The sequence below is a fragment of the Amphibalanus amphitrite genome, unplaced genomic scaffold, assembly GCF_019059575.1.
Source record: "Amphibalanus amphitrite isolate SeventyFive unplaced genomic scaffold, NRLGWU_Aamphi_draft 000659F_arrow, whole genome shotgun sequence".
Classification (NCBI taxonomy): Eukaryota; Metazoa; Arthropoda; class Thecostraca; order Balanomorpha; family Balanidae; genus Amphibalanus; species Amphibalanus amphitrite.
This window is the reverse complement of record NW_024882153.1, coordinates 331,012-394,974: the sequence shown is the minus strand read 5'-3', so window position 1 is coordinate 394,974 and position 63,963 is coordinate 331,012. Positions and strand designations below refer to the sequence as shown.

Here is a 63,963-nt window from a genome sequence, read left to right as displayed (position 1 = left end):
TGGTACGGAGATTATCGCCGGGGCCGTCAATATAACCGGCTCAAACAGGGCCATTGATGCGGCCATTCGTTCGCCAGCAGCGCCGACATCCTCTTCCATAACGTGCGATCAGAGCACCCATTAGTAGCCCGTCAGTAGTGTAGCATTGAGCAAATGCGAGGATAATTTAAAAAACGCATGATGCACCCGTGTTGAATTGAGGTTTGAGCAGTACTAAGACAGCGCTACTCAAGGTATCCGAGCAATTCAACATAACATTAACCTGGGCCCTGTTTCACCGGCTGCTATCACACGTGTCAAATTGGGTTTCCATGGAAACATCAACAAACCATGCCGTCGTCAATCAGCTGTGTGCTGGAGCACTTTTCATACTTCCATTGCGGTGCACAAAAGAAATGCTTCGCTTAGGAGCAAAAGGGCACAAAACTGAAAACCGTCATTATGCTGCCAGCAGACACACAAGCACACAAAATTCGCACGAACGTTGCGGAGTGATGTTAGTGACGGCCCATTCGGCGAAACTTTCGCAAACGAAAACGAATCGAACAATTGACAACTGCCGGTAGTTAATTGACCATAAATTTCCCGGTCAAATCAGACGATCGACAGATGCCCTCCGACCTCCGAGACCATCCCCTTGGGTTCACCCATCGGTTAGCTACGGCCAATCTCTGATCCCTGGGCAAATCAGACCGGACAAATCAGCTTCGCCGTCGATCCGTTACGCCGGCTGCGTATTTTGTTTGCGTATGCACACATACTGCACGATGGGTCCGTGTCCATGAGTTGGACTGTGTGTATCTGACCCCGATACCGATGAGGAGAGCCGTGAGACCCTCCGACAGGGGTCCGTCGCCGCCTGTTCCGTCGAGTCCCGCCGAGTCCCGCCCGTCGGGGTCGATACAGGCCGGATGTGGCCGACGTTCGACGGACGAGTGGCTCCCGCGACACCGCCGTCCGCCCGGCACTGTTCAAAATCCGCCGGGTCGCCCGCTGGCTGTGTGCAGCGGGTCAGAGAGCAGGGCTGGACCCGGCCGTCGGACTAGGCCGCTCGTCAGAGCGAGTCGAGCGCTGCAAACAGGCAATCAGTGCGGTCCGGCGCTCAAATTCACCCCGGGATGCTCGTTTGGGCCAGTCAACACAATTTGGACGTGATCGACAGACACCGGTGTGGTTTGGTTTCAGACTCGGGGGCGTGCTGGCGGAATATTGACTCTTCCCCGCACAATGCGGGGGCGGGTGGATGTCGTGACGAAGGCACTTAGCCGCGGGCCATGGCGTGACCCGCCGTAACGTGACCCGGCAGTGAGTAGTCTGCGGGCCGCCTCCGTACCCAGAGCAGCATCGTCCAGTCCTTACCGGCCCCGACGGGCCCTGCGTAACTGTGTGCACTGTGCACTCCAGAATCACACAACACTTGTCTGGTTTTGTTCTCTTCCTATCAATGCAGCGTCACGTTCTCCGGCAGACCAACCCGAAACTTCTGCACCCCTGTTCCTCAGCACATGACCACCCAGCGAATGTCAGGGGCATGCCACTGCGGATGAGAGGCATCCAGAGCGCCAGACGAAGACTGCGGTCACCAGGCGATTTCTCTCACTCCGCCGGACCCACATACGTGACGGAGCCACCGCTCCTGTGAGAGACAGTCCTGTAACGATCTCTGGACACAGTCGCACACAATATGCACCGCACTCCAGCTTAACAGCGAGTTAGAGGAACAGAGCGTCACTCAGGCGTCGGTGGTGCGCTCCAGTACCCACCGAGATGGACACTGTCAGGCAAATGTCCAGCGGGGAGACTCATGTGAACAGAGCTAATCCGACGGAACTGCCAGCCCTAAAGCGGTTTAGCGCGGGGTTAAGTCCCACACGCTGGTTTCCGAGAGGAGGGTAGGACGGTTACCACCCAGCAAACTGTGCAGAAGTGAAGACCTACAAGACCTTGACAACAGAGGAAAACCTATTACCGTTGCTTGACGGCAGTCGATCACTCAGAAGGCACAGTCCTGATCCACCTTCAGATTCAGTTGATTTATCTCCAGCAATGACCAGAAATCAGCCTCCCCGTCCCCATCAATCTCCTTGCTGAAACCTGTCGCGTCCGGCGTATCGCGTCACGCCAGCCGTTCAGCGTCTACAAGTCAGCGGAGACCGCCGCTGACCTATGGGTCCGCCCGCCCGCTCCCGCGCGCGCCGGCGGCCCGTCGAGACCGATGTGACCGCGTGGTCGGAGACGCAGCGCCCCACTGCTCCGGTCGGCCGGCCGTGACAGACAATTGTGCAGTAATGGACTGGAAAGACCTCCCTGAGACGAGACAGGGGCAGTGCCGACGGCCGGGCGCCGACGCCGGGGGCAAGCTTATAGATGGAGCCGAGGACCAGCCGCGACACGAGTGGAAGGAAGGAACGAGAGAGAGAGAGAGAGCGGAGGACGGGCGGAAGCACATTAGGCACAGTCGGCGAAAACGAGCTGAAGGACCCAGTGCCTACGGTGCTGAGCTGGAAAATACGGGCAGGCGAATGTAGGCACGGTAACGCAAATACCACACGATCGCCCAGCAGAACCAATATTCTGCCGCCGCCGCCGCAGTACGTGCATCGGGGGCTCTCTGTTCCATCAGCTCGGCAAACACGGCGCACCACTCGCCCTCGCCGGTCCCCGCCGAGGCAGCACGGGCCGGCAGAGGAAGCACGCACCGGGGAAGAGACAGCACGGCCGGGGCAGAGACAGCATGGCAGAGGCAGAGACAGCACGGCAGGGGCAGACACAGTACGGCCGGCCGGGGCAGAGACAGCACGGCAGAGGCAGAGACAGCACGGCCGGGGCAGAGACAGCACGGCCGGGGCAGAGACAACACGGCAGAGACAGCACGGCCGGGGCAGACACAGCACGGCCGGGGCAGACACAGCACGGCCGGGGCAGAGACAGCACGGCCGGCGCAGAGACAGCACGGCAGAGGCAGAGACAGCACGGGCAGAGGCAGAGACAGCACGGCCGGCCGCGGGTGTGACAGCACGGGCCGGCCACGACACAGGCAGCACAGCCGCGACGCAGCGATAATACAACACACTCGGACAACAGTGACGTGACGTCAAGATAAAATACGACAGACTCGGGCAGCGGTGACGTCACGATAAAACAAGGCAGACTCGAGCAGCCGTGACGTCACCCTACTCACTGAGGCGAAATCACGATAAAACCCAGAAGAGAGACCAGGTCAGCAAATAAATTTGTGAGCTGTGCTTTTTTGCCTTTTTCGACAGAGAAAGCTACATTACATGCGTGCACGCAGATTTTCTAGATCATTACTCGCGAGACAAATAAAGCGAAGTTGCAGAAGCTGAAAAGTGCAGAACAGAACAGAACATGTATCCGAGTCAAACAAACTGCAGCCATGTCACACTGAAGTGCAAGAATGAGTCTCCTGCTATCTGCGGTATCTACCGACAATCATGCATTGAAATCGCCCCCGGCTGATGTCACGCAGTGGATATGTGTCCGACCACACCACAACATCCTACGTATTGTCAGTGGCCAGAGAACGGACGACCAAGCCACAACATGCATACTGCTAGTGGCGAAAAAAGGAACGGCCACACCACAGCATACATTGCATATTGCTAGTGGCAAAAGGACGGACGATGTACGGACGTGACGATAACTTCAGGCAGGTTTCATTGGAATACATGCCTGAAATTCCTAATAAATTAAATTTGGAATATCCGCTTCGGATAAGATGGTAATGTTTACAATCTGGAATCTTCTCTGGGCACAAGGCGAGCGATGGGTCACACAGTCATATAAGTTATCAAACTTGTTTTCAAAAAGTTTTCAGTCGAATTTATGGGTCAATGCACTGACACGGGATATTTCGGGCCAGCAGCCCACCTCTCCTGTGCACAACTGTGACTGATCACAGCCATCATCCGCGGCAGCTGGAAGGGAACGTCTCGCCAGATTACAACAGACAGCTCAGAAATCGAGATTACAGGGTGCGTCATAAGTTCTGGTACACTTTTTCTTTTAGTAATAAAAAGAGTTACAACAGGTTTACAGAGTTGAGTATTTCAGTAGAGGATCTTTATGAAGTTAATTCAAAGCACGTGTGATATCATGAAAAAATATTAACTAGATGAGCCTTAATTAAACAAATGGTAACTGACCGCCCGACAGCTAAGTGCACACCATGCCGCCTTTCTCCCTAACAAAGGAAGTTCGCGGGGCCATCGTCTGCATGAAGATGGCGGATATCTCGGTAGTAAAGATATGTCGCGCGCTTCGCTGCACGCGGAATCGTGTGTATCGGACGTGGACCCGGTACCAGGAGACCCAGAGTACCGGAGACCGATTCCGTTCCGGCCGCCCCCGGTCCGCCCACACGCCTCAGCTGAAAGCCGCGGTTCGCAGCCGGATTGTCCGCAACCCCGAGTGTCCCATGCGCCAAATGGCCCGGGCGTTCCATGCGCAGACTCATTTCTAAGGATATCCGCGTGAAAAGCCTCCGCAAGAAGCACGTTCACTCCCTCAACGCTGCACAGCGCCACACACGGAAGGAAAGCGCTCTCAAGCTCCTCCGGACCGGGGGCGGCCGGAACGGAATCGGTCTCCGGTACTCTGGGTCTCCTGGTACCGGGTCCACGTCCGATACACAAGATTCCGCGTGCAGCGAAGCGCGCGACATATCTTTGCTACCGAGATATCCGCCATCTTCATGCAGACGATGGCCCCGCGAACTTTCTTTGTTGGGGAGAAAGGCGGCATGGTGTGCACTTAGCTGTCGGGCGGTCAGTTACCATTTGTTTCATTAAGGCTCAGCTAGTAAATATTTTTTCATGATATTACAAGTGTTTTGACTTAACTTCATAGAGATCCTCTACTGAAATACTCAACTCTGTAAACCTGTTGTAACTCTTTTTATTAATAAAAGAAAAAGTGTACCAGAACTTATGACGCACCCTGTAGAGAGCGGAAACGGGGCATTCCACGTCAAGTGAGACAAAAAATGACCATTTTGAACCTCACCTCCTCCGATTTTTGCGAAACTTTGTGAAACTACTCATCTATATGTGAAAAGAAAGGAGACATGTTTTTGTCAAGATATGACGTCACGTTTCCGAGATACACGTCATCAAACATTGACTTAGGCAAGGCACATTATCATCTTTAAAGCGTCATAACCATTGAAGTTTTAGACATATCACCATGAGACAAAGTGTGAAATGGAGGGAATAGATCAGGCTTTAATTTGAGGATAACAATATTGACATAATTAGCTAATTAATGAACTAAATTAAAATTCAAAAAATAAATTTTGATTTTCTGAAAAATGGGTACCCTTCGATTTTGCTGATTTTTACATATTTCATCCTCCCATACATTAGCTACATCATATAAAAAATCCAGAATGGGCCGACGTCTACGTAACTGCCTTTTGGACTTCGGAATGTCTGGCACTCGCGAGTTTCGTTTTAGCAACCAAGGAGAGGCGCTACCCGGAGATGCTTCTTTCTGCCCCAAACCAAAGCAAACCTAGCCTGACCTGACGTGACCTGACCTAATCTAACATGCGTAAATATGTACAGCCCTCACGGCAGTTGCCGACTAGCCAAATGCTACTTAGATACGAACATTAGCCCTCACGACATTTGCCGGCTGGCCAGATGCTACTTAAAAAACGAATGCGTGTTTTAAAGGGACCATCCCACCTTAACATTAGTTTTGAGTTGAGATAGCCAAGTTTGCGGCCAGGCTCAGAAACCACCATTTATCCTGGTCGCAAACCCCGCAGCTTTATGGTGTTCAAGAAATTTCTTCCCTTTACTTGCAGGGTGGGACCAGCTTAGTCCCTATCTCTTAACCATTACGGGAATCTGATGACGTCATCAGGCTTTCGAACGTCCGTTAAATGTTTGACTAAAACGTTTTGTAGCACGCGGTGGTATATGATGCTTTGCGCGCAACAAATGCCGCACTTTCAAATAAAGTCGCTAGGAACAGCGGAGATCCCAAAAAGTAAACAAAAGTAAAAGTCTAATATCTTGAAAACCGGTGAATATTTTTCGATGAAATTTGGTAGATATTCGTTTTTGCTCTTTCTGAACCGAGCGACATCACTTTCATGCCAATTCATTAACTTTTTTGAAGGTGGGAGGGTCCCTTTAACACTTGAGGCTAACCGGCCACGAGCCAGCCACCTTTAGATTACGAGGTGGGTACACTCGGCACACTAACTACTAAGCCACGGAGATAGCTGGTCATCGCGGAGATGTAAGCCAGTTTTTTAATGATGCAATTGGGCATTCTCCGGGCAGCGCCTCCCTTTGGTTGCAAAAAGGAAATACGCCTGACTATCCCAGCGCTAGGGGAGAAAGGCCCGGTTTAGCCAAAAAAGGTATAAAAAACGGAATTTGAATTGTAGGTGGGGAACTTTATCGTGTGCCAATTTCATGGCCCTAGATCAATATCTTCAAGATCAAATGAGGTTAATCGTGATGAAATTTGCTATGGTGACTATTTTGCGTTTATACGCCCATAGCTCTAAGAGTTACCGGCCGATTTTTTATTTCTTCCTTTTTACGACATTTGTAGTGTTATGAGAATCTTTAGATAATCTAACCATAAATTTGGCAGTTAGTGGCCTGCTAAGAGTAAGAAGTCGCCGGCAAAGGCGCGGGGATCGGCCGACGCGGGAAACGTTTCAGTCACAGATTGTGTTTGCACCCTAATAATTCAATTTTTACCAGTTGGTTTTCGTATTTATTTGACCATTAGTTTGCCTGTACATTTTTAAGCCTTCACACAAAATTTGACACGAATCGATCATAATCAGCGGTAAGAAGCGCATTGCAAAGATGGAACCGTCCGGCGCCGGCACAGTCTACCATTCAGGCGGCAACGGCCGACGCCGGCCGCCGCGCCGCTCCGGCAAGATGTTTGACTTTACACCGCTATTACTAGAAAAGTTGTGGACCGATTTACCTATTGCTTGCACAGGAGGATTTGCAATTCAATTTTGGACAGATGCTGAAAGTTTGACGTTAATATAATAGTTATGGCGTGAGTTATTGGCGAAAAACAGGTGGGGTTGGCGAAATCCGCCCCTTCCATCGCCCGTGCTACGGTGCACTACTTGTTGCTATATCATCCAAAGTTATCGTTGGCCCACTCTAATTTTCTCAGCACGTATGCCTTACGTGTGGTGAAAGATAATGTCCAAATTTGATCAAAATCGAAGGGTACCCATTTTTCACAAATTTGATTTTAAGAAATTAATTCAAAATAAAATAAATTCAAAATCACCAAAAAATGTTAAAATTACCAAATTTAACTAGCATAACTCCTCGTGTTCACGTTTCCGTTTGTTTGAAATTAATAGCTTCAAAAATGTTGAAGCTATAGATCTTTCAAGATTGCAATACACGTCCAATTCTGCTAAAAAAGCGGAAGTTTAGCGGCTTGTATCTCTGTAGCCCGAGGGCATATGACAAAATCCTTTGACCCTCAGAGGTTTCACCCAATAGCCAACAAGTATACCAAGTTTGAACAAAATCGCAGAGGTGGCCGATTTTGGCTGTCCCGGTTGACATGGAATGCCCCAAACACGAAACGAACGGCTGAGGTTTTGCTAGTACCCTATCGTACAATTCCCTTTGCTCGCTTGGGCTCTAATAAATAATGATTGCTGGAATATCAATACAGGCGCCTTAATGACCATCGACAAGCAGCTGCAGCGCATCTCCAACGGTAGCCGACATTAATGTGTTTTCATTTCGAGAGCCGCGGTGGTGGTGGTGATGCTTTTATTTGATTTATCGAATAACAACTCCTTCCGGACAAACATCGGCCGGCGCTTATTTTATCTCAAGACGCGTCCTGGCACTGTGTTTCGCCGGATACGAGCCGCCTTGAACTTGTTTATATCTCAGTTTGGGCCGACACCATAGCTGTGAAAACATTGGTACAAAACTTGGGCGCCCGGGGCAAATCCTATCAAACACGCAAAAAGTGGGGGCCGGTCACACAAAAACGGCAAAGCGTCTATCTGCCGGCTGATTACGGCCCGTGAGGACCTGAGCCGTGACCGTGAAACTCGCCTCTGGCGTATCGCCCGACCACCCGGAGAACCTGTGCGCTGAGTGCGTTTGAGGGCAGGTGTAGTCTGTGACACCGGCTGTGCGCCCCCCCCCCCCCCCGCCACAGCTGTGGGCCGGGGTACCGCCCTCCCCCCCCCCCCAGCCCTGTCCTCGTGAGGTATCACGCACAGACCAGCCGGCCCAGCCGCTGATGGAAGAGATTGGCCCAATAGAACGAAGCTGGCGCCGCGCAGTGGTCCGGTGAGCACGTGCAGCCTTCTGGCGGTCCGGTCAGCTGATGAGCAGTACGGGTCACGTGAACCGCTGTTATTCTACTGAGCTGAGACGAAACAGGCGGCGGTCGGACAGGCTGCCGCTAAACAGACGCATACAGGGACCTAAAGCAGTGGCAGGATTCACACTTGGGTTGTGTTGGAGAATACAGGACAATGGAAGGCAAAACGAACCTTGGTGAAGAGAGACGACCCTCCGTATGACCGGCTCTTGATCTTGTCCAAACTCATAGTGTGCGCACTCACAACCCACCACGGCTCAGATCAGTCCGTCAATCTGGGTCACTTCCCACCAAACTAGCCGTGGTTTCGTCTGGTTCCCTTCCGGCCACCTCGAACCGGAACCACGGTTCCTTCCGGCGCGGTAGTGTCACGTCACTCGCACGTCACATCACTGGCCGGCGTCACAACCGTCACTAGCCGCTCACGTTACGTCCGCATGACTCAGCGAGCGGTGCGGGCAGCGACGATCGACCGTCTCCCGACCGGGCCCCGCCGCACGCCGCCGAGCGGGGCACACATGGGAGGGTCTGTGCCGCCGGGCACCTACCACGGGCCCTCCCGGCCGACTGCCGCCCGCCGCCCCGTGCCCAGCCGCCGCCGCCGACGGCCGGCCGCGCTCGGTGCGATTGCCGGCGGGCGGGGTACCGACAGCCCGCCGGCCGACGGCTCTCATGACATCGATAGGGTCACCCGTCCGTCCACTCACCGCCTGACACGGGTCCACGGGGGTGGAAGGCGGATAGGGCACGCGGCGCGCCACCACCAGCCGGGGTCCACCGGGCGGAGTACACCAGCCAGGGTCCACCAGCCGGGGGTCCACCGGCCGGGTTCCACCAGCCGGGGTCGACTACCCGGCCCACGTATCAGCCCACTGACAGCCAGGGCCGAAATCCACCGGAATCACGGGCCGAAATCAGTGGCACTGCCGGTAGGCATATACGCCTGAACCCCATTCAGGCCCTGAGCATCAGAAGGCAGATGTTGTCTTTCCTGGTATGCCACTCTGATAAACCTCCGAGATAAATGATGAGTAGTAGTTTCGAGGCCTTGTTACTTGGAATAGTAGTTCTAGTCAGAGAGTTATCATCGCTATCAGTCAGTAGAGATAATCGACGAAAAATAAGACAGACGATGCAGCCTACCTCCCAGACAAAGTAGTCTCATTCAAGTAACTACGCTTTAATTGAAGCCGATCCGAGCTCAGAGCTTAAAGCAAAAAAGAAACCGGAAACCCATCACCATTATAAGAAATGTTAAAATAAAAATACAGCATGCGGCTGGCCGCCGACTGCAGTGACTGAGGTCCGAGGAACTGAGGCCGCAGCCCGCGCATTAGCCGCCGACCGCAGTGACAATGAACTGAGGCCTCAGTCCGCGCATTAGCCGCCGACTGCAGTGACGGCGAACTCCACTCGGGCCGCCCACTGAGCCGGCCATCGCCTCCCACCGGGAACCGGCCGGCCAGCGGCACCATTTGTGACCTCTGTGCCGCCCCGCCGGTGCACCGGCACCAAAGGTTCCGGTATCGGTTACCACCCGGGTGGGGAAACGGTCAGTGGTCTCCTCACCCTACACCGAGGGCAGTTACCGAGCTGTGGCTAGTCTGTGTCCCGTCAGTGGTCTCACCCCACAACGAGGGCAGTCTCCCGGCCCCCGGGCTGTGGGCATTCTGTGCCCCGGCAGTGCTTTCAACACAGCCAGTGTGTGTCTCCATCAGTGATCGATCTCCGAACGAACATCTGGCCGCGGCCACGGGAACGGAACGCCCTGACCCGCCGCTAATGGTGCCGGGTCACTGGTGGCGCGGCGGGCGCCTTACCGCAACCTTCCGTCCGCTTCGCCGACACCATGCAAAATGCCAATTCAGACCGCCGTGACCCGACGGAAAGGAAACCGTAGACACCTACCCCACCCCACCACAGCGCCTTTCCCTGGAAAAAAAGGGTTCCTTCCAGGCGCTAGGCCCCACACCTTCTAAAGCCAATCAGGGTACGTGCCAGGTGACAAGTTCCCTCATTCCCCAGTCAATCAGGGCACCGAGGGCACCCCCAGTCGTCCGGAGACACGCATCAACTACCCCCCCCCCCCTTCCCTACGCAGTCAGGACGCCGATTGCACCTACCAGTCGTCCGGAGGCGCTGGTGGAGAGGTCGCCCGCCTTCCCGCTGCCGGCCGAGTCGTTAGCCGCCTGGTCGGCTCCTGCAGGCAGACGGTGACGGTGTCAGTGTCAGTGTCAGTGTCAGTGTCAGTGAAGGTCTGTGGCAGTGACGGTGTCAGTGAAGGTCTGTGGCAGTGTCTATTATCGCCAGTGTGTCAGTGTCGGTATCGGTGTCACTGCCATTGTCAGTGCCCGTGTCAGTGTCAGTGTCGGTGTCAGTGTCAGTGTGTCATTTGTCCGATGGATGCTCGGCCAGCATTCATGCACACAAATACTGGTGGAGAGGGGGACGGAGGTCCTGGTAACAGAACACCCGACAGAAGCACGGGGCATTGGAACATAAAACATGCATGGATGAATGAGACATCAGAGAGTACTAGAAGCATACGCCTATAGACACACACGCAGAAACCCTCAGTTTATGTGCATCACATGGAAACGCCCGGCGTAGTAGCCCTGAACATTTAGTGTAGCTCTCAGGTGGCTAGCAGGCCATGTACTGCTGCTCACTGGCAGGCTGGCTCGCTGGTGCCCTGTTCGATATACCGGCTATCACCCGGGGGAGGGATGTCAGTCATAAGTCGCAAAAAAAGAAGAATAAATAAATAATTGGCGACATTGCAGAGGGCCCTTAATGCTATGTCTACCCGGCTCGACCACGGGCGGCGCCTTACCGGTCAGTGGTGGCTGATCAGTCATATACGCACGTATCTCTATTGCACAATGGTGTGCTCGATGTGACACAGTTCTGTCAAGTGCCCGCGTCCTGTTGTGGCCGCACGTGTTGCGTACTGTCGAACAAGCAGTGCCAACAACAACGAGGAAAGGTCATATGATACTAAAACTGCTTTTACTAATGTTCCTCGCACAAGCGCTCAACAACATTAAAGATCAAAATCTGTCTGCGAACGGTATCCCAAAGATGCCTGCCCCAAATTAACCAACAATAGCCCGCCAATTGATAGGGAAGGCGGCAGCTGCATATACACTGTACATAAGGAATACCGGTCTATCTGGGCGATACAGTTCGGCTGGTCGGATGCCACTAGAGTTGACTATTCAGCTGATATCAGGCAGTCACTCCTGCCACTGAACCCTGAACTCCACTTGGTAATGTGTTTGCAATAGACCCTTTCATACAAGAGATACGTCACTGAATTACACGTGTGTACTTTGACCCTTAAATATCTCTTGGCGGCCAGAAAAGGTATTGTAGTTTGTACTGGTTAACACTGCTACAGTTGTGCGAACAAGGTGAATTAGTGATTAAATTCATTCTTACCAGCCCTAGACTTTGAGGAGTTCTATGAACCAACGAAAATAGACTAGAACTAGAACGGAGAAGAAAAAAGTTTGCATTCGGTTTAGGAGAGAACGAGTCGTGGGAACGATGGGCACCGGGCAGCCGACAATCGACATACCTACTTAACTTGCCCAAACGGTATGGAAAAGCCGTCAGATGGACTACGTGGGCAGGGCAGCCCTCCAAGCGCAGCGACCATTTTTGACACCATGGGCGGCAATGGGTTAATCTAGAAAAATATGGGCCAATTTCCAACCTGGCTGATAATAACCAGAGGAAGAGCAATGATTTATGCATTCACGCACTCGCTATGTTGGCGCCCGTGATTAACGGGATGTCTGGATAAGAAGAGGGCGTGGGTAAAACTTCAGAGCACTTTAGCACTGACTACCTCTGCTCCTGCAACACTTGTATGTGTTTGCTTTTCGTTTTGTCGCCCTTTTCATCTAAGCGGACCGAGGGTCACCGCTGCTGCGATGGCAGTGCAGTGTCCCAAAATTATATTTTGGCTTGGGTGTCGGAGAGGGATATTCCTCACAGTAAAGCGGGCTGAGTGGAAAATTGCGAGCTTCATGACAAAGGGTGAAAAACAGGGATCATCAATTTGTATGTGAGTGTTACAGGATGTGGGATCTGGGAGTTGTTTTACTAGATGATTGAAGAAAATATGGAGGAAGTTAAAAGCCAACTACCAAAGGTACGCAGTACATGCAGATGTTCGTTACTGGTAAAATTGGGAGTGAAAAAATTGCTCTGGAAAATTGGAGTTGAGAGTGGAAAACCATTTTCATTTGGATGTCATTTCCCACCCAAACTGGCAAATTTTGGGACACTGTGATATACGTATGAAGGTACCTATTTCGCAACTGTGTCAAAGCACATGTAAAACAACCATTCCCGCAATTGCTCCTTCTCAGTGGAATTGGGAGTGAAAAATTGGGCTTGAAAACTGGAGGTGAGAGTGGAAAATGATTTGCATTTGGATGTCGTTTCCCACCCACATCTACAAATTTTGGGACATTGTGGCAGTGGGGATGAAACGTCACTGCTCCGACGGCAGAGCGATAGGGCACGGAAAGCCCGGCCAATGAGAGCAGTGCACACTGTTCACCTTACGCAATAGGTGCGGGACTGTTCACCGACCGGCACACATCACACGGCCGCGCCGGCACACACACACACGCATACCGACGCACACCGGTCACGGGACACGGACTTCCGAGCGACGCTCGGCTGGAGCGGGGTCATTTGCAAACACAATAGCCCCACCGATAGACCACCAGTGGGTGAATGAAACCAAAGCGGGTCTCGACGAAAACCTTGACTTTGTGTGGGAAGGAGAGAACGCTTCGACTCGAATTCAGTCGATATTCGGGAGGAAGACTGGGGTCCAGGGTTGAAGGCGAACCCGGCCGTTGACGGGAAAGGGACCAGGACCAATGGGTTAAAAACTGACTTGGGGAAGTGAGACCGACTAGGGGACAGCAGACCGACCAGCGGATGCCATGAAGGGGAATACCAGCCGAGACCGTGGTTAAGTCAGCGACGCCGCCGCAACAGCGCACCACCGACCGCTGCCGTCATATAATCAGCCATAGCAGTGGCATGCAATCAGCAACCTCGAATGAAACAATTAAAAACGCTCAATTTCGTAGGAAATAAGATAGCTTAGCAAAAGGTTCGACATATGTTTCGAAGTACTTTTTTGCACTTTGGGTACGAAAAAGTACTTTCAACGCCATAAAATCGGATACAGATTTGCAGATCACGCGAGCGGGACAAGGACGTACAAGCATGATAACAGACACATATAATATGAGACTCAAAGAAAGCACAGAAAGGTCAATTGAACAAAGCACAGCGAACACGACACAGACAGCGTAACAATGAAAGAATGGAGTTTTTATTTAGCAGCAGGCCGTAGCATAGAGCAGCACTTGAGAACTTAGAAGCCAGCTGACAAAGATAAAAAGCGTCAAGACGTTACAAGCAGAGCGGCGCGATCAAGCAGCTAGCTACTGGCGACAGCCAAGCATGCGGCCATCGCAGGCGGCGCTCCGTGGTCGGCGTGGCCCGAGTGTCGCGCAGCCCTGGTCTCCGGCCATACCCCTGAGTCACAGTCATGCGCGCACATTCCGACCTGGGTCACAGGCCACAGCCACAGGTAGGTACCCGCTCCTCGTTCTGACCTGGGTGCGCCGGGTGGCAGGTGGAGTCGGTGCTGCTCTGACTGACCGAGCGCCGCTGTAGGCGACGGCCGACGCGCAGCAGCTCCGCTGGACACAGCATAGCGGCACCCCAGGCGCACGGGTTAGTCAGGGGGCATAGCGGCCCACGGCACACGGGTTAGTTAGGGAGCATGGCGGCCCACGGGACACGGGTTAGTTAGGGAGCATAGCGGCCACGGCACACGGGTTAGTTGGGGAGCGTGGCGGCTCACGGGACGCGGGTTAGTCAGGAGGCATAGCGGCCCACAGGACGCGGGTTAGTTAGGGAGCATGGCGGCCACGGCACACGGGTTAGATAGGGAGCATGGCGGCCCACGGGACACAGGTTAGTTGGGGGACATAGCGGCCCACGGGACACGGGTTAGTAAGGCGTCCAACCGGTACCTCAGCCGGCTCCCGGCACAGGTTAGTCAGTAGGCATTGGCAGCGGCACCTCAGCCGACACAGGTTAGCACAGGACGCGGCACAACTGAAGGAAAGTTAGCTACAGGGTGTCTCAAAAGTTCGTTGACACATTTCCCATGCCTATAAAGCATATAAGAACCGGCCAAAAATCTAAGGTTTTGGTGTCTGTGTGCACACTAGACAAATATGCATGCTTTGACAACTGATTCGGGAGGTTGGAAATCAAACCCTTTGCTGTATCTCCAAAAATATTTGCCCATACCGATTTTCGTCGCTCCGTCAGCTGCCGGAGGCTGATAAAAGGTTACCAGCTTTCAAGCTCTTGTAAGGGAATCCCCTGCAGTTTCTGCGTCGGATTTAGGTTTGACGAGCTCCCCGGCAACATCCGCTTCTCCCTGAAAGCCGACAGCTTGCATCGACACCATTCGTGAGTATTTTGTAGGTCTTCTCTGGCGCTAACTCCTTCATGAATGACTGGCGCCGACCTCCCAAACACCATTTTCCTTTTCAAAACAACCCCATTCCTGAACAAATGGGAAGTGCCAGGGGAAAATGTTTCGCAGCATATCGTAGAAGAATGTGTCGGCCATCTGTTTCTTAGACACATTGTGCAAATTTTGCAAACCCCAAACGCTCGTCATTCCCCATGCCAAGACCTTCGCTGGGTTGCGGAGTGTTTTCCTCAGGAGAGGTTCTGCTTTGTAAACGGCCAAAACCTGTCCATCGTGTGGTTTTGTCGGGATTTTGTGTCTAAAAGAAAGCTATTCGCTCCAGATCTGCCTCTTGAAACTTCGTAAGATAAAACTTTACATTAATTGACACTTTTGGAGGGTCAGTTGTCCTTGGTATTGATGAATTTCGTGTTATTTTCCCCAAAAATTTAGCGTTAGGTATAGATATTATAAACAATTTCAAATCATACTTTGTCTTTATTTTACGATGACCTGCAATTTCTTAAACTGGGTAACCTCTGTCTGTGAGCTTCTTGTCAGTTTTCAATAGTTATGCCTTCATTTTCAGCTGCTTTCCGGAGCACGAGTCTGCTGCCGTACGAGGGTCGTTCAAAACTCTGTTAGTCTCGCATGGTTTTGTCCTTCAAAAATTTTAGCCACCGTTTTTATTAGATGATCATCATGTTGTACTCATCCTCGCCGACACTTTGCCATGTGTCATTTCCGACTTAGCCATTCCCATTACTCCTGAAACAGAGAGTTTCTCAGCCGACCCGATTTTGCGACCTCCACTTTCATGCTTGACTCATGGTCAGAGATTAACCCTTTTTGTGGGCTCATGAAGGGTCGAATGCGTTTGAAAACAATGAGACTGCTTGAGGAAGGTTGTTACCAATGTCCATGCAAAATTTCGACTGTTAATTTATTGTTGATTCAGAATAATTGACAAAAAAAGCATGGCTGGTACCTGTCAACGAACTTTTGAGACACCCTGTAGTAGCTACGGGACGCGACATGTGGTGTAAGGGGGAATGTAAATTGGTGAACCGAAATTACTGAACGGGACAGAACGACGGAGCCGGTTAGTCACACGATGCTAGACGGCAGGCAAAATGGCACTCAGTAGACAACAAAACTAGTTCGTTGGCGAGCTCGGGACACGCCAGAACAGTGGGTAAGGTCGGCATCCTGACTCATCAAACGGTGCACGGAGGGTAATCACGGAATGGACACAGAACTGAGGAAGGTGCATCTAATTAGGAGATTAACAGTTACCGAGCGCGGACATGGGACACCGTGTCCTGCCCCGTGTCCCAGGACGGTAACATCCGACAGACGGTATAAGTAGCACTGTGCAGTCTGTCTTGAAAGTACCGCGCATCGGTGCGGTGGATCCATCAAGCCTGACCGAGGAAGAGCTGCTAAGTTTGACAGTCACTGAACCAATTGACCTGGGGATGTATGAGGATGTCTCATGTCAGTAGGTTCAGTGACTCAAATTTAGCAATCCTTCCTCGGTCGCGGTTGATGGATCCACCGCACGATGCACGGTACCTTCTTCCAAGACTGATTGTACACCGTAAAGACACGTCACAACCGAAAACCACGACCAAAAAGCATCACCAAACGTGCGCATATTCGTCATATAACGTCGCGTATAGATAGATACACATTACAAAACACACCACGTCATTTGTGCTGAATCGGCGCAGCTGTCGGTTGGTGCGTCACTGCGTCACCGGACAAACCTCTCCGGCCACTGCGTCACGGGAGTCACGCGCGGGCGGGCCGGTCACCTGACACCGACACGCAGCCACCGGGGATTACAGGGGCACAGTCGCAGCCCCGGCAATGTTTCAGATTGTGTCCCGAATCCTATTCGAGGTCGACCAAAGGACGAAAGTTAAAATGTGTGAACAAACCAGGCTACAATGAAACGACAAGAGAAAGACAAACGCATCCTTATCAAATTACCTCGACTGAGCACAGAGGCAAGTCAAAGTTCCAAAACACGCTGTCTGGCATGCGTAGCAATTTACGAGTTGTGGCGATTATATATAAAGCATACTACGATAGTGATATTTACTCGCGCGTTGGTTCATTATCGCAGTCACCGTGTAAATAATGAGTCAGAGCTGCTCTCCACGGCGCCGTATCTTTCGCCGAGATGAAATCGCTGAGATGTCACGTCAACTAGCCCTCTGATAGACACTGTGCTGAGAAGTTATCGCCTGACAAAGATATCAAACGCCCACGGCCGCTTGGTCTTTAGTTGGCCCCACAGTCCACCAATCGACCTCAGTTTTCAACTTGTCCGTTCACTCCGCAGAGTCGTCAGCTAAGTCCCCAGTCGTCCGTTCAACTCAGTTCTCGGTCGGCCATTCAGTCATCAGTCCTCGGTCGGCAGCCCAATAATCAGTCATCAAGCAGCGCTGCATCAGTCAACAAGCGGCGCTCAGTCCGGCGCTAAACACGCTAATCCCATTAATGATTAATGAGAGGGAGAAAAGTGGGGGCCGGTCGAGGCGGGACATTGGTGCTGTTGTGTGACAGCAGGCCTAGTTTGACGATGCGGATGCATCTGGTGTGATTAGCCCCAAGGGAGTGGCGGCTAGGCAGACGATCTAAACCCGCTCACTATGCAATCACGGTGACAATGCGCAGGCCGCGGCTATCTTTGAATGCTGTAGGTAGGTTAATTCCCGATTTGTGTCAAAGAGCACTATGCACATTATGCAGAACCATTGGAGCTTTGTATTGATCAATTTGCATTTCAACTACGTTACAAAAAAAAAAATGGACTCTAGGTACAGTTCAGCCCACAATGTGAAAACAATCGTCTATGCATGGACAAGAAATTATCAAACACTTTAAACACTATACCACAAGCAGGCAATAGAAGGCATGCATCAAACCGCCACGTAAGAATCACGAAGGTCTTGTTGCGATGAAATGAAACGACGGAAACTAATCTTGTGAATATTGCAAACCGTGCGCAAAAACAAACTGTTAATGACTAGCATCGGATCTACTTCAGCCACATTGCCATCATATTACGCTACCAATTAAAAACTTTTGAGACCAAAATCATGCCAACGGAACAATAAAACAGGCTAGGTCACAGCCACAGCGCCACAGGCGCACCTGACGCGTAGAGCTCCAAGCACAGGGCAAGGGCCGGGCCAGGGGGACGGCCGGGCCGGAGCAGGCCGACCCACGGCAGACTGCAGGAGGGCAAGCAGCGACGCGGCAGCCGTGACCGAGGCCACCAGACCAGGCACTACGGGGTGTGTGTGAGAGCGGTAATACCGAGCAGAGAGTGGAAACCGTCCGACGGCCGGCGGCCCTCGCTGGCCGCGCCGGCCGCGTTACCTTTGGTGCTCGCCATGGGACTAGTTAGGAGGCGTGAGACGTCACTGAAATCAGCCACAGACCGCACACAGGTCACAGAGCGGCTCTCTGTGTGCTGTCGGTGTAGATTCAACCTATTATAACCAACCGTGCGATCGGACGTGCAATTTCCACGCCGAGGAATCCCTCACAAAAACGGCCGTTCGGGTATACCCGTTTCGCGGGATCCCGCAGGATTCCTCGCGTTTCGAGACGCTTCGCGGGCGAAGCTGTTTTCGTGAGGAATTCCTCAGCGTGGAAATTCCACGCGAAAAACGGCACGTCTGAATGCAGGACTTGTCATGTGTGCCAACCATTCAGATGCTAGCCCCAAACAAAGCACCTGGTCATCTGAACACACTGAGATGACAACTGTCCAGGCCACAGACTATTATTGTCTTTGAACTTACAATGATGAGTGTCACAACATGAGGTATACAGAGCTACAGAAAGACAAGCACTGTAGTGTGTGTGCACACTGCATCCACCTAATTTTGTTCAGTTTGCACTCTAGTGAAGGGGATACATTTAACCAGATAATTGCCAAAGTCTTCAAGGATATCTTATGAACTATAAACATTGAAAGGTGTAATGACTCCTAAATGCACATAGAGCATTATCTACATCCAAAACAATCCCCAGATCTTTTTAAGGCTGTCATAATTCAGTCACTTCCAACGTCAGTCAGCAGCAGCTGGCATGTGTGACTCACCAGTGGGAGGCCTGGGATCTTCAGCCTGAGGCACCACATCCACAGCAGCGGACTCCTCGCCATCAATCTCACCCATCTGCAAACAGTGGGATAAGTCAGTGCCTGTTTCAACTATTTGGGCTAAACATAGGAAACCCTGAACACGTAACTGGAAACTTTTTTCACAAAAGCAAAAAAAAAAAATATTGCTAAAAAAATGTATCTCCCACAAATAGCCACTAGGTACCTTAAGTGTAATCTATATTGCTTCTTATAATAGCATGCATAATTCATATATTACTAGGAAAATTTAGCACTTAAAAAGGGAATCAGGGCAAGGAAACCAAGTCTCCATGCAGCATGCTATGTGGTTCCATATCTGTATCAGTACCTGTATCTGTCTTTTCAAAATTATATTGGATCCATACCTGGGACTGATTCTTTGAGCCATTATTTAAAAATCAGGGAAATGGTGGGGCAGGTGTCACCAACAGCTTTCTGTTGAATACATGCCAGGTTAATACATTGTTGGGGCTCTCTCCAGCCACCATTTCAGTAGGCGGAACTATGGTCAAGCGTACCCATTTTCGGGAACGCATTTTCGTTCCCATGTTTGGGAACGATAAACCCAAACATGGGAACGCCATGTAGGCAATATTTAAAACAAGAAAAAGAACCGTTAAATGACGTCCAAAAAATATAAAACGATCGTGAACCGCCTGATATTTGTCTCAATATTGTAGGGAAAGAGTTAAATATTGTCAGGCCCATCGTATTTTCAAATCGTTCCCCTATTTCTAAAGCAGTCCATCATCCGGGCCGCGAGCCCAAATTTGGGAACGCTCTCGTACACTGGCGCTGCAAGCGTTCCTTATTATGGGAACGGCGTACCCAATATTGGGAACGATTTCACCGACGCCTTTCAGGGGCTCTTTTCATTAAAGGGACCATCCCACCTTAACATTAGTTTTGAGTTGAGATAGCCAAATTGGTGGCCATGGCCTGAAAATACCGGTTTGGGCACTCACAACATCGAAAAATGTTTTAATTCGGAGATATGGAATTTCAAACTTGCAGTTTTCGGATTCTAAGGGGCTAATGCTTTGGTATGCCCCCTTAGAATTTGTGACGTCAGCGCAGATCTAACGATTTTAAATCTTTCACTAAAGCGTTTGGTAGCACGCGGTGGTATATGCTGCTTTGCGCGCAACAAGTGCCGCACTTTCAAATAAAGTCGCTAGGAACAGCGGAGATCCCAAAAAGTAAACAAAAGTAAAAGTCTAATATCTTGAAAACTGGTGAATATTGTTCGATGAAATTTGGTAGATATTCGTTTTCGCTCTTTCTGAACCGAGCGACATCACTTTCATGGCAATTCATTAACTTTTTTGAAGGTGGGAGGGTCCCTTTAACAAGCATCACGTCCAACGCCGCAAATCATTGTTACCACAACAATCATCAGATGACCTTTCCGGCAAGACCGTCGCATGTTTCGCCCGGTCTTCTGCGCTTTTATTCCCGTCGATCTCGCAGCGGGCACGCCCCCCTCTGCAGGATTACGTAATTCACAACGCTCAGCGATGTTCAACAAGGTCTTCCATACCTATATCCACCGTCCGCGCCGAGGGTGGAGACATGTCAAGCACCTGTCTGTTTATCACCGATAGTTGACGAGCACAAGGCAGTATCCAAAAATGGGAACGCTGAATATGTTACACCCTCAAAACACCTAGTCCCAATGAAAATCTAATTTTTTCCTTTCATAATGAGTGTAAGTGGCAAAAGGCCTGGTAGGATGGGCACGAGGAATGATCGAAATCAGCATAAAAATTATAAATAAGCCACACAGAGCGACCTATATAAGAGAAATTCCCCCAAAATGATCATGCTTAGAAACACGGAAGACAAAAACCACGCTCATGACGCTCCTTATAAAACAACGCTAAACAGCTAGCATCCAAATAAAATATGTCTTTCCGGGCTGATAAAATACAGCTGAATAATTTTAAACCACGGACACTGAGTTTACAACAGTAGTTCGGTCAGTGTGGCAAAATTGGTGATGTCGCGGGGAAAGTCAACCCCAATGAAAAGTATAATGACATCCTCAGAAATTTTAAAATTGCATCATCACGACGTTTTTGTTGTGAAAGCATACCTAGTGTAGGAATACAGATTAAAAATGTACCAATGTACGATTCGCACCGTCATACTCGTGCTGTCGCGCGTGCAATGTTGTTTTTTACATCTTTATTGACAATATTTCGAGTTTTTTTTTTTACTTTCCACCAAAGCTTGACGTCAGGTATAGTTTTTTCCACATTACTTGTAAAAACAGCACCTAAATTGAGGCTGAAGACGAGTTTTTTGAAAATAGTGACATCCTCATACGACTTTTTTATGCATCCTCCCCCTAACGCTAAACCAATTTGGCCACACTGAGTTCGGTAAAATCACTGACGTTCCACGCGGTCCTGCGCCCCGACACCAAAAGTCAACAATATTACCTCGGGACTGTCCGCGTGTTCGCTTGCATATGTCAGCATCTGGTGTCGCTAGTATGAAACTTCATAACCAGGCGAAAATTATTATACTTGACCTCAAAATGTAAAAACGCTTCATTTTCCTTAAAATTGCATGTTAAATGTAGTATAACCCATGTTTTCACCATTCCGTCATTTCAAAAAATCATTAAAAATATCATTCGACGGTCAATTTCCTTGTTCAACGGTCAGATTAAAGATAATTTTATAGAGACTTAGTAGATACTTAAATTAGCGTGCACTTTTTTGAGACGTGGTGCACTTTTGAGTTTTCGTGGACGAACGGCCGAAAAATTGCCTTCCGTTCTCATAAATGGGAATGCCCGTTCCCATATTTGGGAACTCCGTTCCCAAAAATGGGAACGTTCCTATATTTGGGTACTCATGACCATAGTTCCACCTACTGATTTATCAGCAGCCAGCAGGTTGCAAGCCTGTTGTTATTTCTTGGCTTCTCATTGGTCAAATTCAATTGGATGTGTCGCTGACCAATGAGAGGCCAAGAAAGGCCAGCAATTAGGTACCTTTCTTATATGGAAAAACATGGAGCATGCTGATAAAAAAATGGGCCAACAGCACTCTCAGCATCAACCTTAAAATGATTGAACCTTTAGCAACCAAGAGAAGTGGGCACTGCAAAATATTTCAATTCATCACTTTAATTCGAGTTCATCATATTAAACCTCAAATGCGAATCAATTTTATTTTGAGGTAAAACAATCTCAAACTAAATCTGCTGAAATAGCAAAAAACTGTGAAGATGGTGATGGATTCCCAAATCAATAAAATGCACTTTTCATGTTGCATAGCAATGATAGGTCAAGGGGGTCAAGGTAGGACTAGGTACTGGTACTTGCCTTTTAAAGTAAAATGACAAACATAAAATGAAAAGATTTGGTAGTACCAGACGAATCCAAAAGCACGGTACACGCCGGACACAGCACCTGACAGCGCTAATTTGCGAATCGCGAGAGATTGCGTTGAAGGGGGAGGGGAATATTTTGTTCGCTGATATGGCGCAACAAAGACAAGCAGCTGCGCAGTTTCGGCTACTAAAATAAAGTGCCTCAGAATACCCGATAGTGCCCGATGCTGGATCGGGAGGGCACTTCAACGATAAAAACTTCTGGTTTGGTCATGGCAATGGATAGGTACCCACAAACTATATAATATAGGTACCTTCAAATGATATCAATGCAAGCTGATGCATAAATTCCGCATTTGAGGTCAATTAGCTCCAGTAGTGTCGAGACACCTTCACTAAGGGGGGGGGGGGGGCACTGCCGACTTTTGGTCCCACTCTTTCCATGCAACGCCCATAGGGCTAATGTTAAAACTCCCAGATCAAAGGGGGGGGGGCACGGTGCTCCGGTGCCCTACCCGTTCCGCCGCCTATGGTTAGCTCTGGCAAATGACGTCAAATTATGTTTAAAATGCTTAAGTATCTGAAAAAGATCACGACACCTGTATTAAAGCAGCATGATAGCACACTTAGTCCACACGATAATATTGTATTCAATAAGGCTACAGCAGCATAAGCAATAAATTATAGCGTGATATCCAAAGAAAACAGTGGACAATACTAGTTTCATACACATCACTATATGCGCATAACCCGTCAACATGATACAACACAGCATTCTCTCGCAATACAGGAAGAATGTATATGTAACAAGGTAACATAATTATGCAGTTAATTGGTGCTCACCAAGTCTATAAAAATAGTTTCTCCAAAACTGAGAGCATAACATGTCAATCGAAGTAACTTATCCAGTGTGGCAATAGGGAAGAGCGATTACTAGAGAAGTAATAATCCAGCCGTGGCATTTCCACAGCCGGGAACCATAATAGCATGAAATCCGTAAATTCTCCGAGATGCCACGAATGGGTGAAGGCATGTCTTCATTTTCGCAGTACCGTCCACAGAGCTCTATCACGGACCATCATCACAGCAGTCACTCAGTGTGCCGTCACGAGCCGGTCCAATCAGTAGGTAACCCGTAACACATCCCACCCCTTGACATCGGGCCTCGCGCCGAGACCGACCGGCTACGCCGCCGTGTCGAAAAAGCTGTCGATCATGGCCGATATTTGGGCCGGCGTGTACTTGACGTACTTGTCCTTGTTCTTGGAGAACGTCACGCTGCCGTACCTGCCGAACAGACAACACGTCAGTGCCCGTACCCGCCCAACAGACAACACGTCAGCACCCGTACCCGCCCAACGGAGCACCAGACAGATGCCTATCAAAGCAGGCATGTTCCACTGGCTAGGTACAAAAAAAAAACAGCACACCACGTACATACAATTGCAGAGCACACTGCTGATCACAGGCTGACAGATGGTCACCAACAGGGCACATGGGTCAAGGCTTTGCGCACCAACCCCACACGCATAAGGCGTCACAGGCAACACAGTTGTCTCCATTAGGCACACAGACACCGAGAAACCATCAAAGTCCCGTCAGTGACTCGCTCGCCAGCCTCCTCTCACAGCATTCCCCCGACCCGTCGGCCCACTCACTTGTCGTAGAAGCTGGTGTACTTGGGCAGCACAAACTCCTTGTTGTCGCGTTTGAGCGACTCCCTAAGCTGCACGTCAGGCAGAGAATACTCGCGCTGAACCTTACACAGCTCCTCCATCTCACGGTTGAACGTCTGGGGAGCAGCGGAGCCACCCGTCAGACGATTCAGACCGGGCCAGTTTCGGTATTAAATACATTATCAAGGACTGATAGGCGTTTTACATTTCTATGAATAGGCAATAGCAACAATATTGTTGCCGTCAAAACAAAAGTATCGGTCAATACCGGCAGGAGCAGACATAACTGCCGTGTACCACCCATATTATCTGTATCAGTCGACTGATACTCACTGCAAACTTTTCCTTGATGGTCTGTTTCTCCTTGTCGGAGAGTTTGTCGATGTCCAGACGGAAGGAGGGGATGTCCTCTGCGAACGTCATGGCCTGCAGCACGCGACTCCAGCTGCCAGCAGAGGTCACACAAAGGTCATACGTAGGTCATACACAGGTCACACACAGGACAAACACAGGTCACACACGGCCAGGGGAGCGTCAGCCGATAGTGACCAACAACACATCAGATACCAGATGAAAGGGCATGAGCGTATCACGAACGGAAGTCGAAAATCGTCAAAGAAGTTGCAAAATGCTTGATTAGCCGGCGATCACCTTTTGCTGGATAGTTCAACCACTGGATAACAAAAAGCGACTTCTCCAACCACTGGCTACCATGAAAACAGCAGGCGCACGTGTCCGATCTACCGACGCTCACCTCTGCGAGTAGAGCCGCTTCTGCTCCATGATGAGGCTGTTGTAGGTGGCCTCGGCAGTCGGCTCGGAGAGTGACACCAGGTCCAGCAGACCAGAGTGCTGCGTGCACTTGAGCACGTAGTGGTAGTTGTTGAGCCGAAACACGGAGCGCAGGTACGGGTCGCTGGCAGGGGTACACACATCGGACTCGACGTCACAATATGATTACAACACTCACTGGAAACCGCATTGGGCCAGGATGATGATGCGTAATCCAGGATAATGATACATTATCACGCAGCATAACACTTAAACAATGGTGGCGTAATCCGGTCCACTAACGAGATCTACCTTATCGGCATCGAGCTCAAATACGGTTTACCATTGTTGGCGAAGCGCATTAGCATAAGTCGCAGTATAGAACGAAGGTATTAATTTGCCCTAAATACTCTCCCCGCTCCGCATCTGTACTGTTAGAAGGCGGTTACAGAGCGAGCGAAGCGAGCGGAGTCTTTCCTTAGATTAACGGAAATTTCTGAGTATGAGCGGCCGGCCGGCCGGCCGGCCGTGCGGACGCTTTTGCGAGGCTTATATCTCAGAAACCACTTGACCGATTTACACGCGGTAATTTTTGTAGGGTAGCTTCATTCTTCTACCAAGTATTGGACTATTCCTGATGCATGTGGGTGACCCCTTATGCACGTGCCACGTGCAAAACGAAGTGGTGTCAGCTTTGTATTTTTTGCAATATCTCGGTAACTACTTGGCCGATTGCGCTGAAATTTGGCATGTAGGTAGGCCTAGGCACCCACTAGGCACTGCATATCCATGTGCCAGAGTTGGGTTGCTGCTGCACGTGCGCACGTGCAGGGGTCGTTTCCAGATCTCGAGAACGGCTCGACCGATTGCGCTCAAATTTGGTACACAGTTGGGGACCGGTTAGTAGGGTGCCGTGCACAAGTCAGTTGGGACCCATTTTGCACGTGCGCACGTGCAGGGTGCCGCTTCCAGATCTCGAGAACAGCTGGGCCGATTGTGCCCAAATTTGGCACATCGGTAGATACCGGTTAGTAGGGTGCCGTGCACAAGTCAGTTGGAGGTACCCCCTCGCAATTTCGCACGTGCAAGGCCCATCCTCTCGCTCGCTCCGTTAGTCGCCCCAAAACTAGGCGTTATATTGGTAATATACCCTCGTCGCTCCAGCTCACCTGTACTGTTCGGAGGTGGCGAGCAGCGACTGGCCCAGTGCGTTCAGCACCTTCTTGATGTAGACGCCGAGCAGCGCCTTGTTCTTGTCCACCTTGGACGTGGTGACGATGTCGTAGTTGGAGTGCTGGCAGAGCATCCAGCCGACCGTGTCCGTGTACTCGACCTAAGGTCATCACGCGGAGGGGTCAGGTCAGGTCAGAGACAACATCCAGTCGACCGTGTCCGTGTACTCGACCTGAGGTCACCGCGAGGCGAGAGGACAGGTCAGATCTGGGCAGGGACAGACATGGCGAAAACTAAATAATATTGAGTACAACTGACACAAAAGACCACAATAAAGCAATACACATGAAACGACATCAGCATATCACATGGCACTAAGCGTAATCTATCTTATCTCTCCCTCGTAACGGTGGTCTCAGCCCCAGCCCATGGTGACGCGGCGACACCCTCCGTCCACAGGACTGACCAGCTGGTCGCAGAACATGATGACGTTGGAGGTGCGCTGGTGGACGGTGCCGTCCCGCGGCAGCTGTCGGTCCGGGTCGTTCAGCACCCACTCCATAAAGTCGTCCAGAGACTTGACGCACTGCCGAACGAGGGCAGGCAAAGATACGTCAGTCACACATACGGCTCTGCACTGTTAGCGGAGAATTCTGGCACAGTGGACTTATTAGGTCAAAATACGGCCATAGTATGATAGATACAGAATTCAATACAAAACTACCTACCCATTCACGTCATATCCAGGTCCTGCGGCCTCCACCCCACCGGCGCGGCCCATGCCCGGTCCCTGCCCCCTCCCCTGCATCCCTCCCACCACTGACCACGCCCCCTCCCCCACACACCCCCACCCCTCCCACCACCGACCGTTTGGTGGAGTACGTCAATGATGCCCGAGATCCGGTTGCGCACGGACGGGTCGCAGCCCTGCAGCGAGCGCTCAAACTCCCCGCGCATCGCCATCAGGTGCGACACCAGCGGGAACAGGTTCAGCACGGGCGCAAAGTCCTGGCGCGCGATACTGCGCCGAGCCTTACCGGCCATCGCCTGCCGCGGTCACAGGGTGGGACGGTCAGCGGGAAACGGTACAGCGGGTAGGGGCGACGGGTCAGTCTGGGGAACGGTACAGCGGGTAGGGGCGACGGGTCAGAGGGGAAAGGTACGAGGGAGGGGCGACGGGTCAGAAGCGGGTCACGCAGCAGCGGGACTGGTCCAGACGCTCAAGATCGGTGGTAGGAGGAACCGTATAACTTATCACTATACAGAGTAGCCCGGGCCCCGGGGCGGTCCTTTGATCGACTCTGCTGCAGAGCAGCGGAGTGCGCATTAGGCGCATTACAAGCAGCGCATTAGCCGCCGCATTCTCTTTCCTCTAACCGATTCTGACACTCTGAACTCTTCCACATCCGAGCTGACTTGACTCTGAACACTTCCCATTGTGACTTCACGTCAACATCAGATCTCCAGCTGATCGGCTCACCTCCCCGTCCTTGACCACCAGGTCCAGGGCGTCCTGGATGATGGTCTGGAAGACCTTCTTCAGCTGGTTCTGCGGCACCAGCGGCGTCAGCTGCGTGAGCTCGTAGCTGAAGAGCCGCAGCAGCGCCGACGTGGTCGTCAGGTAGGCCTCCACCTCGTGCTCGTCTATCAGGTCTTCCAGGTGGTCTGTGGCGGGGTACACGGAGGGGTCAGGGGGTGTCCGGGGATATCCAGGGCGTCAGGGGATACTGAGTGGATTCCAGGAGATGCGGGACGTCGGTGAATGGCTTCATCCGATACCAACAACATGCAAAGCGTACTTCTGAGGGTAAAATTGCTTACGTTTGTCACACTTAGTTTCACTTGACACTTCGCAAGATGACTGGGATTCAATTAAAACAAAAAATGTCCCGGGCTCAGCACTTGTCTTCGCTAAATGAGGTTTGCATTTTCGGGACCCCAGCATTGATGCGATTTCAGAGTTAGGATCCATAATTACAGCATAACCTTACCCAGCCTGCACAAAGTCAAACACAACCAATACCAGCAAACAATTAGCACTCAATACTCAAGGCGCACGGGAAAACGCCCATCGCGCTAATGGTACTCCCCATCTCCTATAGGTACGCAACGGGCGGCCCTCCTCCCGCAGCACTAACCGAGCTGGGAGCGCGGCGTGCCCGAGCCCAACTGGACGCCGGCCTGCGCCAGCGACTTGTGCGCGCGCTGCAGCATCCGGTTAGCCTTCTTCTCCAGTCGGCTGGCGATACGGCGCGGCGCGCGAGACGAGCGGGCCGCGCCCGTCGGCGTCAGGTCGGCCCGCGACCGCGACAGCTGGCGACAGGGGCGGAGGGAGAAGGTCAGACGGACGGACAAACGGAGGGGCAGACGTCACACGCGGGTCAGATCCAGACACTGTCACTATAGAGTACGAACGGGCAGGCGTGAAAATACTGTCACAACTGCACGGTGGCCCGAGCAGGTTACAAAGAATGCGCGGTTTCCAGACAGTCCTTCCACAGACTGTCCACTTACCTGACTGAGTGCGGCCGGAGACTGCGTGTCACTCGATTTAGCGCTGGCGTTACTGCGCGATTTGTGGTGTTTCTGCAGCGCCTGGATCGTCCTGCGAGTGGGAAACGTAACCAGCCGGCGTCAGTGAACGTAGGGCACAAAATCCTGCACAAATAAGACAGCAGACATGCAGGATTTCCTCAGTATTCAATAGAGGGTAAACGAACAGGCAATAATAAAAGCACGGAAAATATAGTCTACGACACCGCGTAGACTATATATTCCGTGGTAAAAGTATGTAACATTTAAGCGAAGTTCAGCGACAACAACAACAGTGTTTTGTTGAGCTATATAATGTAGATCGGACCATGTTTAGAGGTGACCGGTAGCTCGCAAAGGGAAGGAGGCGCCTACCTACCTGACCAGTATGCCGGCGCGCAGACGGGCGTACGTGGTCATGTAGCCGTCACTGTTATGGTTGGACAGCCAGTTGGCAATCAGCCGCACGTCCACCATTACGTTCTCGGGAATGTCGAACGTGTACGTTTCTGACGGCGGTCCTGTTCGGGAAAGACGTATGAAACTGTTAGCGATTCGGGTAACCCGCCAAGGTAAAAGGGACGAAGGCGCCCCCCCCCCCCCAAAAAAAAAAGTACCGGGAAGTTAGATATCAGGGGCAATGAAAATCGAACGCAAATCATACGAATCCACGGAACAGATAACACTAAAAAGAAAGGTGGACAGTAATGGGTGTCCTCGTTATGGTTTGGCACCGGGTGTCCTCGTTATGGTTTGGCACCGCGGTTTCCCCAGTCGGTCCTAGCGGGTCCCGGTTAGGATTATCAGAGTCCGTAAGAGCGGCGCCGTAGTCTTAGCAGCTGTTGGAGTCATTCATTCATTCCGAAATCATTCCGAAATCGCTTTTTTCGTGGGCCTATTCCAGTTGACTTGGTGAGTCATTGGCTAGTGAAAAGGTGAAGGAAGCAATGAAAAAGGTGGTTCATGGTCCAGGTAAAGCATGATAGATGTTCGTAGATTGTTGCTGGAGCCACAAGTTAAAATATTGAGATATTTCATAGCTTCTGAGGCAACGCGCAGAAAAGAATATTCAGGCGTTGAGCCGAGTGTGTCCGACTGATTGTTGATCGTCATGAGTGCGACTCTCGGCGGTCAGTGCCGGGGCCGGAGACGGTCCGGGCGGCGGTCCGCGCCGGCACCGCGCGGCTGGGGGGGGGGGGGGGAAGGCGCGTACTGACCCTGCCCGTCGTCGCGGTCCAGCAGGTCCAGCACCGCCACCGGCTGCAGCTGCTTGCTGTACTTGGACACCAGGTCGTTGAACTCCTTATTCAACAACTCCATACCTGCCGCGGATCATCGGATGAAATTGGTCAATATCAGACGGAACATACAGCGGCGATCAATTGCGTAAAAAATACATATTATATGCAATATGCATGAGAAAACGGCTAACCACAACTGAACCAACTATGGGACTAGACACCAACGTGTGTTAAAAACTGCTAACCTTTCATATTTGATGTCCATAACAGCTAATACTTAACGCTTAAGTCGAGGATTGACAAAACACATGATTACAGATATGAAATACATGACTGGCAGAGCTCACGAATAACAACGAGTGGTCAGGGTGTTTGCACGCACCACTGGTGAAGAGCAGCATCACGTTCTCCAGCTCGACCGACTGCGAGTTGTTGGACTGGAAGAAGGTGAGTGCGTCCTGCAGGCGGGCCATGGCCATCAGGTACGTCTCCGTGTTGGTGGCGCCCGGACCTGAGGACAACACCGGAACGAGTCAACAGAGGAGATGCCAGACCAAAGAGGCATGAACACGGCAGCTGTGCACAGCAGCTTGCACTGCTTCGCAAGTTAGCATCGAAAAATTTACATCGTAAGACAAGAAGTATGGTAATAAGATGAGAACAGCCTAAAGACGCTATTAAAAAGAGTCATCTATGATGTCAGCTTCACTTACCAGCAGGATACGACGTAAACAACAGCTTACTTATGCTTACCATTTCTGATAATTGGGTCCACCTCTTTGCTGACGTTATAGTAGGATATAACGTGATCAAATCGGCTGAGCGTCTTCTCAATATCTGGAGGAAAATAGTAGAGTCGGGTCAAAGGATGGTACGCCCTAGACGTCCTCGCCAGTCCATTCAGTTTATACCTTAGCGCTGGATGACGGGATGGAGTGATAGTCTAATTAGCATGTGTACTGTGCAGCTGACTCTGCTGGCTAGAATCCTGGCTTCCCTGATCTGTCCATTTTAAGCTCCCGAGGAAATCATACTATAGTCTTTTTCCTTTACCTGATTAACCTTAGGCAAACAACATAATTTATACACTTAACATTTATAAAATCAAACAGGGCCTAACGGTAACCAGCCATGCTTTGTTTTCATCTGTTCTGTCAATGGCTGTGACATCCCCATCGATGGCAAATGGTTACCGCCAAAACGGATCAAAGCGTCTCACACTACGCCAGACAGCTCGGGTGTCAGACACTCCAAAAAGCAGCCTTGATAGGCAGTACATAGATGTGTTTCCTCAGTTCAGGACAGCCAGACGTTTTAGAACTACATTAACGGCAGCCAAGTACGCTGCACGCTGCAGTCCTCCTCACTTTGTTTTCGCCGCTGCAGGTTGCCTGTCTCGTGGTAGACGGGCAGCACAGTCTGCTCCAGGCTGGCCAGCCGGCGCTCGAACGAGTCCAGGATGCTGGTCATGCCGTGCGTCAGCTGGTCGGAGGCGGCCAGCACCTCGCGGACCTTGGCCATCCGCGCCAACTCCTGTGGAGGACGGGCCACCGGGTAAGGCAGCTGGTGGCGGTACAAAGCTCTGGTGGTGGTGATATAAACACAAAGAATACAAGTACCTTCATCAGACATGACTTTTCTATAAATTTAGCTCGAACGTGTGAATGGACGGATTGACAGACCCGGAGCCAACGCTAAGCGGAGCTTGTTGCGTAGACCCTGACCCCTACTGTCCGATCGCTTAATTCCGGGTAAGGAGGGAATTAAGATGCCAAAGTTTAACGCGCCCTTCAAAGCCGGACACGACCTGTCCCACTCAACTGACTTCTACTAGCTGCGGCTGCTCCCACCAACTGCAGACCATTCTCGTCGAGTCTCGAATATCGAGCGCTGGAGCGACTCGAACCCGGGCTCTCACTACCGGAAGTCCTACGCTCTACCAACTGAGCTAGGGAACACACTAAGTATGACTCAAAATTGAAATGTGACCGTATACCTTTTCATAGTAAAGATTCCAAATCAGATAAAGAAAAACACTGACAACATGAATTATGGACTTTCTAATTTTTATTACCTAATCTGTGTACACTGTACACACTACACTGTACCACATTTCTTAATAGCATGCAAACTAAAAAAACAGAACAGTTTTCTATTACTAACCTTTTGAAGTTTTTCAGAGTGGACATTCCCTGGCACAGAAGTATCAGCTACTTCCATGCTTATTGCTTGAAGTATCCTCAGATCAGCTTCTGCCTGTGCTCAAACTTGTGAAAAATGCAAAATAGAAGCTGAATCAGACAAATCACCACTGGCGCTGTTGTTTGCAACTCCTGCCGAATGCATACGTGTAAGAACAGGTGAGAACGAGGGGCCAAGAGAAGACGCCTCCCCCTGGCTCCTTTGAGGGTGGGGAGTGGGGACTGGGGAGGCACAAATGGTAAGTGCAGAGGTGAGTGGCACAGCCCAGGCATTACTGCCCAGCCAGTTCAGGTTTATATTGATTATAATTGATATAGCATTGGCCAAGTCCTAGGTTGAGCTCAGCCCAATTTAACCAGACTGATTCTCTAACGACCGTAAAAACAAGCAAACGACTTCAAAAACAAGTGTTCAATTAACCCTATTCCTGGCGGGCTCCGCCGGGACAAGAAACTGGCGGGGGGGGGGCCGATTCGGCCCCCCCCCCCTTCAGATCTCAAAAACTACACATCGCAGCGACAAACGGCGAACGGCGTTTGATAGGTCGTTTAAAGATCTACAACTTTTACATAAAACATTTTCAGGTCAGGTCAATATTGAGGTCACCAGAGGTCATCAACGATAAAATGTTTTGGAATTAGTTACCTATATAACTTTTAAACTAAGAAACATAGAGACATAAAACCAATACATTTTTTGTTGCTCTCGCCGAGGCGATGCGAAATAAGTATGTGATGACCTTCACAGGTCAATTTAAAATTTGACCTGAGGTCAAGGTCAGGTCATTCATCAATGAGGTTGTGGGGTATGGTCATGCTGCATACCAAACGACGCGCCTTGACCAGGCGAGCAGTTTGGTACCACTTACAAGTCTTTAGCACTATCATGTCGTGATTTATTGACAGAAAAACGATTTATGACGTCACATGACCTCAGATGACCTTTGCCGGTGCCCCTGTCAATTAGCGGCACCAGGATCATCACCGATGAGATAATCTTCCATAATACTGAAATAATTGGGTGGTTTTGACTCGTTTACACGAAGCAGGAGGCGTTTCAATATTTTCCCATAGGCTTGCAATGTAAAGGTCACGAGTCTGGCCTGACCTCAGGTCACAGATATGAAAATTCTGAGATATACAAATTGCACATACTGGTACCCTTACTAAAGCCTGAAGAGAAGAAATTGATCGGTCAAAAACTCTAGCTCTGGCGTGATTGCAAACTTTTCTGAGGTAGGGTCACCAAACCGCCTCTGGTGACCTGACCTGAGGTCAGATCAACTCAAAATTTTCAGAAATGTTGCGTAAAAGCCTTTTATGAAAAGTCAGAAAATTTGAGCTTCCTAGCTCAAAGCGTTTGGGAGAAATAACCAAAAAACCTCAGGGGGGCTCCTGAGGCCCCCCCCCCCCCCGCCAGGAATAGGGTTAACACGCGCAGTGGAAGGGGGGGGGGGCGGATTTCGCCCACCCCTCCTGTTTTTCGCCAATAACTCGCGCCGCAAGGATAATATCAATGTGAAATTTCGGCTACCTGTCCAGAATTGAATTGCGGAGCTTCTCGTGCAAGAAGTAAGAAAATCGGTTCACAACTTTTCTAGTAATAGCGGTGTAAAGTCAAACATCCTGCCGCCGCGGCGGCGCGGCGGCCGGCGCTAGCCGTTACGCGCCGCCTGAATTGTAGACTGTGCCGGGGCGGGACGGTTCCGTCTTTACATCGCGCTCCTTACCGCTGATTATATTAGATTCGCGTCAAATTCGGTGAGAAGACTGAGAAATGTACAGGCAATCATATGGTCAAAGAATTTTGAAAATCGGCCAGTAACAACTTGAGTTATGAGTGTGTAAACACAAAATTGTGATTGCCGCGTTTCCCGCGTCGGCCGATGCCGCTTCAGCCGGCGACATCTAACCCTTAGCAGGCTTGTAACTGCCATATTTATTGTTGGATTATCTAGAAATTCACCATACATACTCACAAATCTTTGTTCTTTCGTATAGTGAAAGATTAAAAAAAATCGACCGGTAACTTTTTGAGTTATCGGCGTGTAAACGCAAAAAAGTCGCTAATATGGCAGAATTGACCACATTTGACCTCATTTGACCTTGAAGATATTGACCTAGGGTCATGAAATTCACACACAACAGAGTTCCCCATGGCCCCCACCTACCCTCCAAATTTCGTCTTTCTAGCTCCAGTGGGAGCTGAGATCTTAGATCTGAGGCAGCAGCAGCACTCACAGGTATATATTCTCCATGCTCCAATCATCCCCATCCTTATCCTTGCCATAGTAGCTTGGGTAGTAGGTAGTAAGGCAGTTGTTAGTTGTTACACTTTTTTGCAGCCAAGGACAAGGAGAGGTGCTGTAGGTTAACCCGCGCCCCACTGGGGGGGGGGGCACTGCGGGGGGGGGGCTATTCATAGCCCCCTCCCGTTTTTCTGTAATAACTTCCAAACCGCTTGAAGTATCGACACCAAACTTTCAGTACCTTCGGCTACATCAATTTGACACGTTGTGTCAAAATATGAGCTTCGTAACTACTATAGGTCGGCCGGAAATGACGTCAGAGTGACGTCATGTTCGACCGATTTCGACGCAAAACATTGAACCACGGCAATCGCTCCCAAGAGGTCAGTCTTTAAGCTAGATCCAATTTCTTTGCATGAGAGGACTCAGAATTGACTGCGCTATCATACTGCTATCTCGGATATTCAAAATTTTGAAAATTTTGAAAATTATATATAATAAAATTCAAAATTTGTATTTCTATCTTTTTTCAAAAACTTTTTGACTTTTCGAAAAAAAATGAAATATATGTGATAGACCACATGCTTATAGTTATAACTTACTCTAGCAAGTTCTAGCTAAATATCTTCAAAAAATGGCCAAGTTATACGCATTATTGCAAAAAAAAATACAATTTTTAATTTTTCAAATCAATTTTTCAGTACGTATTTGACATCGTACACCAATATAAATAGCACCATCGTGTTCCTGAGCTCAACCTGCATCCAATAAACACTTTTTGTTGAAAAATTTTACTTCAAGTTCAATATTTGACCTTTTTTGACCTGAAAATGACCTGACCTGAGCTAAATTAAACTCAAAATTACCTTGAATGACACAAACGACATCAAATTAGAAATCTATGGCCATAAAACATAAAACCATAAAACCATAAAACCATAAAACAAGTGTCCATAAAACACTTGTTGACTTGTGGACCACTTGTGGAAACACTTGTGGACCATAAAACATGTGTCACGTGACCGACGCATGATATAATATTTCTGTGACCTGTGATGACCTGACCCTGACCTGAAAATCAAAGTACAAGTTCTGTACCCTCAGGGTATCTAAAGCATCTGTTCAGAGTGTGCAAACTTAAAATGAGCCTGATCTAACTCTTAAGACGGCGGCCAGGGCCCAAAATGTGAACAAGCCAAAATGCTAATAATTTTTACTTTGACCTGACCTGTGACGTCATCGGTGACCTCGAGGTCAATGACATTAGGTTGCGTTCAACAGTTTTTCCGGGGCTATCAGACGCCGTTTGAATTTTGACGATCGGTCCAGTAGTTTCGGAGTTAAAGGAAATAGTTCACTTTTTAACATGGGTTTTGAACTGGAATAGCAGTTCCGTAGCTTGGGCTGAGACGAGCATAAATCAGGAGCTTTTACAGCCCGACGATCACCCTAGGCAAAGATATTCTATTTCTCGTCCCGAAAAAGGTGTCTTGCGTTGAGGATGTGTGCCTTGCATATATTTCCATCCAGTATGAAAAGAGCATGGGTCCCGAAAATTCTTCAGAAACTAGAGAAATTATCTACGAGAACTCTAGAGAAATTCTCGTACTGATCAATTAGGACATACAGGGGAACATTATTAGATCGAGCAGATCGCCCAAATGCCGGTGGCTGCGATAATTTCTCTGTTTCTGAAGAATTTTCGGGACCCATGCTCTTTTCATACTGGATCGCGTGTGCCTTACAGAAACTGAAAAGTTCTTCCTATATCAAAATATAGAGAAAAAAAATCTTTTGTTATAAAAAGGTTTTATTTTCTTTGCTGATTATTTTGAACATAAAAAATAATAAATCGTTGCAAAAAAAATAATTTCGTGAAAGTGAACTATTTCCTTTAAAGGGACCCTCCCACCTTAACATTAGATTTGAGTTGAGATAGCCAAAATGGGGTCCCTGGCTCACAATTACCGGTTTCGGCACTCACAACATCGAAAAATGCCTTAAATCGGAAATATTGAATTTCAAAATTGCAGCATTTTGATTCAGAGGGGCTAATGCTTAGGAATACCCCTCTGAATGTGTGACGTCAGCGCAAATATCTAACGATTTTTAAATGTTTGACTAAAACGTTTCGTAGCACGCGGTGGTATATGCTATTTGCGCGCAACATCTGCCGCAAACGCCGCACTTCTAAAATAAAGTCGCTAGAAACAGCGGAGATCCCAAAAAAGTAAACAAAAGTAAAAGTCAAATATCTTGAAAACCGGTGAATATTTTTCGGTAAAATTTGGTAGATATTCGTTTTCGCTCTTTCTGAACCGAGCGACATCACTTTCATGCCAATTCATAAACTTTTTTGAAGGTGGGAGGGTCCCTTTAAGAGGGGGGGCTATGAAGAGTCCCCCCCCCAGTAGACCGTGTTATACGCAGACCCCAGTGAGGCGCTGGTTGGTTAAGTTGTAGGTTTTATGATTTAGGTTGTAATTTTTGTACAACTGGTTTGGTCAGGTTTGGTTAGGTTAGTTTGGGTTTGATTAGAAAGCATCTATTGGTATAGCACCTCTCCTTGGTTGCCAAAAAACAAGTGGGACACCTGCTTTAGGACTACCTACTGTATCAGTATCTTGTTCATTATCACATTCACCTCGGCTGAAAAGCCATGACTTTTGTGGATGCCACTGTACCTATCACTACGTTTCCATGATACGCCTTAATCGATTTAGCGAAATTTCACGTGTGTTTTTCTTGGAAACTATTTTGACTTACCTTATGCAAAAAATGAGCATATATATATGGTTTTAGGCAGCTAGCACCTAATCCTATATTTACATTTTTAAGTCATGCCTAAATGCTATGATAGAGCAAATCCATTTTTGAAAATCGGCTTAGCTTGTGCCATGGAATCGTAGCCTATGTTTAAAGGGACCCTCCCACCTTAACATTTGATTTGAGTTGAGATAGCCAATATGAGGTCCCTGGCTCACAATTACCGGTTTCGGCACTCACAACATCGAGAAATGCCTTAAATCGGAAATATTGAATTTCAAAATTGCAGCATTTTGATTCAGAGGGGCTAATGCTTAGGAATACCCCTCTGAATGTGTGACGTCAGCGCAGATATCTAACGATTTTTAAATGTTTGACTAAAACGTTTTGTAGCACGCGGTGGTATATGCTATTTGCGCGCAACATCTGCCGCAAACGCCGCACTTCTAAAATAAAGTCGCTAAAAACAGCGGAGATCCAAAAAGTAAACAAAAGTAAAAGTCTAATATCTTGAAAACCGGTGAATATTTTTTAGTGAAATTTGGTAGATATTCGTTTTCGCTCTTTCTGAACCGAGCGACATCACTTTCATGCCAATTCATAAACTTTTTTGAAGGTGGGAGGGTCCCTTTAACTAGATTCATTCAGTTTGAACCCGTTCCAGTGTCTCTAGTAGAAATTTTTGACTGAAGGCTCCTTTTATCCTATTGAACCTATTGATTTGAATATACCCTTTTCACACTTCACACTTCCCACTTCCAGACTTCCAGTGCACCTACAAATTGAAATGACATGTCCCGACTCCCAGCAAAGAACGAGAGGCGGAAAATTGTGACTGCAGTAAAAATAATACGTAGGAAGCGTTTATAGCAAATACCTACAATTTCCAGCCATATTCTGGCATCCAAAAACAACGAAAACTTTTACATTTGACTTTTATCGTTGTTTTTAATCGAATTTTTTCACGAGAATTTACCTTGCGGCTGCCTGCGGATATGCGGCGCGTTTGTCTGAGTTGCGCCAAATACTACGCAAAGCTTATTTCACTATTCTGCTGCAATCTTATTGTAAATCCGCAGCAATCACTATTCATAAGCCAAATCAAACCTCAACGTGAAGCAAACAGCAAAAAAAAACAGACAAACAAACAACAAAACAAACAAACAAACAAACAAACAAACAAACAAACAAACAAACAAACAAACAAACAAACAAACAAAAGCACTGTTATCACTAGTTCAAGAATTTTCAATGATGATGTTATCGATTTTAGCAGCCGCTTTGAATAAGGGAAAGCTGCTCACCGGGGACCTTTCGGCTTTGTGCTACATAGGTTGCACGCGCCGCGCCGGCGCGAATGGCTTATCGGTTTCAGTGAGGGCCTAGGGCTCAGCATCCGCGACTAGTCGTAATATTCTGATACTCAGCCCCTCCCATCATGCACAGAAGGCATCTTGCTCCCCAACGAGATGTAGATGTAGTTGATTGCGGCGCGTCCGGAACTTTGGCTTCGCATAGTCCGTCCGCAAAGTCGGCCGGCGCATCGTCGGCGCTGCCGTAGGTATGCCGAGTGCACCACCTGCGTATAACAGCTGTGTTACCATGCCCGGCCGGATGCCGTTGCGGGTCGAGGTTGTCGCGTTTTTTTTTGGGGGGGGGGGGGTTGGTTGGTTAGACCCTTTCGGTCTGACGAGACCATTTCAGAGCCGGGAGGATGATAGGACATAGGGGGAGACATTGGTCTGGGCAGGCACCCTAGTGAGTCACCGGGGCTGAGCCCGTCCAGAGGACAGGCCGACCAGCCCCAAGGTACTCACTGCACCCGGCTACGGGGTGCGCTCCCTCGGGAGTAGCGGTGCCGCTCCAAGGGAGCAGCCCGCATTTGCCTGTCCAGTCCGGAGGGGGTTGCAGCGTGGAGGAGAAGGACTTTAATATCCCGAGGATAGAAGCACGGAACGGTGGTGTTGTCGCGTATTTGCTGTGCTTTTTTTTTTTTTTTGTTTAGTCGGATCTCTCTCCACTGGGCTCATGTTCTTATTATAGGAGACAGCACCAGCTCCTCCTCGTCCTATTCTCCCTCCCCCCAGGCTACGGCTGAAGTGGGAGCCTACCCCACACCGGTGACGCAGCCGGGGACGACACCCGCGGAACGGGCGGAAACGGGAGTCGAATCCTGAACCCGACACCGCCTGTACCGCGAGTCGACGTTTTACGGAACTGCGCGACCAGGGCCGCTGACTATGGAGGGCCGGGCCGAACGGGGCTGAGGGGTCCAGAGTAGAGGTGGCAAAATGTGAACCCGAGGACCCGGTCCAAAGAACCAGTCTGGACCCATTTGGGTCCAGACCGGTTCCTGGAAATTTTCTGACGGGTCCAACCGGGTCCTACCATAAACTATACATCTTGCACACTACACATTATTGCAAAAAATTAAGTGAATGAAGTGAATGTTTCTTTGCACACAGTAGCTCATGAGTATTCCCAGTGGGAAATAAGCTGTTTTACATGATGCAACTAATGATACCTACAGGCTACAAGAAGTTATTATTAATTGACTTTTGGGGAACGGGTCCAACTGGTTCCGATTCCAACTAAGACCGGGTCTGACTGGGTCCAGAAATGTCCAGCCGGGTCTGGTTCGAGTCTGGTTCCCAAAATTTTCATCTTTTGCCACCTCTAGTCCAGAGCCCCCTTGTCCGTTAGCGGCTGGCAAAGCACCAATACGGCGAGTGTCAAATGTTAATAATATGAATAGTCACATTGTCAGCCCTTGATCATTCTCTGTTTATCCCTACCAAAGCCCCACTGCACTGCCAGTGACCCTTCCCCCGCCCCCCGGCGCCACTCGAGTGACTATCGCCGGCCGTGGCCTCTGCCGGGCTCACCCGACGTTCCTTTTAGGCGCCACTGGCAGTTCCCCTCCCCCCGACCATCGGAGGCCCCGCACGGTGCCGACGCCAGGGCGCTCAGTGCCGACCAAACCACCTTGTGCTACATATGGGGTCACCCCGTGCGACTCCATGTCTAAATCACAATTACAAGTAATAAAAAACGTGTATTGCACGAAGTCAATGCGGCCAGGCCGCCAGTGGCATCAAACGTCTTCGAGGAAAGGTGAGATAAATATTCGTAAATGTTCTATTTGATATTAAAAAGCTAAGTGTAGCATATCCAATATCCATATTCAGTAACTCATGAACTGTATGAGACGCAACCATAGCTTTTCAATGCGAAATATGTCACTGAGAGAGCACTTTGGAGTTTGGGACAATTTCACACTTCACAATATACCAACAACAAACAAATTGCGGGACAATGGAAAGTAACAACTAAATATGGAAGCTGAATTGCGATGCACTCATAAAACAAACAGCGGGCAAATGGTACGGATGACCAGCAGTCGCCGAAATTGCACACCATAGAAAACAACCAGCAATTTCAAACCCAACAAATTTATGCAAATTGGAACGGTTCTATGAATAAAAGTCATACGACAGCCGAGGACCTTATAATGAAACGCGTCGGCAACCGCACAGGCTACTCGAAAGTCGAAACGAGTAACACTCTCACTTTTGATAAATAATGCTTCAAGAAGAACATAACAATAACAACACAAGTTACAATGCGCATTGCGCAAGTAATAAAATGAGAGAAAAAAAAATGTTGCGGAAATATGAAGCACACGTATGATCACTGTAAACTGTTCTGTTTATGAGCACGTAGATTGTAGCATCCGGCCGGTAGGTACTAGGTACTCTTGCACACCAATGATATGACCAGCGATAGATACTATAGAAAAACTACACGAAATCAAAACACTGCTACAAAACAATCCACAACAAATACAGTGTGATAAATATATAAATAAGTTAATAAATAAGTTAATTAAACGTAATACAAAAATCGAAACAAGAATAGTAACATGGAAAGATGAACGTGAGCTATGTACAGATGACGATGCATTTGAAGTGGGAATCCCTAGGTGGCTACGGGACGCTGCAGCGGGGGTGTCTTATCAGACCGGCGCGGCAGCAGTGGCCAGCCCGACTTCAGGCAATCCCACCCGTCAGCGGCGGGCGGCCCCCACCTGTCCCGGTGGCACGGCGGCCGTCCCCACCGCGGCTGCCCCGGTCAGGGCGGCCACTCGGCGGCGGCTAGAAGTTGAGCGAGCGCCGCGCCTTGGTGTTCTCCTCGTAGTAGATCTTGTGGATCCGGAACGGCGCACTGGTGTAGGCCAGGCTGAGCCGCATCCGCCGGCGCCACTTGGCCTCGGGCGGCGGCGGCGGCATCGTGGAGTCCCCGTCTGCGGCAGGGGGCACGGTCGGCGCTCGTCAGACATATCATCAGTCCTACATACCCTACTACATAGCTGGCAACCTCGCAACCATCCAGAAGCTGCTCAACTTCGCGGCTCGGGTGATCGCGGGAAAACGAAAGTTTGACCGCGTGTCAGCTGTGCGAGACAGGCTGGGGTGGCTCGACTCGTCTCAACTCTTCCAATACCAATCCCTCTGCCTCCTTGACAAAGTCCTCTCCTCTAGCCAGCCCGAATGCATTGCCCGTCAGGTCTGCCTCAACCGGGACCATCATGGCCATGTCCGGCACACCAGACAGGACGATCTCCTGCACGTGCCACCCATCCGTTCGGAGGCGGGCCGGCGACGGTTTGTATACCGCTCGCCCCACCTCATGAACGATCTGCCCATATCGGTGCGGAACCAGCGAGGTCCGCGGTTCAGGCGAGCCCTGAAGGCCCACCTACTCTCGAGACGAGACACGTGATGAACGCGTTTTTTATCATGATGCCGTGCAGGTGGTGTTTTTTTTTTTATCCGGAGCTATATGTATATTTTAGGTTGTGTAACATCGTGAGTGTGTATTTTACCCTGCATGTTATGATCCGATTTTATTGACGTGAAGGCCATAATAGCCACTTGTCTTGTGGATGGCTCTTTAATAAACTACTACTACTACTACTAAGTATAGTTACGGCGGGGCCCGGCCGGCGCTCGTCAGATATATCATCAGCCCTAGCCCGGCCTACACATACAATGTAGGGCACGGCCGGTATCCGTCCTCGCCATCCTCAGTCCAACAAACCCATCCGCATCCCCGGCTCACTCTCCCTGTCCGGGCTAACGGTCATCCCACCTGACAACCGGCGGATGACGTCGGGTCCCCAACGGCACCTCAGTAATTCCTCTCTGGGGTGACCGTTTGAGAGACGGGTGGACTGTCCCTACGGAGCAATCCGGTCTAGTTCACGAGTTATGAGCCAATATGTCATAAAATATCAAAATCGGGGAAATTTAGCATTTGATAAGCTCTGGAACCTCGCCTTTAACCGCTAAACAAAATGGCATTTGTGCTTTCTACAATATTTTAATCTATCGAGAGCCGCTTGGCGTGTGTCGCTACGATGCCAGCTAAGGAGCCAAGTTAGAGGGGGCGATGAAACCCTCTCACCTAACATCGGTGCGTTTAATGTTACCTATCAATAGAAAAACACAATTCTAACGCATAGTGTCTGTCTATTTCAAACAACCTGCGGTTACGACTGGACCACCGTACTATACCGCGGTATAAGAAAGGTCCTTTATACTATTTTGAGGATTTAACACTCGTATGTGTATTGTGTAGGCGGGGGGGGGGGGGTCGGATGAACCCCCTCATGGTTTTTCGCGAATAACCCGCGCAAAAAGCGGCTGATCGTGACGAAACTTTCAGTACTCTCGAGTTGATCAATTTTACACCTACTCTCAAAATTTCATGACCCTGACCCAAATGAACTTTGACCTGTGACCTATTTCTCGAGGCTATGTTTGACCGGAATCGCGATTCGGCGTATGTCGGCTCGCATTAGCCGCGCGTTTGCAAGTTTTTCGTGGTTTCAAACGTTCAAACATGTGATTCGATGTTGCTCCCATGCATTAGGGTGGATGTCAAGGTCACCTGAAGGTCAGGTCAGGTCATTGACCTTTGGTGACCTCGGTTCACTTTTTCGAGTTTTACATGTTCCTAGGCTAGTTTTTGGAGCTGAATTCGAATTTAGCAACCATTTGAACATTTACGAAGTAGCTTTGGTGCCTTCGTAACATGTTACGAAGCTGTCGGAGGCGGTTGACAAGCACTACGAAATCCCGTCACGACCCCTATTGGTTGACCTGACCTGACCTCACCCGACCTGGTCTAAATGTTTAAAGACATCATCTGTGACCAATACTTGCACGATATTCGTGATCAGCACCCCGAAAAACCCCATAGCAGTCACACTTTACGACTTCCTAACAGGTCCCGATTTTCCGACTTTTGGGCCATTGACCTGATCCGGAAGGTCAACCAAGGACCTAGGACCTTAAAATTGGGTATCATCGGCTTCCTCTCGTCACGGGCAACACGCTCGTTTTTCCGCGAAGCTCTAGCTCGATCAGGGGCCAAACGGCAAGGGGGGTCCAACCGACCCCCCGCCTCCCCCACCCTACACGTTAGAAGCTGGCAAACGCCGCACACATGCGAGGCTTAAGCTGGATTTGCTATAGGCAGACAGGAATAATTAAAAGGATTTAAGTTGGGGAATGTCCAGATTGCTTCCGAAACGTTTGACGAGCTTTTGGACACCACTTGCCGCCCACGTCACTTTGTGGCTATGTAAGCGAATTAGAAGACCGGCGTAAAAATGGCCCAGACCCTACGGCCTACGGTTTCACGCAAACCACCTCCACGGCAAAGGTTTTTATGTCAAACACTTCCTGCCGTTAAAACCAAGCTGATTGGTTGACGATCATGATATATCCAGTATCCACAAAGCAGCCAGCAAAAACTAAAAAAGGACAATGAAATGGTTTCGCCATCGCTATATTTAGATAAATTTACCGGGAAAGTACGTCTGATGTAGCTAACTGCATATGTATGTATATTTTCCGCAACGTCCTATAACTGGATGTATTACTGTGAGCTATTCAGTGTACAAAAAAGCAACGTAATAGAAGGTAAACGTTACGCCTGTTGTAGCATGGCCAGTGGTCACCGTACTAACGCATCGAAACGCCTGCATCGAATCAATGGCATTATTGCTTGTAAGAATTAGACCAGCATTGCTACACCCTAATAAAAAAACTCAAGCCGAACCATTGATAGATCAAATGGCTTCATCGTAGCCATAGGCTGCTGTGACTATTAGCTAAGTAATCTTGGCTGTGCAACCGTCGAATAAAACGCCAAGTAAAATAAACGCACACTCATAATTCATATCGAAAATAGTAAGAAACAGGCCTCATAAACCCGGAATTATCAGTCATTTTTCTTACAATTTCTGAAATTTATGAGAGCGCGGTTAATATGTTACTTGATTATACATTTAGGCATGTCTCCTAAAACGGTGCCAACAACAGAGCAGAACAAAATACTTGTCAGAAATGCGTTACATATGTCTATCCGCGCAGTTTTTCCCTGTACCATTTGGAAACAACCGACTGACAGGGTTCGTGGCTGCCCCCCCCCCCCCCACACACACACGGGTTGGCGGTCGCTGCGGGCGTACCCAATACCCATCGTCTGCGGTGTCCCTGTCGGCCCAGGGTCCGTCACTGGCCCCCCAGATGTCAGCGGGCGTATAACTCACCTTCCACGGTGTCCCTGTCGTCCCAGGGTCCGTCACTGCCCCCCCCCCCAGATGTGAGCGGGTGTACTCACCTTCCACGGTGTCCCTGTCGGCCCAGGGTCCGTCACTGCCCCCCCCCCCCTAGATGTCAGCGGGCGTATAACTCACCTTCCACGGTGTCCCTGTCGTCCCAGGGTCCGTCACTGCCCCCCCCCCTCCCCCCCCAGATGTCAGCGGGCGTATAACTCACCTTCCACGGTGTCCCTGTCGTTCCAGGGTCCGTCACTGCCCCCCCCACCCCCCCCCCCCCCCCACAGATGTCAGCGGGCGTATAACTCACCTTCCACGGTGTCCCTGTCGGCCCAGGGTCCGTCACTGCCCCCTCCCCCCTTCCCCACAGATGTCAGCGGGCGTATTTCTCACCTTCCACGGGGTCCCTGTCGGCCCAGGGTCCGTCACTGCCCCCCCCTCCCCCCCAGATGTCAGCGGGCGTATAACTCACCTTCCACGGTGTCCCTGTCGTTCCAGGGTCCGTCACTGCCCCCCCCCCCACCCCACCCCCCCCACAGATGTCAGCGGGCGTATAACTCACCTTCCACGGTGTCCCTGTCGGCCCAGGGTCCGTCACTGCCCCCTCCCCCCTTCCCCACAGATGTCAGCGGGCGTATTTCTCACCTTCCACGGGGTCCCTGTCGGCCCAGGGTCCGTCACTGCCCCCCCCCCCCCTCCCCCCCAGATGTCAGCGGGCGTATAACTCACCTTCCACGGTGTCCCTGTCGTTCCAGGGTCCGTCACTGCCCCCACCCCCCCCCACCCCCCCCCCCACAGATGTCAGCGGGCGTATAACTCACCTTCCACGGTGTCCCTGTCGGCCCAGGGTCCGTCACTGCCCCCTCCCCCCTTCCCCACAGATGTCAGCGGGCGTATTTCTCACCTTCCACGGGGTCCCTGTCGGCCCAGGGTCCGTCACTGCCCCCCCCTCCCCCCCAGATGTCAGCGGGCGTATAACTCACCTTCCACGGTGTCCCTGTCGTTCCAGGGTCCGTCACTGCCCCCCCCCCCCCACCCCCCCCCCCACAGATGTCAGCGGGCGTATAACTCACCTTCCACGGTGTCCCTGTCGTCCCAGGGTCCGTCACTGCCCCCCCTCCCCCCCCCAGATGTCAGCGGGCGTATAACTCACCTTCCACGGTGTCCCTGTCGGCCCAGGATCCGTCACTGCCCCCCCCCCCCCAGATGTCAGCTAGCGTATAACTCACCTTCCACGGTGTCCCTGTCGGCCCAGGGTCCGTCACTGCCCCCCCCCCCCCCAGATGTCAGCTGGCGTATAACTCACCTTCCACGGGGTCCCTGTCGGCCCAGGATCCGTCACTGCCCCCCCCCCCCCCAGATATCAGCGGGCGTATAACTCACCTTCCACGGTGTCCCTGTCGTCCCAGGGTCCGTCACTGCCCCCCCCCCCCCCAGATGTCAGCGGGCGTATAACTCACCTTCCACGGTGTCCCTGTCGTTCCAGGGTCCGTCACTGCCCCCCCCCACCCCACCCCCCCCCCCAGATGTGAGCGGGCGTATAACTCACCTTCCACGGTGTCCCTGTCGGCCCAGGGTCCGTCACTGCCCCCTCCCCCCTTCCCCACAGATGTCAGCGGGCGTATTTCTCACCTTCCACGGGGTCCCTGTCGGCCCAGGATCCGTCACTGCCCCCCCCCCCCCCCCCAGATGTCAGCTAGCGTATAACTCACCTTCCACGGTGTCCCTGTCGGCCCAGGGTCCGTCACTGCCCCCCCCCCCAGATGTCAGCTGGCGTATAACTCACCTTCCACGGGGTCCCTGTCGGCCCAGGATCCGTCACTGCCCCCCCCCCCCCCCCAGATGTCAGCGGGCGTATAACTCACCTTCCACGGTGTCCCTGTCGGCCCAGGGTCCGTCGAAGGCCAGCGCTCCGGAGAGGCGCAGCAGACGCATCGGGCCGAACTCGCTCTCCTCGAGCTGCGAGCTGTCGTAGCTGCTGCACAGACTGCTGGCAGGAAATGGACAGATCGGGGTTACATATAGCCATATAGGACACCGGAGTTACTGTCAGTTGGACACGGGCGGAGCGGAGTCATGGGCGGGGACAGCGGGGTTATAACCGGGGACAGCTGGTTATAGCATGGGACAGTAAGGTTACAGTTGGACACGGACGGAGCGGGTTGCAGCCGGGGATCGGGGATCATATAGCCGGGGACAGTGGGGTTGTAGCCGCGGACAGCTGGTTAAGATCGGGGATATAGCCGGGGGGCGGGGACAGCGGGGTTATAGTCGGGAACAGCAGCGTGATACCCGACCGGAAACGGAGCTCGGCTCATGCGATCGGGCCATATTCATAAGATTGCAACAGGTGGGGAATATTCAGTATTCTAATAAAGTATTTTGAATCATCTTGCAAGTATGCTATTTAATGTGTCGCTCGATCATCGTGCCTTATACGGCGGTCCGCACCTGAACGTGGAGTCGGAGCCGGCCGACATGGACGAGTGGCGCGAGTGGCCCGCGCCGCCGCCGCCGCCGCTCCCGGCCGGAGGCGCCAGCAGACTCAGCGCCAGCAGGCCGGCCGTCAGCGACGCGTCGTCACCGTCGGCCTCGTCGCGCGCCGGCGCCCGCTTCCGCACCCGCCTGTCGGCGGAGACATACCCGGTGTCGGGTGGCGGGCGGCGCGTGGCCGGCCGGCCGTCAGATGTCACACGGCGCCGGACCGGCTGGGTGTCGGGTGTCACACATCCCCCGGCCGGCCGGCGGCTGCAGCGCTCAGACGTCGGTGGCAGTGATCGGCCTTGAACGGTCGCGCTAGGCAGGGGTGCCCAGAGCCGTGTTCTCATCAAGCTGCAGGATCCTATCGCCAAATGCCGTGCTGTTTACCATGGCAGGGACAGACTCAAGACTGCAGGTACGTACCGGCAGACCAGTATTTTGCATGTATAATTTATGCCAGGGTCAAATGCGGACCATATTCTGAGACTCTGGCGGGCAGCAAACAAAGCAGCGCGAGGTCGCGCTGTTACCGGCAGAGACCACGAGGACGCCGAATGTAAGAGAAGGAGCTCTGAATCCTGAATGTGACTGAAACTCCTCATAGTCAAGAAATGGCCACTGCTTAGTGCTTTTAACTGCCGAAGTATATTAGCCGTTTTCACGACGGGCTATCCGGCGGGCGGCGAGCGCACCTAATTTGACCAAATCTGCACCTAATCTCTTTTACAGCAAATATCTTTATTTTATGAATTTATTTCAGTGTTTTAATCGATGATGCTCTCTGATAATATGGCAAAGCAGGCATATAAGCAATTAGTGCAACCCTAGATGATAGCTACTAAGAGACACACTGAACCTGATTTGACCAAATCTGCACCTAATCTGCACCAAATGTGCACTAAATGTGTACCAGATGGCCGTCGTGGAAACGGCTAATATCTACTCCCTGAGGTCATTTTGTGACCCCAATATTGCTCTAAGATGAAAAATGACAGAAATATTTTCAAACGTACGCATTGAGAGCTATCGAATGCTTTTTACCGCGTCTTTCTAGCCCTCTTAGTTTTTTAGTTAGAGGTGGGTAGTAACATAATGCCCCCCCCCCCTTCCCACTAGGGCGAAGTTGGCTGAGACCGCCACTGGGGCGCGGGATAAGCAAATGCAGCCATGTGTAGACGAACATGAGCAATGCAATGACTTTACACAGAAACGGTTACAGAGGAGGCCTGGACATAGAAACTGGACAAACAGAAATGACACTCGTGAGCTCTACTGACGTCTCTTTCAGTTGATCGTTATTGACTTTCAGAATCGCAGCTACAAACTAACGCCCACTGGTCCAAAGACAACGGATATGCTGTGGCTGTCAGTGGAAAGAAGAGTAGCATATTCACCATTGCAGTGACACCGAGGCAGCATGGGGCGGCCGGTGGCGCGCGCGGGGCGGTGCTGACCTGCAGATGTGCGGCACCCGCTCGGCGCGGCTGTACTCGTGGTGTGTGACGGGCAGCTCGCACTGCAGGAAGGACATGACCCGGCCGCGGCCCTGCAGCAGCACTCCGAACCAGTCGAGCTCGCAGTCCTCCGCTAGCAGCTGCTGCGTCCGCTGGCACCGGTCGCCGTCCACACACGCCACGTAGGTGCGCAGCAGCTCCTCGTCCACGCAGTCCAGTGCGCCCGGCTGCCGCCAGCGAGCCGAGGTGAGTGGAGATCAGAAATACACCGCGGATGGACAGACAACAACCAACAGCCAGCCACACAAGAACCAACAGACAACAGCACAACAACCGATCTAGGCAACAGCCGCAGTGATCCAACGATCCGGTCCGACCTGCCACAACGAACGACAATTATGGTGTCCTGTGTACTCATCCGAAAGCACCTTCAAAGCAGCTCTCGGCCTGGCAACACAAGATCGAGCTGTTTGACCCAATAATCCTCAGATGACTTAACGAATGGTATTATTGGCAGCGGAAATAATCGGTATCCGCGTCTAAGGTAGACATTCCCCAACCCAACAAGACATCAAGTGCATTGAAACCACGATACCTGCAGGTAACGGAAATTTAAATGCTTTTAACTTACCAACGGTGTGATGCGAGCCGGTGATCGGTGGTCCTGGTAAAATGATGATTCCAGACAGGCCATCGTAATAGATGGACTTAGAGCTCCAGCTGCTGCTGTCAATCAAACGGTGCACTTGTAAATAAAGGAACTTAAGAACGCTAATACCTTCAGACTTGGCACACCATATCATGCATCTTTTCCGCCCATGTTGTAAAGACTTCAGACCTGATCAGGGGCCGTATTCACGTCGACTTCTTAAGTCGATTTTCTTTCGCAAGTATAATTTGGTATTCACGTCGACACTTCTTAAGTTTTTATCGACGGAGTTCACGTGATTAAAAAAATTTACTTAAGAAGAAGGTCAAACTTAAGGAAATTCTTACGAAAATGATCGACGTGAATACGGCCCCTGGTCACCATGTCATTTCAAGGGACCCTACCTCAGAAAAAGTTCCACAGTCACAGCTGCACCGACTGAACCATCGCTTTGAAACTTTCAGCGATTGATAGGAGAATATATATATATATATATATATATATATATATATATATATATATATATATATATATATATATATATGTTACGGGCATTATGTTACATAATATATTATATCGGAATCTTGATATTTACGACCAAAGGTCAAGTAAATTTTGCGACCTCTCGACTATGAGTCAATAGGAGAAAATTGAAATGTGCCTCTTTTGGACCAAAGTCAAACTAAACACTCAAACATCGGATAACAGGTAAACATGATACACTGAATCTGGAAATTGCCACCAATGACCCCTCTTTAACTTAATGTCCCTGAGGTCATCTCAGGTTGAGGTCATGAAGAGTTTCCACAGTTTTTTTTATACAACTTTTGATAGAGACGTGCTAGAGCGATGAAAACATCTTAGATGAGTTCAGCTCGACGATACGGATCGGCTGACACAACATGACTCTGACCTTCGGTCAAATTTTCAAAATGCCCATTCAAGGTCAAACTATAGTTAATTCGACACGTCTCGACGAGATGAACCCGATGCTGGCTGAAGCAATGCCGTGAAATGTCGTGACTTTCAGAGTTAGAAGATCAATTAGAGAAAAACGCTTTTCGTAAAAAAGGGCTGTTTCAAAGCTATTGCCCTCTTGAGGCTAAACCGTTGACCCAAGGACCAATCTGAGAAATTATCTCAGAAGGAGCTTACAAGAACTGACGATTGCGCTTATTCCACGGCGCTGTACCTTTATTAGCTGCTCAGATATGCGCCGATTTGTCAAAAATGTCACAATGGGCAAAATTTAACCTTAGACAACTATTGGTGACCTGATCTTTGACCTGACCTAAAAATGGCAAAATAATTTCTCTATTTTTTACGCTCTTTCAAGTGCTGCAGCCGCAGGCCGCTTACCGCGTGTCGCTCTCGCTACGTGGCCCAGGAGCCGAGTTAGTAGGGGGCCACAGTGACTATAAATAGTAGGGGGCATCCCATCCGGACATGCAAGCGCCCCCATGCTATTCCCCCCCCCCCTAGCACGGCAAGGAAAATTCCAGACAGCCAGCCGTCGGACGAGCGGGCGTCCTTACCGATACCCCTACCTGTCTTGCAGTCCGAACGCAATGAGAAATCAATCGTCCAATAATAGGTATCCAGTATCCACAGTAGCGGCGGAACACCTTCAATTAAGGGGGGGGGGCACTGCCGACTTTTGGTCCTATTCTTTCCATGCAACGCCCATATGCTATAATGTTAAAATGCCAAAATCAAAGGGGGGCACGTTGCCCCGGTGCCCTCCCCGTTCCGCCGCATATGGGTATCCACTCTAAAAACGTGTAGGTTAGGTACTAGCCGTTTTCACGACGGGCTATCCGGCGAGTGCACCTTATTTGACCAAATCTGCACCTAAACACTTTTACAGCAAATATCTTTATTTTATTAATTTATTTCAGTGATTTAATCGATAATACTCTCTGATAATATGCCAAAGCAGGCGCAATTAATGCAGCCCTAGCTGATAAGTACTACGAGACATACTGACACTGAACCTAATTTGACCAAATCTGCACCTAATCTGCACCAGATGTGCACTGCACCAAATGTGTACCAGATGGCCGTCGTGAAAACGGCTACTATCACCAAGAATTAAAGGTAGGCAGTGAGAAGGCAGTGAACTGCTTTCACAATTTATTTCACCGGGAAATAAAATTTACCAGAGTTACAAACCAAGCAAACAACGCCACGGCCACCACTTGTCCAACTCGTAAGTCGTAAACTTGCAAACAATGCCATGCGCTGCAACACGCGCTAAACCACGCGCTCGATGGCATTAAATAACATCGAATCTCAATCTACCAATCATCATTCACCCGTCGGTTCCCATCCAATGATATGAATTGTTTTGATTTTGATACACCACGTGACGTGACCATACCCTAATTTTCTTACGTGAATGAGTTGGTTGCTTAGCAACCACATAGACTCATAATGCACCTCTGATGTAAATATTCTGCTATCGTCATTCAATAAGAAGAAACCCCTCGTTTTGAATAAGATATTTTAGTTTTTTGCTTTTATTTTAGATACCAATATGGTCGTTTTTGTAAATGGGCCCTGTATAATTTCAGTTTTACTTGAGGATGATTGATAAAATATATAATAATGCATTAGGGGCTAGGTGCTGTCATTTTTTTACTTGCTGGCTTGTTGACGATATCTGCGCAGCTGTTTCAAAATATCACGCGAGTGAGAAAACAACGGTGCGTTTCCGCGTCACAAGGTGCATGCATTACGTTACGGCAATTTATCATCATATACCTATCAATCACTGGGATCTGGGGTTCAGAGCAAGTTCAGAGTATACAATAGAAGTATTTTATGCGGGTGACATGATACAGGACTGCGCCTCACGTTCCAAGTCGAAATGTAGGTTTCAATGCACCAGTGCTGCACATCAACATCGAAGCCGTCATATTCAGGTGAGGTGCTTCTCGGGAAGAATTTTCGGTATAACGGTGTTTTTGTCATGCATTTGAAGTGAAAAAATGAAAAAATCCTAGGAGCATTATGATAACCCAATTCCCAAAACTGAAGGGAATAATCCCATTCACGTCATGTCCGTAAAGTTAGCGTCGTATTCATATTCGTATTCGGATTCAAATTCGAGTAATTAGTTCAGTGGAGTAATTATTTCACGTCTGTCAAACTATCAGCGAGTTCAGCAGCGAGAAACGGGCCATCCCGATTTAAAAAGCTGAAACTCTGCTTGAGGCTCATGATGAATAATAATAATATAAGAATAACCAGTAACCTCATAATATAAATCAGAAATAGGAGCCAAAAAGTTATATTTAAAGTTATCGAATATTTCGCTCCTGGAGCTTCGTCAGCGATAATTACAGAAAAACCTGCAATTATTTTTTTGTAATTATCGCTGACGAAGCTCCAGGAGCGTTCGATAATTTTAAATATAACTTTTTGGCTCCTATTTCTGATTTATATTATGAGGTTACTGGTTATTCTTTTATTATTATTATATTATCCATCCCGATTTAGCTGAAAATTTACTCTAAGAGCCTTCTCAGCACGCTGATTCAGAAAATAATGGTTTCTAGGGTGAGAAACTTAACCGTTCTCGAGATAGAACCCTCTAAACTTTTTCCCACCCATGACCGGGTTCTCAGCACGCTGATTCCGAAAATCATTGTATTTAGGGTGGGATTCTTTACTGTTCTCGAGATAGAACCCTCTAAAGTTGTTTCCACCCATGACCGGGGCATCCCGATTTGGCTGAAAATTTGCTCACAGAGCCTTCTCGGCAAGCTGCTTCCGAAAATCACGGTCTCTAGAGACTAGAGTGGGAATCTTTACCGCTATCGAGATAGATTGGTATATAAGGATAAAAGAAATGGATTCGCTACAAGCGTAATTTGCAGAAGGGAGCTCAAACATGAGCTTCATTCCAATGTAGCAGCGATGCGACATTATCTTGTTCGAATCGTTTGCGGTTTGATCATCTCAAATGAGAGGCCAAGATGCCAGTTCCAACCGACCAAGGCTAGCAACTTTCCAAGGTTATGTCGACTGGCTGGCACCTGACGCGGCATCGCATACCGATTAGAAGAGGTGCTTTATACTAAACATTATACAGTGTGCAGTCGCCAGAACGTCTGTGCTATGTGAATTTCCCCGCCATGCCGATCGCTCCCCATGCTTTAGGGTGGGTGTCAAGGCCACCTGAAGTTCAGATCAGGTCATTGACCTTTGATGACCTCGGTTCACTTTTTCTAGTTTTACATGCTTCTAGGCTAGTTTTTGGAGCTGAATTCGAATTTAGCAACCACATGAACATTTACGAAGTAGTTTTGGTGACTTCGTAACATGTTACGAAGCTGTCATAGGCGGTTGACACCTACTACGAATACCCGGCAGGACCCCTACTGGTTGACCTGACCTGACCTGACCAGTGACGTACCCAAGGGGGGGGGGCACGGGGATCATGGCCCCCTGCTGAGCGCCGAAGGCGCTCAGGGGGCCCCTCAGGCCCCGGTATATTTTTTCAAACACTGGATAAAACGTCTTTTACTAGGAAGAAAAGATGATGTCTAAGTTTCATTTATGTGCCCCTGGTTACCCGAGGGGCCCCTGATGACCCGATGGGCCCCTGCAGTCATCCGAGGGCCCCCGGTTTCCTGGGCCCCTGGTCGCCTAGGGGGCCCCTGGTAGCCGGGGCCTGGTCGCATGGGGCCCCTGATTGCCTGGGGTCCCTAGTCGCCTAGGGGGCCCTGGTAGCGGGGGGCCTGGTCGCATGGGAGCCTCTGGTCGCATGGGGCCCCTGATCGCCTGGGGCCCCTCGCCAAGGGGGCCTCTGGTAGCGGGGGCCTGGTCGCATGGGGGCCCCTGGTTGCCTGGGACCCCTGAGGGCTCCTGGTTGCCTGGGGGCCCCTGGTCGCCTGGGCGGCCTGGGGGCCCCCGGGTGACCTAAGGGCCCCTTCGGAAGCAGGTGGCCCCCTCCTGGGCGAAATCCTGGTTACGTGCCTGGACCTGACCTAACCTGGCCTAAATGCATGAAGACATCATCTGTGATCAAAACTAACATGATATTAGTGATCAGCACCCCGAAAAAAAAAAACACAGCAGCTGCCACACTTTACGACATTCTAACAGGTCCCGATTTTCCCGACTTTTGGGTCATTGACCTGACCTGGAAGGTCAACCAATGACCTAGGACCTTAAAATTAGGTATCATCGGCTTTCTCTCGTCACGGGCAGCACGCTCGTTTTTTCTGCGAAGCTCTAGATTGATCAGGGGCGAAACAGCAAGGGGGTCCAACGGACCCCCCTCCCCTTACACGTTGGTGGCTGGAAAAACACCAATACGGGCGAGGGTTAAGATGCATGTGGCTTCCTTCAAATGGACACCTATTAATGCACTTTCTGAGGTATGTAGTAGCAGAAGGTACCAAACAAGCAAGTTGCAATGCTTGTACATATGTACCTAACAACTACACAGTGACGGTCACCGGTAAGAAGGCATAGGGTAACTGTGGGGAAAACGCACCCCTGGGTTAACAGAGGTTCTGATTGACTGCATAAATTTCACGCATGTATTAGGACCGGCCTTCATTCTCACAACAGTTGAGCGATCATAACAACACATCTCACTTCTTGCACATGGCTTAGATTTGATAGAAATGGGCACATTTATCTCGCTCGGACGGCACATGTTTCGTCCCACGCCTCACCTCACCGTTCGCGCCGGCTTCTGACCTCTGCTGGGCGGCTCGGCCGTCTCCGAGTCAGCACAGACCTCCGGGTCGCGGTGTCGCAGGCCCCAGGCTCTCAGAACGGCTCCAGCTCCACGGTGACGTGTACCCTGATCCTGGTCCTGCCGCCGTCCGTGGTGACCACCTGGGCGACGGCGGGCTGCGGCGCGGGGAACTCCGTCAGTCGGGAGGGCGCGCCGGTATCCACTGGGGTGGAGGGCGCCACGGCCCCCACCTGCGCGGAGGGTGCTCCGGCCTCCACCTGTGCCGAGGGCTGCCGCAGCGCGCTCAGCAGCGTGCGCAAGCTGTCGATGCCGCCCAGCTCCTGAACGAGCTGCAGAACCTGCTGCAGTTCCCCGTCCGTCTTCACGTCCATGTCCATGTCGACTTTCATGTCGATCGGGCGTATTGTCGGCGGCTCGGCGGCCGGAATCACGACGGTGTCGGTGTCTCCGCCGGCCCTGAGCAGCGGGGGCGGGACGGTGAGACGCGCTTCGGTGACTGGCGGCGGCGTCGGCCTGAACTGGGTCACTCGCGGCGGCTCGGTGTCCATGCACGGCGCGTCCTCCCTGCAGAAGCCCCGCTCGGCGTCGAAGACGGTGCCGTCCTCGCAGCTCTTGACGTCGGCCACGCGGTCGGAGCAGATGTAGAACTCGCGGCAGTTGTCCGGCTTGGGGAAACGGCCGTCGGACGGACAGGTGAAGACGGCGCTGTTGTCGTACTCGGGCGTGGTCGGCGGGCTGGGTGTTGTAGTCGTCACCGGAGTGTCCTCGTACATGCCCAGCTTGAGCGCCTCAATGAGCGGGTACTGGCGGCCCGTGCAGAAGCCGCGGAAGTCGTCCTGGCTGAGGCTCCAGACGGCGGCGCCGCCCAGACCCTTCTCTCGGATGTAGGCTCCCTTTCTGCGCATCATGAACTGGTCGTCGTAGGCGACCCACTGGTCGCCGCCGACGGCGTAGGGGCCGGCGGCGTCGGGCAGCGGTCGGTGCGCCGTCCACCCGTCCATGCTGACGTGCTCGCAGATCTCGGTGAAGGACAGAGCGCCGGCGCCGCCGGTCAGCTTCCCGGGGAAGCCTAGGTCGGCGGTCGGCGCCCCGAACCCGCTCACCGCCGGATCGCTCAGGGTGTACGTCTTGCCGAACGCCGGCACCGCCAGGTTGAACTTGGCAGGGTCGGCGCCCGAGCTGAGGTACATCTGCACGATAAAGTCGACAAAGTCTGTGCTCTCGGGGTCGGTGGTGAACAGTGGCGAGTGGTGGCTGGTCCGGTTTCCGTCGCACGAGCGGAACTGGTACACTAGAGCGTTCACGTAGTCAACTGCCTTGGCGATCCTGGGGACGTCGAAGTCTTCCATGAGCATTGTGACATTGCCGGGAATGGTGGTACTTATGATGAGCCTCTCTTTCCCCGACGTCTCCGATTCCTTTTTAACCTCGCTAGCGAACAGCTCTAAAAGCCGCGCGTGTCCTTCCTTTTGGCGTGGAACTTTCCAATCTAGGTCAATGCCATCGAAGTTGTGCATTCTGACGTATTTGATCGCCTCTGCCACGAAGCGCTTCATTTTCGAGTCGTCAGCGGCGATCTCCTCGAAGGCCATCTGCTGCGGCGAGTTGCTGCCGCCGAGCATAATGAGCACCCTGAGCGCCGGGTTCACCTTTTTCAGCGCGACCATCTGCTTGTAGCCGCCCTTGGTGAAGTCGGAGAAGGGGTCGCTGGGCCCGACGCGCAGCCGGCTGTTGGTGTTGGCGAAGGCGTAGTGCAGGTGGGTGCAGAGGTGCGGGCTGATGTTCTCCGGGGTGAAGGCGGCCAGCGGTTTCCGGTAGCGCGCCCAGTTGGTGTAGTAGCACACGAGCCGCCTGGGTGCCGGCGGCTGCTGGCCGCCAGACAGCGCCAGACAGCTCAGTAGCAGCAGCAGCAGTCCCTGTACCTGCCGAGTGGGCCGCGAGGTGAGGTGTAAGAGTGGTTCCTACTGGACTGAACGGGGTCGGGTCCATCCCGTAGCCAGGCCGGGAGCTGGACTGGGACATCATCGCCTGAGCCGTCGTTTTCCACAGGCGGAGGCCGCAACACAGGACCCTGGCGTGGACCCGACCCGACGCGGACCTGACCTACCCGCTAGACTAGGACCAAATGAGTCCGTTGACGACGTGCCGGTGAACTGAGAGAACGCCAGAGTGGGCCGTGTGGTCGGTAATAGGTTGTGGGCGGTGAGCAACGGCCTAGAGTGCTGAAGGTGATAACTGAAGTAAGTACCTACCTAACTATTATGAATAAAAACTAATTACCTACCGAATGCTAACGCAAAGCCAGCCATATTGACCCCCGACCGCCGCGACCGGGATCGGGAAACTACTGGTGGAATATCTTGGTCGACCTTTTGGTCACCTTCAGAAGTGCGTCCACGGCTTTGCAAAGTCGAAACTCGCTCCTTCGATACCAGAAACCACCTTCCACTTAGAAGTTAGAGCTATCGTATATATCCTTTCAGATCACAGGTACGATGTCACAATCTCGTCTGGTTGAAATCGATCAGCTTTACCTGAACACCATCCCATTTGGCATTTCAGCGACGACCGATACGAGCTGCAAACTCATATACGTATAGTAGGTAGGTACCTAACTCAAATGGAAAACCGTTCTTGAAGAGACTAAGCCACATGTCGTAGAGATATACGTGCTATAGGTACCAATTTTAGTTACTTGTTTTGTGTTTAGGTGAGTTTCAGCCGGTTTCAGCAAACGTCCAAAGTACCGACGTAGGTAGTAAAATCCACACACAATGACAAGACAAGTAAGATTGTGCAATTTCTGACCTTCAAAACTCGATTGGGAACTTCCGGGCTGCTACTTGCGAGTAAGCATACCGCAGATTTAAAATTTAAAAGTTAAACTTGTCAGCGTAGGAATCTTGTCCACATATATGACTAATGACATAGGTATGACATAGCCCGTAGCCGAACGCAAGCCAACAAACAACGCGGTAATTCCAATTTCAATTGGCAAACGGCTTCATTTGACTTCCGAAACTAAATAAAAAAATTTCAGCTCGGGTGTATGACACCCGAGGTGTATGTTGCTACGAGCACAACAGGATATCTTCCTTACGAAAGGAAATAGCGATTCGAAAACCCCTTTTTGATTCACTTCGACTCCGAAGCGATTCGATTCAGCGGGAGGTCTGTGGCCATCGCGAGGTGGCGAATATCAATGCCTATACCTACCTATCGGTCCAAGTAAACTCAGTGGCATCAGCCGGATGAAGGAAATGTAGCAATATAGGTAGGTACACAATTTGTCTTTTATCTGTTGCGGCCTCCCTCCGAACGATAATTAAACTTACGAAAGGATGCCGCAAAAGGTTGTTTTCCTTAGAACAAAAATTATATGTGGAGGATGAGGCGCCAGCCGACCAACGTGGGACCGCTGGTCACACACCTGCACACCCTTACCTGCATGGTGTCACTGAGCGAGTGGCCAGCCGGCGAGGCCGAGGATGCGGCGACGCCAGCGCCGCGCGGCACCCAGCAGCCGTAATCCGCCCGGATGGGCCGCGCTGCCCACCTCTGCAGACCGGCTCGATACGCCGCCGGCGGCGGGCCGGTGACGGACGGTAAAACCGGCGCCCCCGAAAAGTCCCGCCGCTGACGCCATCTCCGCGCGATGACGCACCGGGGCTGCGGCGAGGACAGACCCTGCCTCGCACGTGTTCTGTTATACGCCAACTGGACGGACGGCTCGGAGACTATAATTGGCTCGGAGCGGAGGGAAGTGGGAATGACCGATGACGTTTCTGATTTGCTATCTCACGTCTGTCGAGTATTGTGCAATATGCCATTGTAGGACTTACCTGGCCACGTTTTTTAACGCCATAAGTGCATATTTATGCATAGGTTAGGCATGTATATGTATTTGTACATACAGGCAGAAGAAGAGGATTGGTATGTGGTGGATCTTCTGATCAGTTCATATGCGAGCCATGGGAATCAAATCACGTGCCGACTTTTAACACCAGGAGGTATAAAGAGTAAAGACGCCTTTTGGGGCGATAAACTGGCGAGCGCGAGGGTCAGCAATGTACGTGCACAAGTGAGAAGGATGCCTGGCTTGTGGGGGACACCATATTAACCGGTTTCAAGCGGTACACCAAATTTTAGCGCTGTCAGCCCAGCCGTTCTCGAAATGTGGAAGTGGCCACCTGCGCGTGCGTACCTATAGGTGCAAACTGTGTCCCACTCCCAACTGACTTTTGCACGCAGAGGCGGCGGAAGGTAATTTGGGATGGGGGGCACGGTGCCTCCCAGTTCCAGTGGCGCGAAAACTACTTTCATGCTGGGGGGGGGGGGCAAATAGGTATCCCTCGCCCGTATAGGAAGGGGGAGGTCAAACGAAACCCCCCTAGATTTTTCGCGAAAAAAAAAACTCGCATAAAAGCGGCCGATCGCGACGAAACTTCCAGTGCCCTCGAATTGATTAATTTTACACCTATCCTGGAAATGTCATGAACCTGACCCGGACCTATGACCTGTGACGTGACCTATTTCTCGAGACTATGTTTGGCCAGAATCGCGGTTCGGTGCATATCGGCTCGCATTAGCCCGGCGTTTGCAGTCTTTTTGTGGTTTCAAACGTCAAACATGTGATAGGTATGATGTATGGTTGATGTCAGTCAAGGTCACCTGGGGGTCGGGTCAGTCATTGACCTTTGATGACCTCGGTTCACTTTTTCGAGTTTTACATGTTCCTATGCTAGTTTTTGCAGCTGATTTCGAACTTTTGAACCAATTTGAACCTGAGTAGTTTTGGTGCCTGCGTAACATGTTACGAAGCTTTTAGTGGTGGTTGACACCTACTATGTAGGATGCTCGGCAGGTCCCTACTTGATGACTGAACCTGACCTGACGTCAGGTCAGGTCGGGTACCCGACCTGGCCTAAATGCATGAAGACATCATCTGCGATCAAAACTAACATGGAATTCGGGATCAGCCTCCCGAAAAAAATAACAACCTCACATTACGGAGTTCTGACAGGTCCGATTTTCCCGGCTTTTGGGTCATTGACCTGACCTGGAAGGTCAACTGATGACCTAGGACCTTAAAATTGGGTATCATCGGTTTCCTCTCGTCACGGGCAACACGATCGTTTTTCCGTAAAGCTCTATAGCTCGATCAGGGGCCGAACGGCAAGAAGGGGGGGGGTCCAACGGACCTCCCCTCTCCCACCCATGCATACGTTCGCGGCTGGTAAAACACCAATACGGGCGAGGATCAGAAAAAAGACCGCAGGCCAATCAGCGGCTGAGATATAATTGCCTCTCAAAAGACGGAAGCGGAGCAGCTTTGACACCCCTGACTAAGCACGCGAGTCGCCGGTCGGCGGTCTCTAATATGCATCGAAAGTGGTTGAGCTCATAATTTGAGTATTGAATCTCTCTGGTGCAGAAAACCGCGAATGTATACAGGTAGATATGACAATAATGTAGGTACCTAATTAGTCAAGCGGTTACCAAGATATAAGGCTGTGAAAAGCGTCACTATGCCGACTGCCGGGTCAAAAGTGTCACGGTGAGAAGTGTCACGGTGCGTCGTGATGCACATGCCGAGATTATAGGTAGGTACCTACTGATACAAGAGTATAGGGGTGCTGAGGTTACAGGTATTCTCGCTCATCAAAACTGGGATGCTTCAATTCTTCTTCTTAGTGGATTAGGGCAAATTACAGGGATGCTGCTGCGGAGCTGGAACTATTGCAAAACCGCTCGAAGCTGAATTGCAGGCCGTCAAAAAGATGCGGCTCCCTCCGTCCAGCCGGCTCTGAATAAACAATCGAGAAGGAATTTCAGTGAGAAATGTGGAATGAATGTTTTTTTGCGTAGAAACTCTTGGGCAGATCAAAACTTTCAGAAAGCGAGAAAGTCAGAGGCATGTTCTTTTTGAGTGGTCACCCGCAGCCGGGCTGCATGAACTACTGAGGCCCTTATGTGCACATATCTAGTCACCGTGCACCTGCACATATCTAGCCATGGCTAGTGCCCAGGCCCCAGGGATCCAGTCTTGCCATTCTGCCGGTCTACATAGACATGCTGCCGGCTATAGGCTAACTGTATTACAAAAAATAGAAAATCATAGATTCATAACTAAGACAAGTCTTGATAGGTATGGTACCTATACCTACCTATACCTACATATGTATAGAAAATCATAGATTCATAACTAAGACAAGTCTTGATAGGTATTAGGTACCTATACCTACATAGAAAATCATAGATTCATAACTAAGACAAGTCTTGATAGGTATTAGGTACCTATACCTACCTATACCTACATATGATTATGTATATGTGCAAAATATTATTAGCTTCCCAAAAAGTTGCGGCTCTAAAATCACGGACCTTACTTTAGAGAACTTGTTTGTTCTAGATCAAGTCCTAATGCTTTTGAAATATGATAAAAATTGTGGTATAATTTTCGTGATAGTTAATTGGAAAAGGAAGTTTTTAACCTGACGTGATCCTATTTTCGATCAAAGCTACCTTTTCGCTTGGATTGGAGTGCACAAAAAGTGTTGGTTGGAGGACGAACAAAGCGCAAATTTCAAAATCAGCGCATCGTGTTTTTTGTGGTGCGGTCGCGATCAATCACGTGCGCCGCGCTGTAGGAAGTGTTAGCTGACAATTGACATTACACTCCTTTTATTTTTTTTTAGTATTATTATTAATTGTATGGTGGCATTACTGCTGGTGAATGCTTGGCAAGCCGATAGAACTACCATCATAGGCCCAGACTGGAAAAATTCATACTACAGTCAAGGCACTGCTTGGGCGCTGCAGTACGCGAGACGCCTCTGGGACTCAGTCACTCATGTGCCGAAATTAGGCGCAAGTGGTTTTGTGCTGAAATTTTAGCAAAATTTGTGCCGAAAGTTGAAGCTTATTTGTGCCAATTGTAAACCTTGTCACCCATTGGATTTGGGCTCATCTCATGCACACGTCCATTCTGAAAAATGTGTCGGCTCAATGAGGGTGCTTGGGGCAATTGACCTCTGGGCAGTGGAGCCCTATTTCTGCCCCCAAATGGGGCATCGGCATATCAGTTGGGGAAACGAGGCAAAGAACCAAAAATGGATCTGTCAATAAATATACTTTTTATGACCATATATGAGCATAAATGCAGCTCTCGCTACTAAGGGTAAAAAATGGTGTAACGTGCCTGTACTTGCGGTGCGTCCACTTATCTCAGAGAAAAAGCTTCCATTTTCCACCAGGAATCAACGTAATTTGATCAAATTCTGCTAATTCACTCGAAAATGGCGATAAAAATGGCTTCTGCAGGTTCCGGGCGTCACAATCGGCTGGCCATTCCATAAATGGATTGATATTAAAAGATTTAATTTGATCACAATAAATAAAGATATTTAAATTTAAAATAATAATTTAACCACAATTGGAAAAACCAAATTCAAAATAATAGAAATAATGACATTTTAAAACCATGGTGCTGCTTACATTTTTGGCATTTCTTTCAATCCGCCATATTTGCCAATCACTGTTAGACCTTGTATTCTAACTCAGGTTCAGGTTCAGGTTCAGGTTATGAGCTAGGAGTAGACACTGTCTATTTGGTGCTCATATCGTGGAATGCACTAATCAGAGGATGAGCTTTAGTGGTCGACTAGGGTAGCCCAATGTCGGTCAAGCCTCTTCTTGAAGGCACTAGTACTTGGTGCTGACACAACATAGTCTGGCAGCTCATTCCAAGGGGTGACTACTCTGTTAGCAAATGACATGTTTCTGAAGTGGTGCGTTGACCGTCTTTTCTTCAACTTAAATCGATGACCCCTGGTTCTTTCGTTGTCTTGAAATTCAAAGAATCGTCCTGCATCTATATCAACTTTTCCTGTTACAATCTTGTAAGTCTCAATTAAGTCACCACGCTTGAGTCGATCTCGCATGCTCATCAGATCAAGCCTCGTCAGCCGTTCTTCATAGGGATAGGCTCTAATTTCTCGTACAAGCTTGGTAGCTCGTCTCTGAACTTTTTCAAGCTTTTGTATATCTTGAACCATGTGAGGACCAACCGCAGACAGGCAATAATCTAGATGCGGGCGAACATAAGTGGTGTACAAGGACCTGAAGTTGTTGACATCAATATTTCTGAAAGCCATTTTTAAAAGCCTTAGTGCAGTCATTCCTTTCAGTGCCGCAGCTTGGCAGTGGCATGTTGCTTTCAGGTTGTTGGCTACAATCACGCCCAGATCACGTTCGTGAGTTGTAGTGCAGATCGTCCTGGCTTCATCATTACCTTTCATGACATAGTCCTCTGCAGGGTTCATATATCCACAATGCATGATCTTGCACTTTTCAACGTTGAACTTAAGCAGCCACTGATCTGACCATTCAGATAGCCTGTCAAGGTCTGCTTGCAGTGTTGCACAGTCCTGTTGGGTTACTATGTCTTTGAACAGTTTTGTGTCATCTGCGAACAGTTTACAGCCACTCTGCACCAGGGTTGGAAGCTCATTGATGTAGATCAAGAACAAGGTCGGTCCCAATACCGAACCTTGCGGTACTCCACTGGCCACATCTACACACTGTGACTGGCTTCTCCCCACTGTGACCTGCTGTTTTCTGTTCCTGAGGAAGTCGGTTAACCAAGCGAGCAGTTGTCCTCTTATTCCATAAGCACTCAGCTTGTGGATGAGTCTTGCATGCGGAACTCTATCAAAGGCCTTTTGGTAGTCAAGATATGCAATGTCCACAGCTTTGCCTTCATCCATCCACTGAGTCCAGAGTTCAAATGCTTCAAGTAGGTTGGTCTGGCACGATCTACCCTTTACAAATCCATGTTGGTGCTCACTGATCAGCCTGTGCCTGTTAAGGTGGTCTTTGATGTGTCTCAAAATAATTCTTTCCAGAACTTTGCACAGCTGACAAGTAAGACTTATTGGACGGTAGTTTCCAGCAACTTTCTTGCTCCCTTTCTTGAAAATTGGAGTGATGACTGCCATTTTCCACTGGTTCGGCAAC

At 50.2% G+C, this 63,963-nt stretch overlaps 4 protein-coding genes across 7 annotated transcripts; all 4 read right to left on the bottom strand.

Moving 5' to 3' along the window:
• Positions 1–9,077: 9,077 nt before the first annotated feature.
• On the bottom strand, positions 9,078–22,477 carry LOC122364147 (the record flags this gene model as incomplete). The annotated part of the gene is made up of 5 exons (XM_043334268.1): positions 22,402–22,477; positions 19,020–19,097; positions 14,022–14,108; positions 10,494–10,570; positions 9,078–9,218 (listed from the first exon to the last, which is right to left on the bottom strand). Coding segments are annotated over exons 2-5 (381 nt in total), but the record flags the coding sequence as incomplete, so codon positions are not given.
• Positions 22,478–23,032: 555 nt separating this feature from the next.
• Positions 23,033–38,026, bottom strand: LOC122364163 (exocyst complex component 7-like). Of its 3 annotated transcripts, none has more exons than XM_043334302.1 (17): positions 37,992–38,026; positions 31,963–32,132; positions 31,167–31,332; positions 30,553–30,636; positions 30,182–30,310; positions 29,776–29,880; positions 28,938–29,079; positions 28,541–28,631; positions 28,165–28,339; positions 27,507–27,691; positions 26,894–27,073; positions 26,493–26,612; positions 26,023–26,186; positions 24,837–24,998; positions 24,416–24,527; positions 24,065–24,198; positions 23,033–23,693 (listed from the first exon to the last, which is right to left on the bottom strand). In XM_043334302.1, the coding sequence occupies exons 2-17, from the start codon at positions 32,017–32,019 to the stop codon at positions 23,591–23,593; spliced, it is 2,109 nt and encodes a 702-aa protein (XP_043190237.1). In that variant the 5' UTR covers positions 32,020–32,132; positions 37,992–38,026; the 3' UTR covers positions 23,033–23,590. The 3 variants fall into 3 exon arrangements, with proteins under 3 accessions (XP_043190237.1, XP_043190239.1, XP_043190238.1); XM_043334304.1 differs by lacking the exon at positions 37,992–38,026 and adding an exon at positions 37,897–37,979; XM_043334303.1 differs by lacking the exon at positions 37,992–38,026 and adding an exon at positions 37,893–37,963.
• A 2,532-nt stretch (positions 38,027–40,558) lies between these two features.
• LOC122364164 lies at positions 40,559–51,495 on the bottom strand. 2 transcript variants are annotated; one of them, XM_043334307.1, is made up of 6 exons: positions 51,402–51,495; positions 49,212–49,306; positions 48,581–48,807; positions 47,097–47,270; positions 46,511–46,632; positions 40,559–41,318 (listed from the first exon to the last, which is right to left on the bottom strand). In XM_043334307.1, the coding sequence occupies exons 2-6, from the start codon at positions 49,272–49,274 to the stop codon at positions 41,170–41,172; spliced, it is 735 nt and encodes a 244-aa protein (XP_043190242.1). In that variant the 5' UTR covers positions 49,275–49,306; positions 51,402–51,495; the 3' UTR covers positions 40,559–41,169. The 2 variants fall into 2 exon arrangements, with proteins under 2 accessions (XP_043190242.1, XP_043190241.1); XM_043334306.1 differs by having other exon boundaries at positions 49,212–49,303; positions 51,389–51,459.
• A 3,263-nt stretch (positions 51,496–54,758) lies between these two features.
• Positions 54,759–58,395, bottom strand: LOC122364146 (chitinase-3-like protein 1). Its single transcript, XM_043334267.1, has 2 exons — positions 58,390–58,395; positions 54,759–56,906 (listed from the first exon to the last, which is right to left on the bottom strand). The coding sequence occupies exons 1-2, from the start codon at positions 58,393–58,395 to the stop codon at positions 55,017–55,019; spliced, it is 1,896 nt and encodes a 631-aa protein (XP_043190202.1). The 3' UTR covers positions 54,759–55,016.
• Positions 58,396–63,963: the final 5,568 nt, after the last annotated feature.

Bases quoted from the DNA above. Each gene is read 5' to 3' on its own strand.
- LOC122364164 (XM_043334307.1), bottom strand. From the start codon at position 49,274: ATGGCCTGTCTGGAATCATCATTTTACCAGGACCACCGATCACCGGCT. The intron at 48,808-49,211 runs GTAAGTTAAAAG...CGCTGGCGGCAG, and splicing joins CGGCTCGCATCACACCGTTG to CCGGGCGCACTGGACTGCGT. The intron at 41,319-46,510 runs GTGAGTTATACG...CCCCTGCCGCAG, and splicing joins CGACAGGGACACCGTGGAAG to ACGGGGACTCCACGATGCCG.
- LOC122364163 (XM_043334302.1), bottom strand. From the start codon at position 32,019: ATGGAAGTAGCTGATACTTCTGTGCCAGGGAATGTCCACTCTGAAAAA. The intron at 31,333-31,962 runs GTTAGTAATAGA...CGTCCTCCACAG, and splicing joins ACTCTGAAAAACTTCAAAAG to GAGTTGGCGCGGATGGCCAA. The intron at 23,694-24,064 runs GTGAGTGGGCCG...TCTGTTCGGCAG, and splicing joins TACACCAGCTTCTACGACAA to GTACGGCAGCGTGACGTTCT.